This window comes from Triturus cristatus, chromosome 11 (assembly GCF_964204655.1).
Source record: "Triturus cristatus chromosome 11, aTriCri1.1, whole genome shotgun sequence".
NCBI lineage: Eukaryota > Metazoa > Chordata > Amphibia > Caudata > Salamandridae > Triturus > Triturus cristatus.
The window spans coordinates 123,119,867-123,191,955 of record NC_140594.1 but is presented as its reverse complement, the minus strand read 5'-3'; the positions used below and the strand labels follow the sequence as shown (position 1 = coordinate 123,191,955).

The 72,089-nt window shown below is 45.3% G+C and overlaps 1 protein-coding gene across 7 annotated transcripts; it reads right to left on the bottom strand.

Annotated features, from left to right (window-relative positions):
- Positions 1-15,073: 15,073 nt before the first annotated feature.
- Positions 15,074-71,292, bottom strand: EIF4ENIF1 (eukaryotic translation initiation factor 4E nuclear import factor 1). 7 transcript variants are annotated; one of them, XM_085634057.1, is made up of 19 exons: positions 71,057-71,292; positions 67,245-67,360; positions 52,473-52,546; positions 51,802-51,929; positions 51,021-51,307; positions 50,479-50,680; positions 49,913-50,085; positions 43,043-43,178; positions 32,436-32,618; positions 24,280-24,512; positions 23,216-23,284; positions 22,609-22,792; positions 21,959-22,038; positions 21,418-21,560; positions 20,014-20,086; positions 19,546-19,660; positions 17,819-18,157; positions 17,369-17,539; positions 15,074-16,474 (listed from the first exon to the last, which is right to left on the bottom strand). In XM_085634057.1, exons 2-19 carry the CDS (start codon positions 67,332-67,334, stop codon positions 16,290-16,292), a joined length of 2,865 nt encoding a protein of 954 aa, XP_085490183.1. In that variant the 5' UTR covers positions 67,335-67,360; positions 71,057-71,292; the 3' UTR covers positions 15,074-16,289. The 7 variants fall into 7 exon arrangements, with proteins under 7 accessions (XP_085490183.1, XP_085490185.1, XP_085490189.1 ...); XM_085634059.1 differs by having other exon boundaries at positions 71,154-71,283; XM_085634063.1 differs by having other exon boundaries at positions 24,316-24,512; positions 71,057-71,276.
- Positions 71,293-72,089: the final 797 nt, after the last annotated feature.

Sequence of the window (72,089 nt, the reverse complement as noted above, 5' to 3'; positions counted from 1 at the left end):
TCTGAAAGAGACACGTTAGTGATAGATTCCTTACCTTAGAATAGATACCCCAGCAATACCAACCCCAGTGGTGGGCCTGCGAACCAGATTACACCAGAATGTCAGAACAGAACTGCCAAAGAAGCCATCTCTCCGGACCAGACTGTCAAGGCAGTAATGCTTGGTAAACGTGTGCAGCGAGGCCCACGTAGCTGCGTGACAAATGTCCTGCAAGGGTACGCTGTGTCCCAAGGCAGTAGTGGCTGCCGTTGCCCTGGTGGAAAGGGCACGCAGCCACACAGGAGTCTCCTTCTTAGTCAACGAGTAACTCTTTGATGCACAGACAAACCCACTGAGATGGTCAGTTTGTGCATAGCCCGACCTTTTTTGGCACCCACATAGCAAACAAAGAGTTGGTCATCCACCCAGAACTGATGTGTACGCTTCAGATAGAATGCAAGCGCATGTTTTGGGTCCAGACGGTGGAGCCTCTCCTCCTCCCTTGAAGGATGCAGAGGTGGAAAGAAGGTGGGCAAAGTGATGGTCTGCCCGATGTGAAAGGGCGTGACAACCTTTGGCAAGAAAGAAGGATGGGTCCTTAAAACCACCATGTCTGGATGAACAGAAAGGAAAGTAGGTTTGGAAGAAAAAGCCTGGAGCTCATTCACTCTTCTAGCAGAGGTGATCTCACTCAAGACAGCTTTCCTGGTAGCGAAGATGCAAAGGACAGATATGAAGGGGTTCGAAGGGAGCGCACATCAGATATGTCAAGACAAGGTTTAAGTCCCATTGAGGTATAATGAACAGCACAGGTGGAAACGTGTGCGTAAAACTTTCAGGAAACTGGGACTTAAAGAGAATGCTGATCTGGAAGCCGTAAAAAGGCGGAGAGATAACCCTTGATAGTGCCCAGAGCAGATCCCTGCTGGGATAAGGAAAGGAGGAACAGAAGGACTTCAGAAAGAGGGGCAGAAAGGGGATCCACAGCCTTCGCTGTGCACCATGCCACAAACTTTTTCCACCTGCAGGTGTATAGCATTTTAGTGGGGCGGGAGGGGAGGGGGGGGGGGGGGGGGGGGACGCCTGGCTGCCAGAATGATAGACTTCAGGAGGAAGATCGAAAGCTGTCAACTGTCGCTGCTCAATCTCCACGCATGGTGGTGGAGGCTGGGCAGGTTCGGGTGGAGGACCGTCCCCTGCTGCTGCGACAGAAGATCCTCCTGAAGAGGCAGGTGGATCAGGGGATCGATCACCATGCTGAGTAGCTCGGGATACCAGTATCTTCGTGCCCAATCCGGAGCCACAAGGATGGCTTGGGCACGGTCGCGCCAAATCTTCAGCACTCTGGGCAGAAGAGGTATAGGCGGAAAGGTGACCAGACCGTAACTACTCGCGACGAAAAGCGTCGCCTAGTGAGGGCTGCCTTGGAAATTCCAACGCATAGAACTGACAACATTGCGCGTTCTCTTCGGTGGCGAATAGATCTAACCAAGGCTCTACCCACTGCTGAAAGAGACCTTGCGCCACGTCCGAGTGCAGACGCCATTCGTAATCCATCAAGCACCGGTGGCTGAGTTAGTCCGCCCCGGTGTTCAGAGACCCTGCCAGGTGTTGAACCACCAAGGTAATGCCTTGATGTTCCAGCCATGTCCAGAGGCGCAGAGCCTCCCGACATAGGGTTCAGGACCCCACCCCACCCTGTTTATTGCAATACCACATGGCGGTGGTGTCCATGAACACCTGCACCACACTTCCCTGGACAGTGCGAAGGAATGCCTTCGGTGCAAGTCGGATCACCCAAAGCTCCAAAAGGTTGAAATGGAGCCAGGAGTCTGCCGGAGACCAGAGTCCTCGGATCTCCGCATCTCCCAAGTTGCCTCCCCATCCCAGGAGGAACGCATCAGTCACCACTGTGTGGGGGGGAAGGGAAAGGAATCTGCCATTGACTCAACCGGGATTTGGGAGCCACCACTGCAATGGTCATGCAGTGCCCTCCGAGGTCTGGACAGGATCGACAGGTTGCCCTGATGCGGTGCCCACTGGAACTTCAGGTCCCACTGCAGAGCCTGCATATAGCATGTTGCACTAGCAGGATGCCGGAGGCCATCAGGCCCAGGAGCCAGAGGGTCATCCTGACTGAAACCCGGGACAGAGGCTAAAAGATCGGAATCATAGCCTGATTATCCCGGAATCGCTGCTCGGGAGGATAAACCCGTAACAGTGCTGAATCCAGAACCGCTCCGATGAAGGGGAGCTTCTGAGAGGGACTCAGGTGTGACTTCGGCACTTTGGAGAACCCCAGCAAATTGAGGAGGTCGGCCGTATCTGGAGGTGGTTGACAACTGCCTGGGGCGAGCCCGCCTTTAACAACCAGTCGTCGAGGTAGGGGAAGACGGACACCCCGACCTGCGACCACTGCAGTCACCTTTGTGAACACCCGAGGGGCACTGGTAAGGCCGAAGGGGAGCACAGCAAACAGAAAATGCTCCTGGCCTACCATGACCCGCAGGTAACGCCGGTGGGCCGGCAGGACGGGGATGTGAATACGCGTCCTAAAAGTCCAACGCTACCATCCAGTCTCCAGGGTCAAGGGCAGCCAGGACCAGAGTCAGCATTTTGAACTTCTCCTTCCAGTGGAAGCCATTGACGTTCCAGAGGTCCAAGATGGGGCACAAGCCCCCTTTGTCATTCTTGGGGACCAGAAAACAGTGGGAACCACCATGTCCTACTTCAGGCCCAGGAACGCGCTCGATGGCCCCCTTGGCCAAGAGGGCCGTAACTTCCTGCTGGAGAAGCACCAAGTGATCCCCGACATGAGGTGGCATGCCTGGAGAAGACTGAAAGGGAAGAGAATAACCCTTGAGGATGATCTGCAACACCCACTCGTCAAATTTGATATTGCGCCAGTGGCGGAGGAGGTGGACCCTGCCATCGACCGGCGTGGGGTGCTCCACAAAGCTCGGATTAGGAAGGTTTGGAGGTAGAAGCAGTGGGGGCTGAGGTGGACTGCACCCCGATGCTGATTCCCAGAGCCGCCCCTGCGGAAGCCGCGTCAAGGCTGGTACTGCACAGGCTTGTTGAAGGAACGTGCCTGGGCGCACCTGCCTTGGCCACAAAAGGAATGAAACACAGGAGTGGCTTGTGGAAAGACCCAAGGACTTGGCTGTGGCCCGCGAGTCCTTAAAGAGCTCCAGCGCACTGTCAGCCTGATCGCCAAACAGGTGAGTGCCATCAAAGGGCATGTCCATGAGCGAGCTCTGGATGTCAGGCGAGAACCCAGTGGATAGCGCCACAGTCTTAGAAATCGCCCTGCCCAACGAGTCAGCGGTGTCCAAACCACACCGAATGGTGAACTTAGCTGCATCCTTACCCTCAGCAACCGCCTGGGAAAGCACAGCATGGACCTCCTCAGGACACAGAGGTAACACCTGAGCAACAGTGTCCCACACTGCGTGGGAATAGCGGCCCAGCCAGCAGGCGGTGTTAACCGACAGCAGCCCCAAGCTGGCCGACAAGAACCACCGCTTACCAAACAGCTCCAGCTTCTTAGAGTCCTTATCCGGTGGAGCCGTGGGAAAGGCACCGACATAGAGGCCTGGTTGACCAGACTCTCAGGCGTGGGATGAGTGGTCAGAAACGCAGGGTCACCAGGTGCCAGGTGGTGACACCTGGCAAAATGTATCCACAGGTGGCCCCTGTGGCCGGCCGCGACCAAGTGTCCAACAGGACGTCTGTGAGGGCGTCGTTGAAGGGCAGCAGTGGCTCCGACGAAGTTGAACCCGTCTGGAGCACCTCAGTAAGGTTAGTTTTGAGGGCTACCGTAGGAAGTTCAAGATTGAGGACCTCAGCAGCCCGACGGAGCACAATCGTGTAGTAAGTGCCCTCCATTGTATGGGAGGGGGCAAACCCCGGGTCAGAAGAGAGAGCAGTCCGTGCGTCCTCCAGATCGTCCACCCAGTCCTGCTCGGAGTCACATTGACAGGCAAGAGTATCCTCGGTCCCCTCCACCTCTGTTGCAGGAGGAACCGGTCGCGGCAGCAGAGGCGGAGCGGGGACAAACTGCATCGTCCCAATGCGGATCCCAGGCAGGAACAAAATGGTCCTGGAATCTGTGCAAGGGGGGGGGGTACAAACTGCACCCATTGTGGTGCCTGAAGCAGAGCAGAGGGCGGCGCCGGAGCTGGCAGCACCGGACCTCATGGCGCTGGGACCAACGGCATAGGATCCTGTGGCGCTGACTGGATCTGCCGGTGGCGGCGGCAGGCCAACAGGATCCGGACACGGGACCCAAAGACGCGCCGGCGGGAGCTCTATGCCTAAAAAGGCGGGCCATGGTGTCAAGAAACTCTTGCACCTGTTTGGGAGTCGCTGATGGACCCGGGTAAGGTGGGTAGGCCGCGGAACTCCCAGGCTCCAAAGGAGCCACAGGAGCAGAGCCCCTGTCCCCCTCGTCCACATCAGAGGACCGACAGGGGGGACGTCGGAGAGCAAACCACGCTTCAACTTCTTTAGGTTGTTACTTACCGGAATCAGAGGGCGAAGATTTGGAACCCGAGGAATGCCGACTGCAGCCCCGCAAGCGGTCCCAGGAACGGTCCCTTGACCGGTGTTGGGACGAGTGCCGGACCTCCAGCAGCTTCCGGCGCCACTCCCTCAAAGCCTTCGGGGCCATGGCTCAGTCCCAGCAAGATCGGGAGTCATGTTCCGTCTCCAGGCAGTAGAGGCAAACATCATGGAGGTCCGCCACGGACATGTTGCGACGGCAGGCCCCACAAGACTTAAGGCCAGGCATCTCTACATGCACAAGAAAAAAAAAAGGGGGGGGGGGGAAGACTGTCTCAAAAGACTAGTCAAAAAGTGACTATGGTACGTGCTCTATCCGGATCTGGGCTTGCCGGCGCGAAAATAAATAATAAAAAAAAACTGACGTCAGCGCGCATGGTTGGCACCCAAGTAGTCTCCGTGATATCATCTCCGCACTTACACCAACGACGGACGCACAGGGGTACTGCTAAGCAAAACTTTCTGGATCCAGTCTGACACCTGGGGATATTCTAAGGTAAGGAATCTAAGTTAAGGAATTTATCATTAATTGAAACAAGGTTCTCCCTATACTATTTAAGGCCCTAGAGGAGGGAGAGGACAAGCAAAATATATAATAGCAAACCTCTAAACCGGCCTATATATTTAAATTACTGATCTATTAAGATTCTGCATTGTCAAAATAACCTGCCAAAAATCATTTCATGTCATGCTATTTTCTGTAAAAACACTATACCTCCTTTATATTTTTTTAAAAGAAGAATTATTATTTCTTTAGCCTGTACGGTATTGAGTCAGATAATTTGAATAAACAAAAATACATTTTTTTCCTTTTTTTTGGTTCACTTATTTTAGTGCAAACATATTACAAAACTCATATGATAAGGTGACATCCTAGACATCAAAGGCAATAAAAAACACTTACTAATTCATACTCTCATTCATACTGAGAAAAAAAACTCTAGGGAAGTTTGGGACAGGGAAGCAAAGATCCTTGCATTGGTCAGATATTTTTCAGATTAACAAGATGGAAAATGTCAATCTTCTATGTCACTGTATTAGAAACAAATTCGCGGTCAACGCGCGTTTCAGTGGGGGACCCCCTTCAGGACCAATAGCAATTAGTTAAAACATACAATATATATGGATTGTCAGGATGTCTGTAAAGAAGACAAAAAGAAAATGACATTGGCAAGTTTATAAGAGAATGCATTTAATTTCAAAAAGGAGTGTACTTCCTTAATATATTTATGACTACTTTGTACTTTTAATTTCCTTGTGTGCTAGCAGTGCTCAAAAAAGTATCTAAGGTGACTCTGTATAGAAGTGCAATAGGAAGTAAGACAGTACAGGGTACAGTTATTATAGAACCCATTGGTGTATAGTAGGGTAAGAGTTGGAAAGTCCCAAAAGATGACCAAGGTGTATGGTGACCGGTTGAGGCATGCAAACCTAAATGCATGGGCTTAAAGCAGCTCACCTGTAAATCAAGGAACAGTGTGCACATACGGAGCTGTGAGCCAAATGTGCTTTATGATACGGTATCTGTTTTTAAAAGAGAAAACAATGAGATTCCTCAGGCTAGTCTCTATATGTAGTTCTCGTGATTAAATCTGGTGAGTGGGCCAAAATACCCGAGGCAACTAGGATGGGGGGGGGGGGGGTGGGGGGTGGAGTTCAGAAGAGAGAATTTATTTCAGATCCATGTATGTTTCTGAGATCCCAGTCGCAGAAACGCTGTAAGGGAAATAGCAAACTTTAGAGAGTAAACCGTGTCATAATGTCCTGTGAGCGAAATTGTATAACAGACAGGGCAGAGTATCCCTGAGGCTTAATTACCTTGTCAGTTTGCTATTTCCCTTACAGCATTAGGTTTGCATGCCTCAACCGGTCACCATACACCTTGGTCATCTTTTGGGACTTTCCAACGCTTACCCTACTATACACCAATGGGTTCTATAATAACTGTACCCTGTACTGTCTTACTTCCTATTGCACTTATATACAGAGTCACCTTAGATACTTTGAGCACTGCTAGCACACAAGGAAATTAAAAGTACACAAAGTAGTCATAAATATATTAAGGAAGTACTCTTTTTGAAATTAAATGCATTTCCTTATAAACTTGCCAGAGTCATTTTCTTTTTGTCTTCTTTACAGACATCCTGACAATGCGTATATATTGTATGTTTTAACTAATTGCTATTGGTCCTGAAGGTGGTCCCCCACTGAAACGCGCGTTGACCGCGATTTTGTTTGCAATACAGTGACATAGAAGATTGACATTTTCCATCTTGTTAATCTGAAAAATATCTGACCAATGCAAGGGTCTTTGCTTCCCTGTCCCAAACTTCCCTAGAGTGTTTTTTTTCTCAGTATGAATGCGAGTATGAATGATTAGCAAGTGGTTTTTATTGCCTTGGATGTCTAGGATGTCACCTTATCATATGAGTTTTGTAATATGTTTGCACTAAAATTATAACTGAACCAAAAAAAAAAGGAAAAAAAAAGTTTGTTTATTCAAGTTATCTGACTCAATACCATACAGACTAAAGAAATAATAAAAATTATTGTTTTAAAAAAATATAAAGGAGGTATAGTGTTTTTACAGAAAATAGCATGACATGAAATGATTTTTGGCAGGTTATTTTGACAATGCAGAATCTTAATAGATCAGTAATTTAAATATATAGGCCGGTTTAGAGGTTTGCTATTATATAAGGAATTTATCATTAACATGTCTTTCAGATAAGATAGCACAGTAAGCAAACTAAGCAGGCAAGACGTACGACAGAACAGTAACCCCCGTTTGTACCCTCATCAGTGCACCCCATGGAAGAGAAAGCTGTGGGCACTGCAGCACTCGCTTTCACTGCCTGGCGAGCTCCTGTGGCCTCACCAAGCCGACCCGCCCGGTCAATCAGCAGCATGCCCGTTGTCCAGGCTTGTGCACAGCGCTTCCTCGGCACAGGAAGTGATTTCGGGTTAGCAGGAAGTGGGCCAGGGACCTGTGGTGACCTCGTGGGAAGCACCTTAACCCTGGTTGTTGCTTGGAGGCGCCCATGAGGCTGCATGCTGGAGATGTTGTCTCGTATCTAGAGACAGGCCGGAAATAAAGTCAGACCTCATTTCTACTCTAAGGTGAACAGGAACAGCAGCTCTATCTGGCACTTAGTGAAAGGCAGGGAGCGCTGCTGCTCAGTAATGGACGAGCAGGGCGCCTGCAGGGCACCAAGAAGGTTCAAGGCACTCGCTGACCAACGCTGCAGTGTGGGGCACGGAGTACCTTTATACGGAAACTTTAGGTGGGCATGGAGGACTCTGAGTTCAGTCTTGCACTGAGCGGGAGACGTATCACTGGTCCCACAGGGGGTAGAAACCAATATCATGTCATGCTGCACTTTCACGTTGATGTGAATATAAAGCACGGCGCCTGTGCAGAGAAAAGTAATGTGAAGCAGGCGCCATGCAAATGATTTTAAAAAACGAGCCTCTGCTCAACATCAAGTGATTCTGGGCAAATCACTTAATCGACATGGCTACCAAATAATGAACGTGTCCTTCGGGTCTGGTTCACGCTATCTAAAACAAGCCGCCGCACCAGAGAAATGAAGGCGCGTCAGCCATTGTTTAAGCTAAATGCCGTAATAGCGAAAATAAAAGTTTTTAGCGGCTAATTGAGAGACTGTCTCCTGCTGCAAGTAAACAATCCAATCCTGGTGGAAAGGGCCAAAAGCGGAGAGGGTGGCAACCAGGAGGGATTAAAATGCCTTTGATGCAATCATGACACTGTTTCGAATAATTGATGACAAACTACATGCATGAATCACTATTGCAGGCGGAGCTCAGACAGGACTTCTGGAACTGTATTGATTCCAAGAAGCCCTCGCATGGCAAAAGCACCACATGCGCGCTGATAACGCCAGGCAAGACCTAAAAACAGGGTGCCATGTTCAATGGTCAGAGAAACTCCAAATTTTAACCAGGAGCAAGGGCAGGGACAACAATCGGGCCTGAGCAGAACTTAGCGGCAACTTTAAGCCCATTAACATTTACGGTAACAGAGCCTTAAGTCCTGAATTAGGATGTATTGAAACCCCACAAAAAAGACATTAGCTCAAAGACGTGATCTGGCAAATTGTTAGGAACATTAGGCCTTTTTCCAAGATACTTTAGAATCCCGGACTGGCTTCAAGAATACTGGCCTCAGGAATAGGTCCACCTTCCAACCACACCAGCACAAGCCACTCCTGTAGTGGCGCAAACCTTTGAATTGGCAGTTAACTGGGAAACTGAAGCCATGGATATAAGCAATAGAAACCCTTACCACAAGTTGTCAAATAAAGAGAGAAAAGCTCTAAAGAATCTGTCACATGGTTTTTAAACCAGCTGACAGATGAGCAACAGAGATTGACGTTTAGAATTCTGTTACCGTTGTCATCAGAAAGACACCTGCACTCCTCATCATACATTCTATAAGAGGACCAGAGCTTTCGCCTAAGGACCTCTATATGAAACATGGCGGAAGCTTCGGCTACGGGTTGAATTTCTGAACAGGAGGCTGCTTTTCTTATTGCAAAAGAACCAAGGATCACCCAATTCTATATCCTACCCAAACATCGATAAGAATAAGTTTCCACCTCCTGGAAGACCAATAGTTTCAGGTATCAACTCCCTACTCGAACCATTATCTTAATTCTGTGACTGGTACCATAGGCCCTTGGTAAAAGTGCCTTAGTGGATGGATGGCCTCCCTGGCGACCTCTTCAAACAGGAACCAGATATATGGGCCCCCCATCTCTTGGTATTGTTTAATGCGGTCCTAAGGGGGATGGAGGTGCCCTGTACTTGGCTGGGCGCAGAGGTGGTTCCGATTTTCAAGAAGGGCTCGCCTCTGCTCCCATCCAACTATAGGCCCATCAGCTTGATCGATGTGTCCCAAAAACTTTTTGGGAGACTTATCTTAGATAGTCTCCAGAACTGGATAGAGGAAACCGCCACCCTGAGCCCATATCAGGCCGGGTTCAGAAAGGCGGTATCCACTATGGATCAAATTTTTCGCCTCAACCTCATCTACTGGAGGACGGCACTTGTCGAGGGGGGCAGCCTGTTCACGGTGTTCGTGGACTTGCGCGCCGCCTTCGACCTGGTGCCTAGATCCAAACTCTGGAATGTCCGAGGATCTCGGAGTCCCGCCAGACATCCTGGCTATCCTGATTAAATTACACCAGGATAATTACGCGCGGGTCAGGTGTGGCAGAATGGGGGGCTTAACAGAAAGCTTCCCCGTTGACAGGGGGTGAGGCAGGGATGCGTACTCGCTCCCACCCTGTTCTGCCTCTTCGTCAACGGGGTAATTGCCCACCTGTCCAGGATAGACGATATCGATGCTCCCAGATTGAACAGCAGCAGGGTGCCCGCCATAATGTTTGCGGATGACACCCTGCTGCTGTCCAAATCTCCTATGGGAATCCAACGGGTAGTGGATGGGTTCTTGCAATTTTGTACTGAGAGGGGCCTTGAAATTAACGCCTCCAAGACAAAATACATGATTCTGAACCCTACCCCTTCAACACGCCCGAACCCTCTGCTGGGTACAGTGCGTCTAGAGAGGGTCTCCACTTTTGAATATTTGGGGGTAACCCTGAATGAGAAAATGACATGGGGGACACATCATCAAGGCAAATATGAAGCTTGCACAGAAAGCGGGTGGTATTCTTAGAATGGCGGGCAAATCTACATACCGCCCACTGGGTCCCATGGTACAAATTTATAAATCCCAAGCTCGGGGATCAGTCATATACGGCGGCGAACTATGGGCCCACACTCCTGCCAAAAACCTAACAACCACAGAGAATAAATTCATCAGGCAGCTGGTGGCTCTTCCTCCTAGCACGCCTTTGCTCCCCCTGAGATTGGACCTAGGACTCAGGCCCATTGCCGAAGAACTTGGCCTAAAACCACTATCTTATTGGCAACGATTATGGAGTAGCGAGGATCTAAGCGATTACAGAAGTGAGCTACAGGAGTTTCTGGCTTTATCTAATATTAGTAATATCCCGTGGCTCACTTATGTAAAAAGATCTTGCGAAAGCTTGGGTCTCACGGAATTATGGACTGACCCCGCAAACTCAAGCATGAGGATCTCCCGAAAGGCACTTTCTAAACTTTATTATCAGTCGAAGTTGGACACCGCTGTAGACAACACACGGGTAGGCTCACTGACTAATTTATTTATACAATCAAAAGATTCCTATTTAATGGAAAGTGTTCTAGATGGCATGGCACCTGTGTTGGCAAGAAAGCTCTACCTACAGTGGAGATATGGTTCTCTACATTTGAGGGCTTTCACCGCCACTTGGTCTCAACCTCCAACAAGTGAGCAATGCCCAGCCTGCACATACCCCGGGAAAGTGATTTACACGTGGTCCTTTTCTGTAAAGCCTATAGAAGAGCGAGGAAGCATTGGCTCCTACCCATTCTTAAAAATATGGGGTTTAGGAAATTCTTACCCGCGTTTGGAATATTAAAATCTGACTTGTCACCTCCGATTGTCTTTGCAATGGCAAAGTTCTTAATGGCCATGTGGTATGTCCGATCTAGTCTCTTAAAAAAGGGGGGGGGGCTGCATAATGTTAAAGATTTTTAGATACTCTCATGTTTCTAAACTTCTGTTTTATGGAATTTACATCTAAAATGTTTAGAATATTGGGAACTTTTAAATTTGATCAATTGTTATGTATTTATATCTTTGATGATCTAAATGATCGAAATAAAGATTTGATTTGTTTAAGAACACAAAGTAGGTCCTGTGTCTTTTGGAAGACCTAAATTTTGGCCTTATTATGGACGCTCTGATAATAAAACTGAGGCACTGTATAGCAGCATCCCTCAGGAACTGACTACAGGTCATTGAAACCATACTGAGAAATGCTAATATAAATACCACCACTCCCTTTCACTTTATTTTGGAATGAGCTAGTATAGATCTTACAGAAAATTAATTGAGTAGGACAGAACGCTATACCACCAGGCACAAGGGATGTAGATGGGCAGCACTTTAGCTCTGTCTGAAGGTACATCAATTGATCTGAATACATCTACACCTCAGACAACTCACAACCATATGGCATAGATATATTGATGTGCTCATAATGTAGGGATACGAGTCTGCGCAGAATTTCAATATTTTGGTAAATACCAGGGACATTTTACAAATTCACATATAAGTAGAGAATTACTTTGACTTAAACATACAGGTTGAAAACAACAAGTTTGTAACAAGAGTATGAGAAACCTACTGATCTAGTCTACTCAGATTTGCTCGCCATCATCCAAGAGCACTTAGGAAAACCCCTACAATTTGGACAATTTTTACGCATTAGAGGTCCCTGCTCGGACATGGATATATTCAAAGGACAGGCAGGTAGACTTCGACAAGCTGAGCGCCCGTGAGTACCCTGCAAGAAACAAGCACTGGACATTAGGGGAGCACTCCTGGAAACACATCCGGACCAGTCAGGCTCACGTGTGTGACCAAGATAGCACCAATTTTAAGCAGTGAAACAAATTAAAACAATTGTAACATCTTTCGTAAGACTGCCAAGAATTGGCCTCATTCTCATTTAAGAGGGGCGCTAACCTGAGGGCTAAACTGGTACACACCTGCACTAGACCCCTAGTTTGAGGTACGAAACCTTGTGGGGCCAACCACCTGTGAATGGCCACTTCCCGTGTGGAAAATGTGCCGCATGCCCCTTCACAAAACAATGTAAGGAGTTAGACATCAGCCACTGACCACCCCTGTCAAAAGTCAGACATTTTGCAAAGCACAAACACTGACCGGGATATTGTGGGTAATACTAGAAAAGATAACCAAGACCTTTCTGTAATACGACATACTCCTTGAGATGAAGCAAGGTTGGGTATACAGTCTCATATCATACATGGTTTAAATGTAAATATAACATGTTATAGCTTACCAAATAGAATGACAGACCAACATTGTGTATGACATGATCCAAATTTATATTTTATACACCAACATTAGGAGTGCAATGGGAATTAGGACCTTGGTTAATGGGGACTATCACAAGACCGAGTGAACACTTTATCCAAGTAGTTCAATAGCAGAACCTTTGTCCCCACAACACGTACCAGGATTATATCCCTTTGCCACCTATGGTATTCCCATATTTCTGGGAAGAACATCATTCATAACTATTCCAATGTGCAAGACTAGGTTTTGCAGCCCATCTGCAATGGGCAAATTAGGATTTATACCCTGGATGTATGAGGGACCATCACAAAGTGTATACTATGAACAGGTTTAATTCAAAACTTGCCGAGGACCAGTACTTTACATTATGAACCCCCTGTGCTGTGGCTCTTTTCAGAAACCTCCTTCAGGCCCCAACAAATTTCCAAAGCAGAACTAAATTTTCCAGGGTTCTGCACTGGGCCTCAACTGAGATATCCCCTGCAGATGTTGCAGAATAATGGTACCTCATGCACCAGACTCAAAAAGGCACTGTGAGGGTTAAGCTTCCAAAACCCTTGTGCGGATTATGAAAGTCTTCACACAGTCGGGTTGCTTAAGTTATACATGCAGGCAAACCTGCAAGAAGAACTTGGTTTGCCAGACATCCACATGTGGCACTCGATGACGCCACTCTTGCACTGCTACGGGCATAAAAATAAGCAGCACAATTCTGCTACCTTCACCACCGGGAGGAGGAAAAACCATAAATAGGTAAGAATACAGGGCGAGACCTTTGATGAAGTAAGTGGCCCCAATGGGATTACCTAAAGTTTGCTCCATACAGTATAATCCTTACTTAACCTACAGCTACTTGTACTCGTTTTTCTGCAATGTTTACCTAAAAGTGTCTGAATATCGCATAGTTAGGGTGAGTATGTGGACTGAATTGCATGACGTTTCTCCACCCACACACGTGTTCACCTGAATTTGTGCTTTGGAGTGAGAACTCACCGTCTTAATGTTAGCAGTGCTCACATGAAATTGTAATGCACATAGGATTGGCGCAGGTTTACCAGGGGAACACAACCTAGTTGGTGTGTTTTTCCATGGCCTGTATTGTCCTGCATCATTACTTTTGTTTTAATGTCTGCAATTTAATTTCTATTTTCAATGTATTATATTTCAGGGACTCAGGAATTTCAATTTTCAGCAGAGAATTACCATTGGTTTTTCATTAATGTGTGCTGGAGATAATTGTGTATGTATGGACAAGTCACAGGAAAAATAGGATTCAGATTTCTGCGGAGGGAGATTTATCACAGGCTGACTTGATGGTAGCACATTTCCAATGGACTACACACGTATTTGGAAATTCATTGAAGTATAATTCTGATACAAAGACACTGATAAGCCCTGAATAAGTTCAGAAAAACTTTTCCTGTACTAAACACGTTGGCTGGGCGATTCATGGTAAATGGACGTTTCAAGGAGGAAAATAAAGGATTGAATCTATTTCTGCAAAAATACATTGTCTTGAATCTCACTGGAACGAGATATATCCTCCTGGAGCACCATTCCACTCAAAGTATCAGATTCTGAATAAAGCCCTAGACCCTTCTTTGGGCCAACAAGAGGGCTGAAAAAGGTTGACCTGAATGTACAAAAGACTAATTATAGGGTTTTGAACATCCCATATTTCCAATAGTCTACTTACCACCTGCCTAACAAAGAGCAAGATCTATAGGCTAGGTCATCAGAATTTTTACACTTTACCTAGATCCTCTGCCTTGCCCCTAGATTCCTCCCCCCCCCCCCCCCCCCACTAGAGGAACCATCAATGCTAATGAGAACTCATCTCATCCATCAGAAGATTTTTGGCGAGTGAAGGATGACTGAAGCATGACACCCAGGGGTGTGCGAGGTCATCCTGTATATTTGTTAATATCACTTAGGTCCTCTCTACTGAGGATTGAAACTCCGAAGTATCCTCAGGAAAATAATATCCCACATAGAAGATACAGGTGTTTCTCTTTTAAACCCCCATATGGGACACAGTTGCTCTATTGTGGTAGTGACAACGTGGGGCCCCTCAGAGCAACAGAAAAGAACAGATTCAACTTCTCAGTACCTCACAATTAGGTGAGCATCTACAGATTATGTGAGGTGACAAGCCAGCAAGAATCGGAACGTGTTTGAGATATTCCACTGCCCACTCATTTTATGGAAAGAATCCCGACGTTCAGTCCACAGGGCTGAAAGAAGACTTCTTTGCTAGTACAATTCAACATTGCAAGGAACCTGCAGGCTGGGTGCGCATTTTACAATTGTCTTGTCATTCTTTGTACACTTAAAGAGAAGTTACGAGTACGCATAAATGGCAGAGTTCTCTCACTTTGGCGAGTTTGTTCAATAGACTAATTTTTTTTTAACAATACTAAAAGTACATAAAACTCTGCTGCCAATTTAGGAAATCTTGACAAAACTAGGACTGGAATCTCAATAAGGTGACTAGGTTTGGATGAAAGTCTTAATTAACACACATCAAGCACAGCAGGAATTATCACACAGGAATAGGAGTCTATCCCAATACGGGATTCTTTATTTTGCTGGTTGTGCTTCTTTCCCCATACATAAAGTACACAATTTTTGAAGTTCAACCAAAAAAAGGGGACAGCAATTCACCTCAATGAAGGAAAAAAGGGCAGTGACAGGTGGGGGAAGAAAGCAAAGATTAACTGGGTTACGAAATGTCAGGAAATTTATTCACTAGGGCCAAGTCATAACGTACCTTTAAATTAAATAAAACAGTGGGGGAAGCACAGAACTCTACAAAGAAGCGCAGTTAGTGCATCATGTGATAGGGATATCCCAACGCACAGCTTGGGTGAGGCAGAAGCTATTCCAGCCATGTCAATGAAAATCAAATCACTCCAAAACCACAGCCCTGCTGTCAACTGCCCGGGGAAAGAATGAGCTTGGTGCACAAATCCGCTATACAATCTCTACAGCCAATTTGTTTTTTCTAGAGAACAGCAGACATCACAAAAAAAGCCATCTTCCCCTCCCTCCACAGCCAGTCTGTCACTCACCAAAGCCATGCATAATCCACGGAACATCTACAGGGCCAGATAATGTCAGGAGTCTCACTTGAGAGAAACAGGCAGCAGAAAGGACAGGCAGCAAAACCACCAATTGCCGTCACTCACTTGGTGTCTGCAACTTAATTTAACAAAAATAAAAGGGATGGGCCTGCATGTAGAATAAAGGGAGACTTTCCAATCTGAAGATAAACTAAAGACGCCAATTACTCTTATGTACAGCTGTATGGGTTCCAAAAGATATATATACAAAAAAAAGTTCCTTTATACAATCATCTGTACACAAGGGTCTAACCATTTCATGGTTTGTGCGAGAGCCCTTGGTGGCCACCTCTGTGCAATGAAGTCACTTCATGAAGCCATCCTTTCATATACAAAAAAAAATGCTATGGGTTCAGCCTCAGCCTAGTCCTGCCTGCCCTCTCTGGCAGACTTGTGGAAAGTGTTCATTCTGGACACAGCTAGGTAATTGGCTGCTGCTTTTTCTGCTTCATAAATGAGTCCGAACAGACCTCCCACAGGGAGAAAAAAAAATGTGTAGATAGATGTCAGCCGCAGACACCATTAGCTGAGGAGCAAAGATCATGATGCAGACTACTGTTCTATGCCATGGTTTGTAGACCCAATGCAGAGAAACGCTGCAGACTCTGCTCCCCTTGAAGAAAGCCTGGGCATTGCCAAGTCCAGTTTTACTGTCGATATTCCAGTTCATCCACAGTAATGACTTTGGCTGGCATGGATGGTAGGGGCTGCTGCAAGACATCTGAACCAAACCATTTAGATAACCCGACAGGGGATGTGCTTCTGTGGCGCGGATCCATCTGCATCAAGGGTAGCCCTGATCGGCTTGGGTGGGCACTATGAGATCCAGAACCTGAAAGTACAAGAAAGGTTTTCAAACAATGGAAGGAGCCCATACCACAGCAGATACAACAGAAACCTTTGGTGTATTTAAGTTTCCAAAGCAGTGTATAAGTGGAAACAAGTGCAAGACCAACCACGGGTTGAAGTACAGCTACTGCATGGAGTAGACTTCAGGAAACCTGGATGATAGGGGATGATAGAATTCTAGAGGGGTATTGCCTGGTGAAAATGCACCATGCTTTAATCCCTCCTGGGACACTAAAGCAATTAATAGGTTGTCTTAAACTAACGTGACCTTAACAGCATTGGATGAAAAGATGTTGGGAAGCCAAGTAACACCAATGAAGTTCTAGACTCCCTTTGAGCTACACTATAGGCAGTTTTCCATGCTGCAGCCTGGCAGTCACATTGCAAATTAGGTCTATCCAACTCACAAGGAGAGCGCTACACAGATTTACTATGCATATACTGCAATGTAGTCAACCTTAAGTAGCCACATTCCTGCTTTCAAGATTTTCCATGCAGGGGCATCCTCCAAAATGGGTGTGAGCTTAGGAACGAAAAAGGGGAGAACCTTTGCACAGTAAGATCCCGGACTGTAGAAGCCATACCCCCCCCCCCCCACAATACACCTTGATTTACCACCTGCTGTATCAACATCTACCAAGATGAAGACATTCGATGTGCGGCAGTTCAGTCGATGCACTGGGTAAGTTGACAATGATTAGCAATTATTTGCCACCTTACCTGTTGCCACTGCAGTCAATCAAGCTTTATGTGCACCACTACAAACTCCAGCGTGTAGTCCAGACTATCAAAATACACCCTCCATTACATATGTAAATAAAAAGGTTAAGCCTGCCCATTAACAGCATTACAAATTCACCAGATAAAAGAACCTCACCTGCACGCTGTAGATGATGCTGCTGCTGCATTACAGCTAGTTGTAAGGAGGTCGCAGATCGTGGGTTCATGAGGGGGTGGCCAGGGGTAGGCAACTGGTAAAACGGTTGGCCAATGATAGGGGCAGATAACCCCTGCAAGTGAGACAAATCTAAACCTGGAGGAAGCATACCTGAGGGTAAGAGAGGCAGTTTAGAATCATTTTATGTCGGTTTCGTACATTTCTCTTCTAATCAAAATTTAGCCCTAGCCCTTCACATAGGCAAAGTTTTCCATTTCAGCACTGAACTATTATCAAATTCAGGGTGCCCATTCATTCCAATGCATTGTGTGACATGTCAACACTGTTCAGGCTAGGGAAGTGTTAACATGGCATTCTTCCAGCTCTCCTTTGAATCTAGAAATTAAAATAACACGTCACCACTTATGGAAAGACCAGTAAGAGCCCTACCAGTTTGCAGAAGTGGTGGAAGTTGTTGTGGGTGAACTCCTTGCGCTAGCATCCTTTGGACAAGTCCAGGGTGAAGTTGATGAGGCCGCACCATGGGAACATGAGTAGCCACAGGCACCTGGTGAACCGGGCGCATGAAAGGTGCTCCTGGCACAGGAGAGCCCATAGTAGGAGTCTTTCTGCCAGTGGATTTGGGTCGAAAATCTTGATCTTTGGCGTAGCGATTGTTTTGAGCAAGAGGTGTAGAACAAACCGACCCTTGTGGAGCAGAGAACTTGTTTCCTACAACCGGAGATGAACTTTGACCAGAATTCGCAATGGAACCCGAAACAATGCCATCTGAAGAGGAAGAAAAAAAATATATATATATAGAAAGTAAATCAGCCTTTAACGACTTTTGCAAGTACTCTGGTTTGATATTCCCCATCCTCCTCCAAGCACTTTTTTCAGAGCCTCAGGCGAGTGGTAAACTGTTTCACACCCTTTTGGTCAAAGTAGAAATGAATCTCAAGTCATAGGCTCTGCTGTTAAGTAATATAGGTTACAGCACATGCACTGGTCCACAACCAGAGGTAAGACGTTGGGCATATGCTGTAGAACTGTTTGAGTAATACATGGGGTGGGTTTAAGATTTTTAGCCGATTGGCTGTTCATGAATTTTCTACAGCAGACTCTAGAAACAGACAATACAGGAGAGCAGTTGTCCCCTCATTCGAAATAAACAGTGGTCTGGTTTCTAACAGATAAGCAAGAGTCATGAAGTTGGCTTTTGTATGTACGATTCTACTTTTGCACACCTAATTTGTAGTAAGGTCTTGGCAAATAGCACAACTGTATACAGATTAAAATTTAAGTCAATAATAAACCTGGCTAGAATCCCAGCAGTCATGACCAATTATAATGCCGTGCGGTCTTACAGAGCAAAAGACATTTCACATACAGCACATATGCTACGCTGTTACTGATGTCAGTTGTGTGCTACTCAAATGCAAAAAACAATTAAAAAACCAGCTCCCCTAATCTTACCTAGCGCCAAACCAATGAAGGCTGTTACGGGCAAGTTAAGTGCTTGCAATCAAAGAAGGGGACAAGAGGGCTTTTTTAATGGAAGTCAGGCATACATGCCTTGATCAAAGAACAAAAAAATAGGTATGCAGTTCCTACAAAGGGAGAGGTGTGGCGGGATCACAAGAAGGAATCTAAAGGTATATTACGAAAGGAGGTGGGGAATCCTTCCTTTCGGAATGAGGACCCTAACACACCCAGCCCGCTGGCTGTCAGGGCAGAAGGCAGGGTCATTAAGAGTTTTGCCCGACTCTTCCAGTTCCGTTTTAACTCACTAGGTCTAGTTGACCAACACACACTACTACACTTTAGAGGCTCCTTACACCCACTGCACCATACGGCAAGGAATGAAAGATCTCCGCCAAAGAGCCCCTGCATAGGGTGCCCCTCGGGTATTGCAGCGCCGACCTGACGAGGAGCATGCCAGATGAAGCATGACACCCAGCGGGCTGGGTGTGTGAGGGCACTCATTCTGAAATGAAGGATTCCCCACCTCATTCGTAATATATCCTTAGATTCCTTACTGTGATCCGACCACACCTCTCCCTCTCCGGAAACTGCATACCTATTTTTTGTACTAAAATAAGTGCTTGCCTGTACAAGACGACTGTCAGCTAAGGAAAAAAAAAAGCTTCAAGACTAAGACAGGAAGCAAAAGTTACCTTCATCTTTGGCATCGGTGGTCATGGATCTGCTGGTGGAGGACTCGTCCTTGGTCTTCTCTCTACTCTCATACATTTTGCGGATAACTGAGGTAGGGGTGAACGACGGCGAAAGCTACAAAATACACCAACTGAATAGATTACCTACACAAGCTGTGGCTTTCAACTCTTAAACCTTAAGAGCACTAAATAAAAGCGGTCCAAAAAACAGCCAGGTTGCACACCTGCCACGTTTCTCCAAGGCCACCATAGTTCAGGGACTGTAGAGAAAGTGAACACCCTTTGATAATGCAGGTCTTACTTTAGCTACTTATTCTGCCACCCACCCCTCGAATACTTATGTCCCACTAATTTATGTCAGAGAAGAGTGCACTACTGCAAATTTACCATTTTAAGCCCCAATTAAGCCACATGAAATGATACAATGCTCATGCCTTCCACTAACACAAACAACGAAATGTGACTTACCATACTAGTAATGCAGGCAGGAGAGGAACTACCTCTGTGATTCATCACAGGAGACTTATTCATTCGCTGGGGCCTGTTGGAAAGCAGAAACGGAGGTTGTGTGTCCCATATGAGTGAATAATGGTCTTGGAAGAACTAATATTCGCTCCAACACAACTTAAAAATGTTCATGCTTGTACTTGTTTTTTTTAACTGCTAACCTTGGAAAGCATGCAACTGAAGTTTTGCCTTCCACTGTCCCACCCAACCTGAAAGTACAGCTGTGTTGAAGCACTCTGGATCTTTAATTTGGTTGGTGTGCTAATTAAGAACTGAACCTAGCACCAGAATGGTTTATAGAAGAGTAAGAAACAAGACAAACACGCAGGTATATTTTAAAGAAAACAAGTACAACAAGCATTGGCATAGCCAATAGGTCTCACTTTTGGGACCATAAGTATTTAGTTATGCAGCACAATATCCTTGGTGCAACAACATCAACTGTTGCATGGCTAGACACTTATAAGGTCCCAAAGGTGAGACCTATTGGCTATGCCAATGCTTGTTAATCTTGTTTCCACTCACCTTTCACAGTCCTGCACATCCCTGCATATTGCAAAGTCAATTTGAGCTAAATTAGAGGGGAACTATGTAAAAAGGTGCATCAAGAGAGGAACGGATGCAAGCGTATAGGGGTGGCACCTATATGTGCCTCCACGTGGTCATGCCCAAAGGTGGGATGGAGCTATGTCAGATGCCAAATGGCACCACCTACTAGTGCAGAGGAGCTACTGCAATAGGTTTCATATCCAGTCTGCTGCATAAGGAGATTTGCAAGGTAAGGAATCCGAGAGAAGTATCAGAGGTGGAGATTTTCCTTAAATCACATCATTTTTATTACATGTTTACATTGGGATTTAGAACCCATGCCTACAAGTATCAAAGTCAGCAGCTTAGCCATCAAGATGTATCTTGACATTTTAAACAAGGCAGCCTGAACCACTAGTTTCAAATAGTTAGCTATCCTGTCACCATCAGGTGCACAATCATAACACATCTGTGGGTATTCAGTTAGGAGGTGCCAGGGTTTTGGGAAGAAGCACAAGACGAAAGATGGTGCAGCCTGGTTCAGAAAACTTTCCAGAATTGCACAAGTATACGTGCACAGAAAGCCCACTCCAGACATTTGCAGTCTTTTAGATTTCCGGCAGGAAAGGCTGCGCTTAGTTACATGACAGCCACGAAATACTGTAGTAGACCATGTAGCAGACCCTGAATTGGACTCTGGCTTTTAGAGACCATGCAAACCACCTGGAAACGGAGGCCTTCCTGAACTTCATTTTTCTTTCAGCTGGTAATGCTCCTAGTCTCTGTACAGCACACTGGGAAACCTCAGTCACATTCAGAACTACAAGACCAACTTGCCTGTTGCTTCGATAGCCATCTCTTCCTTGGTCTATTTGCATTTTGCCAAAGCCAGACTGGTAGAAGTTTGCTGCATTAACTGACATATCATGTGGCAAAAGGAGCCCATCTAATGCAGCTTGCTGGAACTCTAAATTAGTGAGCTGTGGAAGACAAATCGGTAAAAAGAAAAAGCAAGCCACTAGTCATCTAAAGAAAACACTTCAGAATCTTCATCAACAGTCAGTCTGCAAGGTTAAGTAGTCCTTTAATAATTAACAATCATTGTTAGTCTATAGAAAATGACCAGTTTTAAGCAGCTCTATTTACATGGATATCAAAGTTTATAAGAAAAAATAAAAAAAATAACTGGTGTTCCCCTCCTGAGGACCTGTGTCTTGTTGCCAAGCCCACAGGTTTAGACTAATCTAAACAAGCACTCTAAAATGTGGGGAAAGTCAGTGAGATACCATACTCCTGAAAGCGCCGAGTAAAAGGCACACAGAAAATGCAAACTGTACCTCAAAAGCCATATAGCAGAACAATTCAAGCTTAACCACACCTGTGCATTAACTGGACTCATTGGTTTTCGCATGTTCTGATAGTGATCACCAATCAGCTGTTGAGGACCAGAAAGATAACCTACACAAAAGAAAAAATACAATCTAAGCCTTAACACAATCAGTGCACCAAAGGTTGCTCTAGTCCTAGAGTGAACAAGATTGAAAAATAACCCCTTGAAATGTGGGTGCATTCTACTCAAAGTCCAAATAAATGATTCCTAAAATAAATTGCATTAGGTACTTCAAACCACTCTAGGCTTAGTTTAGAAGCATCATAATTGTGTTACATCTAAATTGACATTTGTAGAGTTTACTTACACAAACAGGTGCCAACAATGAGGGGGGAAAAAACAGCTGAACATAGTCATGACCTTAGAATGTTGTGCTTTATAGCAGCACACAAGCAACTCCATATCATTTACAAGTCATGATGCATTAGTCTTCAAACTAGATTGCCCGATGCAGCTCTTCCCATTAGCCACTGGTGACCAAGCAAATTGCATCAGACCCCCCACCCCTTTAATTATTGGGGGAACTTTACTGAGCAACCTTTGAACCTGGCGACTGGATTGGATCAGCCCTTGTCCTAAGTTTACAGACAGCAAATATCTAATATACAAGCCGAGTACAGTTTAATCTGGTACATTACCAATTGGTGGGGATACCCGAGGACGCATGTATTCGGCAGAGGAGGCACGACCTGGAAACGCCTGGGACACATGAGGCGGTTGTGACCTCTGAGCCAGCAAAGAGGCAGCAGGATCCAAGGCTCCCATCAGGCCAGTAAGCACATTTGAAGAGATGGGTCGCGTCAGTGGGGGGCCCAAAAGCTCCTAGATCAGGAAGAGATTAGACCATGAATGACTGTTACAAAAGCACACCAAGACATCCTCAGGTTAGCAAATCAGCAGCCCGAAATTCAGGCATCACAAAGAAGCACAGCATGGGCACAGGTCAACGTTATAGAGCTTGTACTCTTTAAAATGTCTAACTCCATCCCTGTGGAGGACATGAAGTTATGGTCTGCTAGGACTAGGATGAAATACACCCAAGCAAAGTAAACTTTAAAAGAGGAGTTTTCCTTGAACAGTAACAAAGCTTCCAAGCTATGCATACAGGTCAAAAGCTACATTTTAGCTTAGGCTAATCGAGGTTACAATCAAGGAAAATCTTGAGGATACACCTGTTCTTACTTCATCGTGCCCTTTAACAGAGTCCTGTGTACCCAACTCCCATAGCATAACAGGGAAATGTACCTGCAAAATGTTTCTGTGCAGTTGATTGTTGGGAATATCACCATGAGACAAATGGTTCTCCTGGCTTCGCTACAAAAAGGAATAAAAACGTACAATAAGAACAAACGCAAAAATACTTTACAATGAAGGAGCAAACGAGTGAAGAGACCACACCAAAAACCCAAGTGCCACCGCCGAAGGGTGTAAAGAATTGGATCCTCCTTAACAGTTGAATCTCATTGCCTTGTCTCGCTACAGGATTCTAGATTTTTATAACTACTTCATCTGATAAGGACTGCCTTGGTCTGCAAAATCTAAAACAGAAGCAGCAACACCACTCTAAAAGCAAACACCATTCTAAAAGCAAGCACCATTCTAAAAGCAAGCAAAGACAACATTCGATGACAGCAACTTATTGAAACCAGTCAGTATTCAAATGCCACTGTACAGAAAAAGGTTATCCGGGATCCTTGATGACTAACAATTGTAAGACGAGAATCGGGTATGGTTTTGTTCACATCTTGAATGAATTCTGGCCAAGGACCTGCTGCATTGGACTGATAGGTTCTCAGTTCACACAATCCTTGATCTGAATAAACACACAAGTTACTGCATTAGCCATACCACCAGTGAGGTACAAGAGAACCCTAAACACACTTTGGGGAAAAAGCCCATATCAATGTATAGGAATGATCAAATTTTTTTTATATTCTGCTACCGGGTGTCTTAACCGATTTGCTGAAAGTCTCAGTAACAAAACAAGGTTTCAATATTTACCACTTGAATTGCAGCAGCACTTACCAACCCACCCAAAGATTTGCTTACTTCCAAGGCAAATACTCTCACCAGGAACATCAGCTGCACATCCTTAATAGGTGCTGGTGCACTTTTCTGTAAAGTGCAGGCCTCATCTGCCATCACATGAACTCTGCTGTTTTTAGTAGTTCATGAATTACACCGTTAATTGACCCCAACCACTTTTTTGTTCACCATCAGAGAAGAGCATTGGGGACACATAGGTATGTGGCCACGTACCTTGCCAGGAATCTGCAGACTCGGGGCTGTGCAAAGGTTTTAATACTTACATTGACCTTTGGCTGGGAAGGCAGAGTCCCACTTGCCTTCATGCTGCTGACCAGCTTGTTGAATGCAGACATGTCCCCATCCTTCTTTCGTGGCCTCGGACCAGTCATGGCAGTCAAGGCTTCTTCCAGTTGCTCGGCCATGAATGGGGTGGCAATTTTGCCCTCCGGTTCTACTTTAAGTCCCTTCAGTCCAGCCTCAACCTCCTCCACAGAAAGGACAACACCAGAGTGTGCTGCAAGTAATTATATATTTAATTTAAAAAAAAAAAAGTTACAAAAAAAACAGGATGGGTTTCACAAAATATACTGCAGACCCACATTTACTGAGAACACTACACCCATTATTTCCTAATTCATTTAAACTAAACAATTGCATACCAATATGCAACACACAATGCTAATCAGTCATTTAAGAGCACCAACAAAAGTGTGCATAAAATAAAAAAATTGTATGAAATACAGAATTATGCAAGCAATGTTATGGTACCAAGTTGTCAAAGACTAAGGGTAGAGGAATCCAAATACAAGAGAAAGAAAGACTTAAATTAACCCCTTTTAGAATGCACCCACACCCCCTAACGTTTTGCCAGATACCAGATGTCAACTTAACTGTGTACTAGGATCCTGCTAACCAGGCCCAGGCGCCCCCCCCCCCCGTCTTATTTAGCAAAACTGTACATTTGTACCCACAATTGTTACACCTCTGGGCCACATTCAAATCCCTTGCCTGGTGACCAGAGAAGGCGTCAGCATGTATTGTGCCACCATACGGGCGAGGGTCCAGGGCAAGGTGTGGAACCTACTGAAATAGTTTTTGGCTGACAGATTATAAAACTGTGGATCTGGAGAGGGCCAGGTCAGAACATTTCTCCCTTTCCTGTGGGGTGCCACAGGGGTCGTTCCTCAGTCCGACGCTTTTTAATTATATATGTGAGCCCGCTGGCTGCCCTCATAAGATCCTTTGGGCTGCTATTAACATCTTATGCAGACAATACACAAATCGTGATGTCCTTTCAGCGGGGCAAAGAAGCTGAAACAGCCCCAAGATGTCACGACCGCATGAAAGCAGTAACTGGCTGGATGTCTGAACTGCCTGCAGGTAAAACAGGTGATAATTTTTGGGAATAACCACAACCTCTGGTCACCAGGCTGGTGGCCCAATGAAATGGGCAAACCCACACACCCCTCGCCGAAAGTAAAGAACCTGGGGGCGATTGTGGACAACACATTGACGTTTGGGGACCAGGTCAGCGGGTGGTTTCAACAAGCTTTTTCCTCCTTAGAACGGAGGAAAGGAATATGCTACTTACCAGTATCCATCTGTTCTTGGCATGTAGAGCTGCAGATCTATACACTGTGCATAGATCGCCATCTGGTGTTGGGCCCGGATGTTTGCAGTTTGTTTTTCTTCTTGGACAGTCTTTGGAAGTCACGAGTTCGGTGACTCCTCCTTAGGTCCGTACTGCGCATGGGCTTCGGCTCCATCCTCCGATTGTTTTTCGCCAGCAGGGAAAAGATGGAGCGTAGTGATAATAGTAAAGAAACCCATGTGTGTTGTATCTAAATAAGATAGACTGGAACGGATACAGGTAGCCGGGTGGGCGTGTATAGATCTGCAGCTCTACATGCCATGAACAGATGCATACTGGTAAATAGCATATTCCGTTCGAGGCATATGAGCTGCAGATTATACACTGTGCATAGATTATATAGCTGTACCCAACCCTAGCGGCGACCACCGGTATCCGTTGCAGTGGTTTGAAACAGTGTCTTTAGTACAGCCTGGCCCACACTAGCTTGTTGTTTGGAGAGTACGTCTACACAGTAATGTTTTGTGAAGGTGTGCGGTGTTGACCATGTGGCTGCTTTGCAGATGTCATCCAAGGGTATGTTCCCTAGAAAAGCCATAGAAGCCCCCATCTTTCTTGTAGAGTGGGCTTTAGGTGGAACAGATAATGTTCTTTTTGCTTTGTGATAGCAAATTTGTATGCACTTTACAATCCACCTAGCTATCCCCGATTTTGAGATGGGGTTGCCTTTATGTGGTGGAGAGAACGAGACGAACAACTGTTTAGTCTTTCTGAAAGATTGCGTTCTTTGTATGTATTAAGTAAAGCCCTTTTAACATCAAGTGTATGTAGAGCCCTTTCCGCAACAGATTGAGGTTGCGAGAAAAAAAACGGTATTTCCACCGATTATTGAGATGGAAGGAAATGACCTTGGGCAGAAATTTTGGATTTGTGCGAAGTATCACCTTACTGTGATGTATCTGTAGAAAGGGTTCTTGTATAGTGAACGCTTGTATTTCACTAACCCTTCTAAGGGAAGTGATAGCTACGAGAAAAGCTGTTTTCCAAGTAAGCAACTGTAGCTCACATTTATGCATTGGTTCGAAAGGCGGTCCCATCAGCCTTGTAAGAACTATGTTTAGATTCCACACAGGTGAGGGTGGTGCCCTGGGCGGAATTACTCTTTTAAGGCCTTCCATGAAAGCTTTAATAGCAGGCACTCTGAAAAGTGATAAATGCTGTCTGTTTTGCAGGTAAGTAGCAATTGCCGCTGGGTGTAAACGGATGGATGAGTATGCCAGGTTACACCTCTGTAGATGGAGCAGGTAGCATATGATGTGCTGTATGGATACATCTAAAGGGTTGATTGTATTGTTACGGCAGTAAATAACAAATCTTTTCCACTTTGCGGCATAGCATGCTCGAGTGGTAGGACGTCTGGCTTCCCTGATAATGTTCATGCAATCAGGGGGAAGGTTAAGGTATCCAAATGCTAAGATTTCAGGAGCCAGATCGCAAGGTTGAGCTGAGCTGGGTCCGGGTGCCTGATTTCTCCATGGTTCTGGGTTAGGAGGCATGGGGACAGGTGTAGTTTTTGGTGTGGTACCACTGAGCTGTAGTAGCGTGGTGTACCACTGAGCTGTAGTAGCGTGGTGTACCACGGCTGCCTGGCTCATGTTGGAGCTACCAGAATGAGTGTGAGGGAGTGCTGTTGTAGCTTCCTTACCACTAATGGAATTGGCGGGAGAGGTGGAAAGGCGTATGCAAATTTGCCTGACCAGTTCATCCATATCGCATTGCCTTTGGACAACGGGTGTGGTTATCTGGCGGCGAAGCTTGGGCATTTTTTGTTTGTGGGTGGCGAAGAGGTCTATCCGAGGATGCCCCCACTTGTGAAAGAATGGGTGAAGAACTTGGATGCAGTTACCATTCGTGCATTTGCTGAGTTTGTCTGCTGAGCAGATCTGCCATGGTGTTTTGTATCCCTGGGACGTGTTGTGCCAGGAGAAAGACTTTGCGGGATTGCCCATCTCCATATGCTCTGTGCTAACCGAGAGCTGTGGAGAGTGTCCCCCCTGTTTTTGAATGTAGTACATTGCAGTCATTGTCTGTGCGAATGAGGACTGCTTTGGCTGAGATTTGTTTCTGAAATGATTTCAGGGCTAGAAAGATCGCCAATAACTCCAGATGGTTTATGTGGAGTAACTTTTGTTGTGGCGTCCATATACCTTGCACTGTGAGGTGTAATAGATGCGCTCCCCAACCGGAGAGTGATGCGTCCGTTGTTAGATTCACCTGAGGGACCAGGTCCAGGAACGGTCGCCCTTTGGAAAGATGTGGTGTTCCACCACTGCAGAGAGCGTTGGGTGCGACCGTCCACCAACACCAGATCCGTCAGTTGCCCCTGGGCCTGGTTCCACTGGCGTGCTAGGCACTCTTGGAGTGGACGCATGTGGAGTCTTGCATGAGGCACAATGAAGATGCAAGATGCCATCATCCCTATTAGCTTCATAAACACTCTTGCTGTGAGAGAGTGCTGAGGAATGAACCTTTAACGCAAGGCTTGTATGCTTGCGATTCTGGCTGAATTGGGATAGGCTATAGCTTTTGAGGTGTCTATAGTGGCACCGAGGTATTGCTTTGTGTGGGACGGTATCAGCTGGGACTTGGTGGTTCACCGTGAAACCTAGCTGGTGGAGTAGTTGGATGGTAGTGTTTGTATGTTGCACACATTTGTTGTAGGACGTGGCTTTTATGAGCCAGTCGTCCAAGTAAGGTAAGACGTGAATGTGTTGTCTTCTGAGGTGTGCCGCCACTACTGCTAGGCATTTGGTAAACACTCTTGGTGCGGTTGTGACCCCGAAGGGGAGAACCTTGAACTGATAATGTTGGCCGTCCACTACAAATCTGATGTACTTTCTGTGAGAGGGGTGTATTGGAATATGAAAGTATGAGTCTTTCAAGTCCAGTGTAGTGAGAAAGTCGTTCTGGCAGAGGAGTGGGAGAACTTGGAGAGTTACCATGTGAAAATGGTCTGAATGTATGTATGCATTTAGAGGCCAGAGGTCTAGAATGGGCCGTAGAGTCGTCTTTTTGGTATCAGAAAGTACAGAGAGTAGACCCCTAAATTTTGTTGATTCATGGGGACCTGCTCTATAGCCTGTTTTTGCAGGAGGGAGATTATCTCTTGTTTCAGCAGTGTGGTATGTTCTTGTGACATTGTACGGTGCCTGGGTGGAATATTTGGGGGGGGTGGATGTTAGTTCGAGACAGTACTCTAACCGAATAATTTGGGTCACCCATTTGTCTGATGTTATGGTCTCCCAGGTTTGAAAGAAGTCTTGTAGTCCGCCCCCGAGTGGAATGGTCTGGGGGGAGCGGGGGAAAGTCGTGTGGGCGGTGTGGCAGAACAGGCGGTGTTGGTTTTGCCCCTGCCTTTATTATGGTTTCCTCTATATCCACCTCTTTGATAGCCCTTTGTGAAGGTAGTCTGAGGAGGGGACTTGTAGGACGTAGAGGCGTTATCGGCAGAGTAACCCCTGCCAGAGTAACCCCTGCCAGTGCCTCGAAAGGAGGAGCGGCGAAAAGAGCGTCTAGGAGTGTGGGACTGTAATGCTCCCATAGACCTCGCCGTATCGGTATCTTTTTTCATTTTCTCCAGGGCTTCGTCTACTTTTGGGCCAAATAAGTGTTATTGGTCAAAAGGGTGGTTCAGTATAGATGCTTGGACCTCCGGCTTAAAGCCTGAGATTCTGAGCCAGGCGTGGCGGCGAAGCAGAACACTGGTGTTTATAGCCCTGGAAGCTGTGTCTGCTGCGTCAAGTGCACATTTAATACAGGTGTTGGTAATGATCTTTCCTTCTTGTATTAGTTCATGAGCCCTATTTTTATATTTTTCTGGGAGATGTAGCATGAGAGTCTCCAGCTCATCATAGTGCGCTCTGTCGTACCGTGCCAACGCTTGCGTGTTGGCGATACGCCACATATTGGCAGCTTGCGAGGCAGTGCGTTTGCCCGAAGCATCTAGGAGCTTGGACTCCTTATCGGGTGGTGGAGCCTCACCTGATGACTGAGAATTGGACCGCTTCCTAGCTGTGGATACCACTAATGAGTCTAAGGGCGCAGGTCCTTTAATATAGGCAGGGTCTGTGGGGGCTGCCTTGTATTTCTTCTCTATTCTGAGGTTTAAGACCCTAGCCCTGACTGGGTCTTTGAAAACCTCTGCCGCATGTTTGGTCACCCCTTTAAGCATGGGTAGTATGGCAGTAGATTTATCTGCGATGAAAAGTGTCAAGTAGGAAGTCTTCCTCAACTGGATCACTGTAACTCCACCCCATGATAATGTGCCGCCCGTTGCAACAAGTGGTGGAACCCCAGGGAGTCCTCTGGTGGAGATGGCCTGGATGGATAAAGATCATCCTGAGGCACATCTGGGACGTCTGGATTATGATAATCCTCCCATGGGTCTGGTGTTCCCGGAGGGGTGGGGTCCTGTGGGGCATCTGTTGGATCATAGTATGGATTCCCCTTGGTCATCAGGGTCTGGAGACGGGGTTGGAGAGCGATGAGGCAAGGGTGGAGAAGGTGGAGGCGGAGATGGGGGTGGGGGGGGGGGGGGGGAAAGAGGTGGAGGAGGGTACTCTGAAAGGGGATGTGGCAGAGTCCTTCCGTTTTGGCGTTTGAGGAGGAGCTGGCTTGTCTAAATGTATTTTCTTTGAAGACAAAGTTAAATGTCCAGTCTTTGGATCCTTTGTTAAGGTCTATTGTCGAGGATCTGGCGTGAATAGTTCCTCCGGCACCGATTGATCCGTCGGCGCCGACGGCTTCTTTGGTTTATCTGCGCCATGCTTTTTCGGGGCCTCTGATTTTTTGTTCGGTGCAGAGGCAGGTTTCGGCACGGGAGCGTCGGTGCCGAGGGATTTATGTTTGGTCGGCACCGAGAGGCCAGGTTTCGACACCGATGGCTTCGGAATGGAGCTTGGTGTGGTTTTCTTCGGTGCCGAAGGGTGTTTTTCGGCACCGCTAGTAGGCTGGCTCGAGCCGCCGGGAGACTTATGAGGCCTCTTCACCGGCCCCGAAGGTGGGGTGATGGAAGCGGTATGTTTGGTATTGCCTAGGCCCGGAGGCTAAGGTGTAACCGGAGTCTTTCGGTGTGGGCACGGGAGTGGGAGGGGGTAGAGTACTCACGACCCTCTGCGCCAGTGTTATTTCCTCCACGTCGGAGTCGGCGGCCTCGGAAGCGCTGATGAGGTAGTCTTCCTGTTCGGTGTGCTGCTGTCCCGAAGCTCCGATGTCTTCTCCGAAGAGGTCAGGTGGAGCAGAGGTCGATGAGTGCGCCATGGTGCGTCTAGCTCTGCGATACCGAAAAGTATTTTTCGATCGAAAAGACTTGCAGGCGGGCAGTCTCGGGCCTCGTGTTAAGGAGAGAGGCAGAGGTTGCACACCTGATGTAAATCGGTGTGGGGAAATTTAGACCCACATTTAGGGCACTTCTTAAAGGGAGTCCTTTAAATCGGCCGAGACCGGAGTCGAGATAGGCCCGAAGGCCGCCGCCTGGAATCGAGGAAGTGCCGAAGAGAGAGATAAGGAAGATGATTTCTTCTGAAGAATCTCGATGACGAGGATTTTCCGTCGAAGGTCGAACTGGAAAGGTTCGAAGCCGGAGCACGAAGTATTACATCCGAGCCCGATGGCGGAAAAAAACAATCTGAGGATGGAGCCGAAACCCATGCGCAGTACGGACCGAAGGAGGAGTCACCGAACTCGTGACTTCCAAACACTGTCCAAGAAGAAAAACAAACTGCAAACATCCGGGCCCAACACCAGATGGCGATCTATGCACAGTGTATAATCTGCAGCTCATATGCCTCGAACAGTAGTGCTTACAGACTAAGACATAAATTGATAAAAATTGTAAATTGACACTTGTATAGCGCACTACTCACCCGCAAGGGTCTCAAGGCGCTTGTACGAATACCGCTATGGAACCCATCCTGGCTTTCCCTGTGAGGCGTCCACTCCTGGGCACCCCCAAGGTGGAGGCCAGGCATCCTTAGCGTTGTGGGGGCCGTTGTGGAGATTAAGCAAGCTATTGCCCAGAGTTGCAGAGTGGGACTCCATGATTGGAATGGCAGCGAGGCGAGAATTATCAGGTCCGTGGAAATTTTGAGCCCAAGACCCGCCGAGGCGGGGAATTGAACCCTGGTCCCGGGCTAGACCTCTGCATCAGGGTCTGCTGCTCTAATCATTGAGCCACACTTCTCCACTGTGTAACATACTGTGTAACAGAAGTAAAAGGGCCCGTCCTCAAGGAAAGTTACAAATTAAAACAAGGCGGCACTAAGGAGGGACTAACAAGCCTATTAAGGTATCAGAAGCCAGCATTTTTAAAGGACAATGACAAGCCAATGAAAAATATGGGCTGAGAGAAGGTAGAGCTTCAAGTCCATACACTAAAACAGCATGCTTAGCAGAACAGTGCATGCCCCGTCTAGGTTAGACCTAAAAATGATGTAGGAGACCCATGGATAGAGCGAAGAAAGTCGAAATGTGTTGAATTCCCACCCTGATCTCTTAACCACCCACTGCACTCATCTCCAACTCTGGGTTTGGTGGAACCATAGGATAAAGTAAAGTGAATTCTAAATATGCAAACTATTAATGTTGTTCGAGTAATTTATTAGGCATGGGATCAGGCTTGTATCTATTCCAACATTGTGCTCGATTTTTAATGCCCACTCAGACACACACGTGGGTAGCACACTGCTTTCACCACCATCTCCCCCTTTCCCCATTCCAAGAATGCAATATATTACCCACTTCCACCCATACAATATCACAGCCTATTAAATGGTAAACGTGACTTACTGCTCTCCTTTAGCTTTTCCTTGTTTGCGGTGAGGCTTGAAAGAAGGGGCTTCAGGTCAACTTTCGCTTTCTGGAGCATCTCTAGGATGTCGACTTTGCTGTTTTCAGAGTGGTCTTCAAACTGAATAGGGGCAAAGTAGTTGCCCGGATGCTGTCCTGGGGATGGGATCAGGTTCTCCAAGCCTACAAGAGGAGAAAAGGAAATCTAGATTTCACAGCACAAGTCAAAATGCATGTTCATATTTTTTCAATTTGGGATAATTCCACTGACTAGGTATTTCTAAAACAGATTAAATATAGTCTGCTTTGACACTTGGGTGGGTTGCTACCTACTTTTCTATCCACTGAGCCCATGGGCATATCAGAAGGATGTGACAAATGTCCTACATCCAAACAATGCAGATCATACTAAATTATACTTTAAAAACTAAGTGCAAAAAAACACTACACCCAGAAGTCATTGGCTACATGTTCAAATCTCATTAGGTGGTAGGGAGTGACAGACTAGAAAAGGGCAAACGGACAAGCAACATCCCCACAGATATCCTATACCTGCAAAAGTATAGTTTACTATGCAGGGCAGCTAGTGAACAGTAAAGACATTCTTAAAACCTGTTTCATTCATAGAAAACTAAGTGAAAAAACCTACTTTGACTACATGGTAGAGTGTTTTGGATCACCCAGATCATGCAACAGAATCCTAGTCCGAGCCCCCAACCACACCCAACCCTCCTATTCCTCCTTTCCATCTTCAGGAACTAGACATGCTTAAAACTTCCAATCAAATCAGATTTTCCTTCCCAAACTGTAGCATGTTACGCTTTCACACAGCATATTACGCTAGGGAAACCAGCATATGCCTGCAATAATCCGGTTCGGCAAGAGTGCAGGGTGTTCTAAACATTACTTTAATTACAATACGGACCTAACTCTGGTTACATACTGCACTGATCTTTTATACTAAACAAAGTACCATGTGTGTGAATTAAATACATGAGACCATTAGCGGATTTAACGTAGTTCAAGTTGAACTTGATCCACCAGGAGTAATTGGGTTTTACCATGCTTACAAGGCCCCAAAGAGAACAAGCATTTGCAATAGGTCTCGCATGAGTTGGAGCTATTGACATTGTAAATGGCAATGTTTTTTAGGTATGTTTTTTAAGTGGAGTGATAATTTAAAGAAGAAAGTGCACACTATACCATACTATAAGCTTCTATAGCAACTGTACAGTAAAGCTAAGGCTATGTTGACGTAAATGGATGAATAAAAATATGAAACAAGCGCACAAGTAAGCACGTCTACAAAACAAATAAAAACAAATGCACACATGCACAACTCAGAACCACAGATGGTCATTAGCACACGTAGGTAGACAGACATACTTGCACAGACACACCCACAGGCAGAAAGAACACACCCACAGGCAGAAAGAACACAAAGATATACTAAACAAACACTGACACACATACCCCAAATAGCCCCTTCCACACACATACCCATAGCCATACACCTTTCCACTCATACTGTGCACGCACATACAAGCACACACCTTGAAGCTGCTGGATGTTACAGCGCAAGAACTCATCTTAATATTGCCGTCAGTATATTTTCATTTGGTAGTAAACCAGATCAATACATTCTCTGTGCTAAATCGGAGCTAAGTCTCTCGTGTTGATTGTAGGCTAGATTTGCGTGATTAGGAGCATCTTAAAAAAGGTGGGTGAACTCTTCATTTGTGAACAAGAAAAGTTGAGCAAGTAGAACGGTGACAGTGTACTGAAATCATCTCTTGGCCCTGCAAAAGAATGCTGGTTTGGTTAATACGATTGTTTGCATTTATTCGAGCTGTTATTTGAAGTTGTCATTTTGTGGTACTGTATAAGCCAGCATAAACTGGCATTTTTTTTTCCACCTCCAAATATACCATTACTTGAAATGCTGATTAGATTTTGCATATTTGCACTGAATCCTTATTGTTCTATTTGTCAGAAAGTAATCAGACTATATTCATACAGGGTCTTGTGTATCGATGACTCAATGGAAGCACAAACGCCCTCTGCTGACCCAGCCCTGGAAAGCACCACAGATGGACAGGCTGCTAATCGTCTGGTGCGAGCCGAATGGAATGCATACAGGGGGCTGGACATTTGGGGGGCGGGGGGGGGGGGGGGGGTAGGTGTTAACCCCTGCATGCCACTGCCTAGGAAGGGATGGAAGCATAAAGTAACCAGGGCACTTTCCTCACAATACTTACGTATTGAAGCAACGAAAAATGAAGGTGACCAGAGGGGAACAGTGGGGTGGTGCTGGGAGTGCCTTGATCATGAATAAAACGAGGCAACGTGTACACGCAAGCGTGTGGTAGCATGTACAAATGCGACATTTACACATGTGCACTTGCCAAATACACGATAAAACCCAAGTCATAGCGGAAGTCTTGAGAAACCAGCGCTGTAGTGGCACACAATATACGTGCACCACCACGCAAGACCCCCAACCCCCGGTGACGCATCCATGTACTTGTGTAGAGAATGATAAATAACATGCACTGCTAAGATGGGGCTGGCATGAGAACCAGATGCAGCAATATCGCATCACACCGTTCAATTTAGCCTAGTATCTTATATTCTGTATGATTGTCTTATACTATGGTACGATGGAATAGGGTAGGATATGCAAGATTATTATAAGAGATAGTATGAGAATACGATAAATTGTGTGGGACGTTCGAAGATACGATGTGTGTAGGATACGATAAATTCCATTATGTGAAACAGGCTGTGATACAGCAACATATGGTAACGATTATAATGTGTGTGATGTAATATGGAACTCTGATATATGATGCAATATGATAATGAGCGATATGTGCTGTGATACATTATTCGAGGCCATGTTATATGATACGGTATAATAGAATACAATGAGTTGTGTGACAAATCACATATGTATTTGTAAAGCACACATTTCAGAAGTCTTTGCGCTGAAACAGGAGACGTTTGTTATCTCCCAACTCTTACTCATTGTATTGACCTCAGAAGGATGAAAGCTCAGTGGGCCTGTGATTATGAGGTCAAACAGACCCCTGAAGTGTATTAGTCCACCGAGTCAGCAGTCCAGACTACATGATTTGGTGTGATGTATTGTAAAGGATACAGCAGTTATATAATGTTCTTTATGATCTAATTAATATGTAATGCGACATGGTACAATACGACATGATGCGATTCTGCGGTGCGAACTTTCATTAGTGTTGTAATGTATACGCAGGTTTAATTTTCACTGTTTCTGGGTAGCTGCCTCGGGGTCGGAAGAAAATGTGTTTAGAGGGGGTCTGTAAAGTCGCTCTTGGCAAAACAAGAAAATTAAGCAGTGCGGGCGCAGCGTTATACTTTAAAGCGCTTCATCAATTGCTCCCGCCTTTAAACGCTGTCCATACTCCATGTACAGGGCAGAAGGGCCCTGGATCCCACCGGAGAACCAGGGAATCTTATGCCCCTGGTCAACAACCAGGGAAACAAGGACTTCAAACCTGAATATTAACCTTAGGGTTACAAGCAGCAGGGAAAGCGTTTTCTTTCACTACCGCTTGAAAAACAAAGAAACACGCGAGTGGTACGCGCGCCACTGCGAGCCATGTGCTATCGCGCCAGTGTCTGGGCACGATGGTTGAAACCTCATGGCCTATTGGTTTCTATTACGGGCACCAAGCGTGTAATAGACACCAATAGGCCATGGACGGAGCAATGCGCCTGCCTTTAGCCAATTGCGTGCAGTCTTTTATAAAAAGATGCACGCATAGGCCAACTGGTTAGTACAAAAGGAAAAACACACGCACAAGTGTGCGATTCCTTGGTCAGTGCTGAAGGACCGGTTTTCAGATACTAAATTTCTCGCGCGCGAACAGTGCGGCGCACTGCAACGCTAGGCGCGATACCTAAAAAGGAGCCTTTTTCTGACTGGTAATGCTAGGGAAATTGGCTGAGCTGGAGTTCTAGCCTTTCCCCAGCTAGTGGCCTGTGAATTAAGATAGAACAGGTTTACTTCGACTACCAGCAGGATAGAGAAGCCTTCCACGTCATAAGACGTTTGTCTAATCATTTACAACATTTTCATAACAGAGACCCCTGATATAGCCCACAAGGCCAACTTTTTTATATGCTTAATTAGGTCATTTGATTGGCAAGGTTGCCGCTGACAAGCTGGCCTTTGTGACCTCAGGCCCTGGCATGGCTATAGAAGTATTAGAACTCGAGGCCCAGAACTTCAGGGAGTTCTCAAGATATGCACTAGTTAAAGAAAAAACCCCAATATCATGAATGACAAATTTAATTGGATAGACAACAGTCGTTACCAATGCCAGATAACTCTGGGTAAATATCATGGCCGAAACGGATTTGATAGTCTGAGAAAATCTAATCCCGTTAGCTTCAGAGACAAAGAAGGCATTGCATTGGCTAAATAACCTACAGGTCCTTAGTTGGCCGTGCAATGTTCAATGATTTGACCCCCAAAATCATATACTTCTTTAACCTCTTCAATGCCCATGACGAGCTGGTCTCGTCATGGGCCGCGGTTGCGCTGTGCCCATGACGAGACCAGCTCGTCATAAACCCTGCCTGCTAATGAAACAGCCGGCACAGGGCGGGGAAAAGGGCGGGCACTGAAGGGGTTAAAACCATCTCTTGAATTCACTAATTCAATGCTAAAGGAATTCAACTGTCTTTTTTTGCAGTTTATATGGGCTTATTCACAGCCAAGAAGGTCCCTTAAGTATTAATCTCTTCCTCGGTAGAGGTTGCTGGGCGCATCCAAATCCAAAAATCTATTATTGGGCTACCATCATGCAGAGATGTCTGTATTGCTACAAGGCCGGCCTCCAACATAAACAGCCGATCTCCCCTCTCTGTTTGAGCCGCTACTTTGTTTGAAAGCTTGGGGATATTTATGGCGCCAGCTGGAATTTGGGCATCATAAGGAAGTAAGGTTAAAGACCCTTATGGGAACCTACAAGGCCTTCACCGCAGTCCGTAAGCTAATAGGGATTGGGAGATTGAACCATTATACGCCCACAAGTAGCAACAAGAATCTGCCAGCTATATTCGGGTGTTCTTACTTTTTAACTTGGCTTAATGCCGGCATTAACAAACTGGGGGTCCTGTATTCTCCTGAAGGGGCTTTGGCATTTGCAGATCATAAAAACACGATTTGGTCTAAGTTATAAAGAGGCTTTTAAATACCTAACTATAAGGAATTTATCATAGAAGGCAGGACCTCTGGGTTTACTAAATGTGAATTTATTGGAAGATGGATAGATCCAGATACCCAATTGTCCACCCCCAATCGCAATCAGACTTTCAATGATAAACACATTTGCAGAGTGTGCTGCACAAAATCCAAAGTCAAAACTATTCTTTCGGTCAAGAACTATACTCTCGCAGCTGGAAGAATCCCCGATAAGCTCCAGTATTTTAATTTGGATTTCTGTGGACTAAAATTATACAGGAAAGGCACAAATTATATTGTAAAATCCCAGGCAAGAAGAGAAATCATGAGTTACATACTTTGAGAGGGTTGGCAAGTCTGAGTTTGGTACTTTGTGGGACTCCCTTATTAGGGATCAATTGGTGAGGAGTCGCAACAATCCTCAGGTGCAGAAAACGTTACTAGTGCACAATCCTGGGCAGCAGACTTCAGGCTGCATGGGTATATTCCGACCCCAGCCTTTTGATTTGAAAGGTTTTAAATTTATGTTCATATTTTAAACTTCGCACTGGGTTTGCTGAAATAATTTGATTGTGCATTGTTGCCTACTTACACTAAATTGATGTATATTAACATTACATGTTGTGTTGCTTAACACTTACCTGATTTGTTGAAGTAAGCAGCGCCCGGTCCCTGGTCGGCCATGGCTTGTGCAAATTGTGCGGAGGGACCACAGGGCTAATTTTCACACTTCCTGTCCGGATGTAGTGGCTTCCTGTCGGGTTGGCGGTCTAGCGGCTGCATTCTCCCCTCTGCCTATTTAAAAGCAGGAGGGGAGCGGATGCGCTCAGCGGTGCGACAAAGATAAGCCCGTCCCCGCCCCTCTGCACTAAGACCGCCGCCAAGACCCTTGCCTTTCAAGAACATAAGGCATAACAGAGGGTAAGCCATCAACCATTGCCATGCACCGCTATACTAGCACAGCGTTATATCTAAACAAGCCTGCCAGCGCCCTAAAACCAAAAGACTTAAGAACTGGGGATATTTTGTGCCACCAACGGCCGGTGTTCAGATCCTTAGGAATGAATCTCATACGACAGCCACTCCTTGTCCTAAGAAAAAGAGACAGCCCGTATTATTTACATGGACTTTACCTTAACGTTCAGTCCATTCCTAAACATGCTTTAGAATTATGGAGCCTCCTAGATTTGGAAAAACCAGATGTCTGTTTCATAACAGAAACATGGCTTCATGATCAGGCATCTCCCGACATAGCGATGGCTTTCCCATCCCAATATCAGTTAACTATACTAGATAGTTACTGGGGGAGGGGAGAGGGGGGATAGCAGTGGTTACTAAGAGAAAGCTTGAAATCACCACACTAGACTCCTGCACTACGGATAAAGTGGAAATACTTATTTTTAAAATTACAACCCAATCGTTGGATGCATGGACAGGGGCCTTAGTTTACAGACCACCAGGCCAAAAAATACAGTTTTGTCAACACTCTTTTGGAACCTTTTGCGCCTTATGTTCTAGCTGCAAATAACTTAATTCTCATAGGAGACTTCAATTATCATGGGACCGAGTAGTCGAGGACCCCGACACAGACCAATTGATAACCGCACTACAGGCATTAGGGTTGGTACAGTTGGTCCTACTCACCAGGCTGGTCATACCTTGGACCTACTGCTGTTCACCAATGCAACTAAACTCAGTCGAGCAACCTCAACCTTTACTCTGGTCGGACCATTATCTGCTAAAATTCGGCATTTGTATGGCAGCTCCTAGAATTAGTCATGATGACTACATCTTAATCAGACCCTGGCGTAAAGTCACTTCTAAATCACTCCACTAACTTTAACGCGGACGCCATACCACCCCTAGAGAATGTAAATCAAGCAACATCAGCCTTTGAAGAGGCCATTACACATACCCTGAATAGTGTAGCACCCATAAAGAGTCATGACCAAAGCTTCTCCATGGTTTACATCAGCACTAAAAATTGAGAAACTCGCCTGCAGAACTGCCGAACGGCACTGGAGGAAAACTAAAACCACCGAAAAGACTTTACTGAGAGAATTAACGCCGCAAACTCCAGTAAACAGCTGTATAAAATCTTGGAGTTCACTACTCCTCAGGTCAACCAGCTTACCCTTTCCCCCACACAAGAATGGGTTAATAGAGTATCCTCCTTTTTTGATGAATGTTAAAGCCATCTATAGCCCCCCCCCAGAGATAATGTATGCAATGTTATCAGAAGCCATCTTTAAGATCAAATCTGGTTCCCCAGCAGATCCTCTACCTCCCCGCTTATTCATGCAGCTAGCACCCCTGTTAATACCAAAGTTAAGAGATCTTTAACAAGTATTTAAAACAGGCGATGGTGCTTAAAGGTTGTAAATCAGCTAGAGTCAGGCCTATTCTGAAAAAGCCAACTTTAGATCCCAGAGAGCCAGGTAATTAGTCCCATTGCTACTGCCTTACTTCGAGAAGGTGCTTGAATACCTGGTAAATAAACAGCTTACTGTCCATCTGGAAAGTCATGGACATCATGACTCATCGCAATCAGGATTTCGGACGGCGCACAGTACCGAAACGGTAGTAGTGGAGATGGTGGTAACATCAGGCTGGCTTTGGATAAACAAAATAAAGAATCAGCTATGCTGGTTCTTTTAGACCTGTCCGCTGCATTCGACACCATCTCCCATGAAATTTTACAACAGCTCTGGGAACTGGGGGTTCGCGGGAAAGACCTGGACTGGTTTAAAAACTATCTAAAAAACCACTCCACTACTGTGCACATGGATACACTGGCCTCATGCAGCAGACCAATAAGCATCGGTGTTCCTCCGGGGTCAATTCAGAGCCCGATGCCTTTTAATCTTTATATAACTCCTTTGGCCAGGATAATCAGGTCATATGGGTTTGAGGTCGTGTCATACCAGCTGCGGATCACCTTTGGTCCTGACCCTACGGACAATGATCCGGTTTAAAAACTGTCAGACCCACAGAAACTAGATGAGCAATAACAAATTATAGCTAAATGGCAGCAAAAATTAGGTTTGGCAGGGTCGAAGAGTATTGGTCTAGCAGCTGGTGGCCTCAGGCACTGGGCCCCATGTCTGTCCCCTAAACAAGTAGTCTGCAATTTAGGAATTACGATTGACAAGTTATCCATGAAAAATCATGTCAACCTTGTGCTGGGCACTTGTTACGGGATCTTGAGGCAGCTACGTAAAATCTTTAAATGGCTACCTATTGAAGCCAGGAAGCCTTTGGTTCAGGGCCTAATTGCAAGCCATTTGGACTACAGGAATGCCTGATTAGCCTCCCTAAATGAAGATCTGGTCTCTAAATTGAAAGTTTTGCAGAACACCACGGCCAGACTGATCTTGAACCTTCCTCCAAGATCTCCTTCAGTCCCAAGTCAGATCCCTCCATTGGCTTCCAGTTAGGAAGAGGTCATTTCAAAATCCTGTGCCTAACTCATAAAAATGTCCATGGTACCGGACCCAGTTATTTAGCGAAAAAACTTAAATAGCCCAAAAAAACTTTGATCTAGTTCCAAGTCTCTTACCCCATTTTGAGTACGCACCACTCACAATGGGGGCCGATTGTTTTCCTTTCTAGAGTGGTCGATCACATTACAACTCAAGACATGATTGATTTTTTTATTGGATGCTTTATAACCGAGGGGACACCTAGTTCCATCATATCAGATAACTGACCAGTTCACTTCGGAAAAGATAAGACTTCAAGAATGTATCCATTGTACATCTTAAAACCACCTTGTATTGCCCCAAAGATGGTCAAAAGGGTAAACCGCATGTCGAAAGAATGTATTCAGTCAGCACAAGTCTCTGGGGTACCTGCAGATATTGCTGTAAAGCTGCTGTAGTCATATCATACAGCCCCAAATTCTGTCAGAGGTTCTCCCTTTTTAATGCTTAAAGTTAGACTTCCTGGTACTTAATTGTTTCCCAATTGGATCAGAGAAGGGGAAAATAGATTGACTCTTGATATACTATCTTGATGAACCAACGTGATTATAGAAAGAGCTACGACAGCAAACACTGAGTGGAAGATGGGAGATTGGGTTGTCAGAACACCCGATATGAGGAAAAATTGGTTCAATATGTTTTCTAAATCACTGAGGGCATCTAAAGTCGGTACCACTGACACTAGAGGATGGAAGAGCGTGGAAATTTTCCAAATGTAATGGTTCCACTATAGAAAGTGATTCCGTTCCTGAAGTTTCCTAGTCAACTGATCAGGATCCACAGGTCTTGTCACTACTATGCACCTGGGTGGCATAAAGATTGTTTTCCAATAATCAATCATAGGAAGGAGATGTGTTGTAGTTATCCATGCTTATTTGTATGATGTGACTTATTCCTGCACTTGTAAATATTATGTCAATATCAAGTAACATTATGTAAATAGCTTAATTTTTCCAGGGAGGTTTAAACAGTGCAACCTCTACTCAAAGAGGTAAGAGTTTTACATGAGCATCAGTTGTGTTACACATAAATTTTGTTAGGCACAGGGGAAATTAAGTGATTTGCCCAGAATTGCAGGATGTTGATCTTCCCTTCTGAGACTTGAACCCAGTTCCCCAGCTTCGAGGTCAACCACTCTAGTAAGGCCACATCCTTCATTTATAATGTATTTATGTTTGAAATGTGCCACTTGGTCCTTTTTCATATTCCCCTTCCCCTTGGGTTCTTTGAAAACTCCATTCCCATTGGTCGTTCTGTTGTGACAGTTAAGGCAGTTTCTGTGAATGAGGAGACTACAAGTTAATAAGTTTACCTTAATCCACAAACTGCTGCTTTGTTTTAACTACAACACGTACGCTATGAAGGTTAGTGCTGGAAACAAGTAACTGGTCATGCTAAGAGGTAGACCTGCAGGCAAAAAGGTGTAGCCAAAATCACAAGTGATAGAGTTTCAAGTCCATAAAGTTAAGGTGCACTCAGAAGTTACAGAAAGTAGATTTTTTTTCCAAACATGGTTTGATAACTCTAGCCAAACTATGAGAATAGAAAAATGCTGTCAGTGTATGAAGGAACACTCCAAGTCCTTTCATTTTCCAGTAAGCTAGACCCTAAGCTGACAAAAATAAAGTTTGTAATAATTGCTTTGCACAAATGCATAATTTGTGGTAGCTAGCTACTGCATTCATTAAATTATTTCTGGGGCTATTTGTTCGTGTTTGCATCATGGTCCAGCTTATAATAAACGCAGACCATGTCATATGAACATCCATGCAACAAAACCAACAGCATCCAGTCTACCAAGTAAATATTCCATATCAAATACACCGGAGACAGCCAGAAGTGGTAGTTGAACGTTGGAACAAGTAACCCTTTAACTAATGGAAGGCTATTCATACCTGCCAGCCTCTCCAGCTCTTCATGTGGTGTGGATCTCTGGCTGCTGGAGCGGCTTCCGGACCGGCTGGGATTGGAGAACCATCTGCTAAACCTACTGGAAGAGACGGAGCCTTCACCTAGAACATCTTCTATCATCTATAGTTTGGAGAAAGAGAGAAGCATATGTGTGGAGTGTACACGTTTTAAACACCCAGCCAGAAGCAACAAGTCGGATGGATATAAATTGGCAGGAAACTTACTTGTTCAGTAACTTCCAAAAATAATCCTGGGACGGTGCAGGTTTGAATATCAACACTGAGCTCAGGTTCAGACACTTCTGTCTCACAATTCGTTACTTATTTCCACCAGAAGCAGATGGAACTGAAGCACCCAGGGCGCAAGCAGCAAGTCATGAGATGCATCGGAAGACTAAGCACCTACAACATCCCATGTGCATGCAAGGGATTAAACTTTTGAGAATCACTGAGTTTCATCACTAATTCAGAGTCCTAGAATAGACAGTTTTATCAGGGCAAGTTACTTAAGCATACAAAGTTTGCACCAAATAATGGGCGTCTTCAACTTGAGTACATTTCAGGGATAATGGACAGATTACATCAAAATAACTCTAGTAAGGCCCATGTGTTTTACACTCTGCTTGACTAGTAAAATTTACGAGCCCCCAGTGACATCCCAAAAAAAACTGACAAAGTAGCAGGGTCTCTCTAGTTGAATAACCCACATTGCTTCTACTCAGCATTTAAGAGTCATAACAAGACTACTTAATCATTAAATTACTAGTGCAATTGAAAAATAGCTGTAAAGCAAAGAGCAAAGGGATAGTTCAGACTATGTTAAGAGGGTAATTTAAAGTGGAGACTGCCCCCACCCACCCGGCCCAGTTTTGCTTCCTACAAAAGGTCAGCCTCTTGGTTTAGTCGTGTAAATACATCAATTGTTATTTATGAACTGCACTAGGCAAAATAAACAGCATCAGTGAAATTATGCACAGCGACACTAGTACATGGCCATCTTTAGATTATTTTCTACTGTTGTGTACAAGCGGGTCATGCACCAAAAGTGTAGACAAGCTAAAAAATATATGTAAGTTATACATACACACTAATCTATTTGAATGGAGAGGCTAATTTGTGAATTTGAAAGCGTTCAACTGCAAAGCGTTACAGGTCAGTAACTAATCGCTATATAGCTTATGAGCCTACCCTGTAAAAGAAGCTGTGTAGAGCAGAATCCTTTCCCTTCGAGCGAGATGGTTTAGTGAAAAACAAATGAAACGCTGTCTGCCACACTTGGGCATTCAGTGAAAGACATCTATACATCAGGGTCTCAAATATATGCTCTGATGACGAGATTGCTGCAGCACAATTGTAAGTGAGCTAAGCATTTTACATACAGCGTTTTTTTCCCCCAACAAGCAGTTTCTCACCCCATTAAAGTTAACTAAGCCAAAAAGGTAGCAGTATTGAAATTGCTGTTCATTCGGCAATCGCTGAATCCATTACCCTGGATGTGTAAGAATGAACTATTTGTGTAGCTCTAATTGTCTGTACAATGCAAACAACCATCCTTTCAGCGTCATTAAGGTCCAGTGACCTTGTTTTGCACATATGCCGAGGTACTTCCCAGGACATGGTGAGCAAAAAACGATGGATTTAGGCCCAGATCTCTGGGGTGAATGTATGACATTGTTCTGCAAAAACAATTGACGGACAGAATGCAGAGGTACTTCCCAAGTCAGCATGTTACAATACATAAAACTTGTCCCGATGTAAAACGCCAAACCAACGCCACACAAACCTTTGGTTTGGCATCGGGAAGAGTTTAAAGTCGCCAGACTTGCAGGCTTATAAAGGCTAGTTTCTACCTTCAATTACTGTAACGGATACAGATACGAACCGCCTAGGTACTACAGATCTATCGTTTGCTTCCATATGCTCGTTCTTTGAAACTCTCCAATTTGGAGTCACAACTGGACATAAACCAGAGAAGAAAAGAATCTCATTGCTAGCCTTGAGCAAGTCCTTTCGGACGAAACACGTGTCGGCTGCCTGTTGCTTATGATTGGATTGTGGCAAAAATAAAAAGGATACACAATAAGAAATAAAGAACACCGTGTGGACTTCTATTTCATGATGGCCACTGCCCAACAAACAGACTTAAACTGACTTGGGAAGTGCCTTGGCATATGTGCAACACGTATGGGGATCTCATAGGGGATTGTTATCTCCTTGGAGAGCCCGTTTGGTCTTCCAAAGGCAGAGGGAGGCCTAATGCCTGGAGAGCACCAAAACATACTAAGTTATTGAGAATTACTTTCCAACAAATGTGTGTATGGAAGTGCATTTGCAATTTGACAATTCTGCCTTGGTCTTCTGTGTAGTAATAAAGGGTCCAGTGACCTTTCTGCTATTGTTGGAAGGTTAAAAATAAGACATTTAAAACGCAAAAGCAGATGAAAAAAGGCTGTGTTCACATAACCAACTTAAGCTTATGTGCATACAGTACAATCACGGTTCAAATATAAATTACTCCCATACAAGATCTCAAAGATTTAACAGACGTTAGGTTAAATGCTTTAGTGGTACTTTGTACACAGTGTCAATTTAATCATTCATTTAAAACGTTCAGTTTCTAATGCGATTCAGGTATTATATAGGACAGCCTTTGCCCTTCAAAAAAGAAAATTGGCGGATTTAAAATTTTTAAAATACTTTGACCCTTCATGTATGCTGAATGACAACTGTACCTCAAGTGATGTACAACTGGGCTTGTAACCAAACAAATGCATAGGGTATTTTACAGAAGTGTATCCACTGATGTGATGAGTTTTATACCAAGCAACGTTTGTACCCTTTTCTTCTACCTGCAAGTAAACTGTTTTGCACCAAGCATTCACGCAAAATGCCCAATCTACGACAGGTGTGACAAACTTGTAAGAATCTAGTATACAGCTTCATGGTCTGAATGCATCAGTCATGTTATTTTGATCGAAGATGGTTAAGCACCTGGGCTGTCTTGGACAGTAGGCAGCTCCCATCCACCTCTAGTTTGACCTGTACCACCATTCACACTGGTTTAGAAAGTCCTTCAAAAGCCAAATATATTTTGTTCCAAATTTTTTCCGTTCATGGTTTCCTTTGCAGACCCCCTTAAAGTTTGTTCAAATGCACCAGACCTCGTATGTGGAACATGTCACAAGTGGACTGGTAGCAAGGGTATCACATTGTCCTCCATCCACCATGGAGGATTTTGGCACTGGAGTGATAATCGCTAGATGTTCCCTGTCCCCAAAGGTTGTGGCAACTGGTTTGTTAACCATGTCAGTAAAAAAAGGCAAGCAGGTGTAAAAATCAAGTGAATGCAAAATTTCAATCATTCTCAGCAACTTCCACATTTATGTCCAATTCTCAATCAGGCAGATCAGATATTGCAATGCTAGCACTTGATGGTATGGCCACAGGTCTGCTGGAATTCGACTTTCAGTACATTTTTCTTTGTGATGGAATAGGAGATTCATTTCCTGCCAATTACAACAGATATAACCACCTGTTAAACTGGGCCAGAGAGGTCAAGCACTGCATAAATAAATTATCCTTTACCAGATAATCTGGCTATGGATACATGGAAATGCTTTTGCGACGTCAAGCAACTACCAGCGTTAGGCATTATGTAAACTCCTGTTTGCACCAAACAATAGAAGCAACAAAAACTATTCTCTCCTGCCACCACTAGCTGGAGAGCTCTTCAATGCTCGGGAGGGGTGCATCCTTGAGGTTCGATGCGATCAAGTAATCTTCCTGCTCTTGTAGTGGAATTACATTCAACCAAGTGGTAATCTTTAACCTCTGAAGCAGGACACTAGCGTTTAAAATGTTCGGTCCTCTTTCTTGAAAGAGGTTTTAAAAGGCAGACTTATGGCCATCTGTGACAGCGCCTCGTCAGGAGCTCCAGGGCACAGCTCCTTGACTCGTGAGGCCCCACATTCTCCATCTTGCCTCTACAAAAGTCCCAGAACTGCGCACTCTTTATGTAGCAGTGAACATGAAAGACTTTAGGGTTTTCATGAACACTGTCAGAGTGTAGGTCATCCTTCTCAGCCTCATCTCCAGGCTCCTGGTGACAGGAGGAGAGGGCTCAGCATGATCCAGCTACACAGTGCTGTTAAAACACGAAGTGGATGTCTGGATTGTGCAGTTCTGAGGGGCGTAGTTCAGCAATGACCCCCTCACAGACCTAATCCATTAGCAGACATGCTGTGCTGCCTAAGGAATGCGCAGTATATCTACTAAAATAGGGCTGTGAAAGCACAGTGCATCGGAGGCCACTGAGGAGCCACAGAGCGGCAGGATCCCAGCACTGTCCCAACTTCTGATAGGACTGGAAGCATGGCCTGATCAAGAAGCTGGGAGAGGGACATAGTTGGTCTTTTTCAAACCTGCCCTTGTTGCTGCTCCTCTTTGGGAACCATGGCTTGTTGGGTCCAATATTCAGCAACAGATTTCTGCTCTGCTGCAAAGGAAGCGAGGTAAAGTGAGTGACCGTGAATGGAACTGAGTGAACATGTGAGTGTTTGCGAGTGTCAATGACTAAGTGATTGAGAATCTGAGTTTGAGATTACAAGTCAGTGAGTATGAAGGAGTGAGTGGTTATGAGATGGAGCAGAACTTAGTAAGAGGTGTAGCTATCAATGGTGCAACAGGAGCAGCTGCACCAGGGCACAGAGTGTGAAAGGGTAACAGTGTCTAAGTGACTAGCAAGTATGAGTAGTCATGTGTGAGTAACTGAGTGGAAGTATGAGCGAGCATGCAAGTTAGAGTGCACGAGGGAGTAGAGTAAAAGTAAGGGAGAGAAGTTTGAGGGGGAAAAAAATGGGGTAAACTCCTCGAAGATATTACACTCCACCACTTTCAGAGAACACCAGCAGCCACTGATTGCCATAGTGTGCGGCTGTGCATGGCATTTACATTTCTGTAAAAGCTGGTTATAAAATATCTCGGGGTAAACTATGCTATGTCTATATATGCCCCTGGTATGTCCCTCAAAATTGTAGGGTTCCTACAGCCCTCAGTTTCAGGTTTCCAATTTGGAGTTGACCATTCTGAAAAAAGTGTACCCTGGGCCTAGGAGTTAAATGTCACAAGTGGACTGCAGTACCCATTATGCCCTCTACAATAGTGAAAACCTGACTGCATGCCTAGCCTCAGTAGCCTGCCCGTGCAGTTTTAATGTAATTGGACGTGTCAAACTTAAACTTTGACAGGCCTAAACCTGATACCATCTCAAGTAAGCCGTACTACCTATACTAGTCCTTACAAGGAGAAGCCCCCCCCCCAAAAAACAAAGCTATTCACTTCAGCAAGGCTGGCTCGTTCGTTATCAAAAATCTAACTCCATGAAGTCAGAATAAAATTAAGAAAAGTAGCTTAGAAAATTACCTCCACACCCCCCTCCCCCCCCCCCCCGAAGTGCCTGGATGCTCCTCTGCACTTCCACCTATGCCATCCAGTCATTGGCATCTAGAAGTTTACTTTATGCTGTGTGGACAAAGGACGGGGGGTGGGTTTGGTTGTCCCTCAATAGGACAGCTTGTAGGCTGGACCCAAACACTTAACCTCAAAAGCCTACATTGTCAGAAGCAGATGTAGCCAGCACGCAGGACTGCCCACTTTGTCTCTCCAACCAAGCTTCAATCACAGTGAGACTCACTGGCAGATACCCACAAAGACTTACAATAGACAACCTGCTGGGCTTCCAGTACTGTTAAAGCAGTGATTGGATAAGGGAACATGGAGAAAGCTTGATTCAGCACTTTAGAAACAGATTACCAGCACCTACTGAAGGTTGAAGTGTGTAATGTTTGCGAACAGGAGATAGCTGATGCACTGGGAAGATGAGGAGACTGGGAAGATGAGGAGACTGCAGCTAGAAACAAACATTAACACTCCGCAGCAGTGAATGGAATTCTGATTGGTGTGCTTCCAAAACAGTATAGGAAGAAAGGTTTTAGTTGCAATTCAGAAAAATGTAAATACCACTTTGAGATGTTGATCACGGAGGGTGTTATTTTTTCAATGTTTTTGGGAGACTAGTGGAAGCTTCCTGCTGGACAGTTAGGAAAAAGATAAGCAACCCAAGAATCCACGCATTTATTCCTTTCAGACATGGGTGAAATGATCTTTAGGTTACTCTTACCCCCGTCATGTCCGAGGCAAGTTCAATTTGCCAGTTATGAGCTACAGAATAAATGGAGATCTGATAGCCATCATAAAACTTTAGAACAAGAGATGCATGCACTTTCAGTTCCAACACCTACACTGTCCAACAAACACCCATCTGCAACATACGTCCGCATCTTATGTACGATTAAGACTACTGCACCCTCTTTGCCTTCACTTCTAGTTCAAAAACTTCCTCAAATACAGACAGCTCAGATGAGCAAGATTTGGAGCAGAAGCCATATTGGCCTTGTCAAGTGGCAAAAGTTGTGCAAACCCATATAAATACCAGACAGAGTATAAAGACCGGTGCCCTCCAGCAAAAAGGCTTGGCAAGGAACTGTAAAATTAATCATGCAAGACTGTGCAAAGTGTGTTCTGTGGAAGAGGTGTGAACAAAGCTTCCCTAGTGAAGTGTGCCAAGGTGATTTTAAAGCAATGCAGCATAAAGTGAGAACCAACAAACCCAACTGGGAGCAGGGAAGCAACAACTTATTAAAAGCAGCAATCAGCTGTAAGCCAGCAAAAAACTCTAAAGCCCCAAAGCCCCATAATGTTGAGATTAATGGAATATACAAGGATCACTTTTATATAGGTCAAGAAAAAATTGGTGCTTCCCTAAGGTCCCGGTGCCGATCTGCCAACTTCACTTACCGAAGCCAGTCCGGGCACACTTTTATCAAGATTAAAGAACTCGTTGAAGTCGAACTCCCCAGGAGCAGGTCCTGGTAACACCACTTCCTGAGGCACTTCTTGGTCAGCTGCTGGCTCTTGAGAAACACATGGCTCCACTTCATCCACTTCTGCCACACCATTGCACTCAAACCCTTACAAAAAGAAAAATTAGTACAGACCGATATACACCCCCCACCAAAAACCTCAAAACAGTCCAACTACAACAAACCTGATGCTACAAACCTGTACCCCTAATTTAACCAAAATTATTCCTGCCACCCTTTATCCGAAATCGCAGCCTAACTGCGAAAAGCACTGAAAAGGAATATGGTCTACTACATAAGCAATGGGAACAAATATTAAGTGTTTGGTAGAAATTCTGCTCAACCCAAGATCCCAGGGTATTGTAAACTTAGATTTCAAATATTACTTGTAGCTAGAATATGAAGGCAATACTTAACACAAATACTTAACTGAAAAGGGCTAAAGCAATCTGGCTTTAAACTGAGCGTGCAGAACCCTACTTAATTAACTTGCTTCCTCACCTTCCTTCAATGAAGTGGTACGTCGACGAGTACGCTTACGTCCCTTCGGATCCTCTTCCAGAACCTTGTCATCAAAGCCTATCAGCTCAATGGTTTCAGATTGGCTTGTTGGGCCAGCAGAATACCATTCAGGCTCCTCCTCCGTGTAAGAATCATTTCGCCTACGTTCACCAAAAACGCGCTTACTATCCCCATAATCACGCTAGAAAGAAAATGTGAGTTGAGTGAATATAAACTAGGGACAGTATGCATGGTGGCTCATCATGTAGTGATGTTGTGCCAACCACAGTTTCTCCACCCCCCGCCCCACTCCCAAACACCCTCACAAAACTATAAGCATTCTCAGATTAACAAGTACTAAAAAATGAAAACTACCTCCAAGCACAATTCTTACAAATTAACCAGATGTGAAACAGATCAAAACAACTGCCTCATACACAGCTCCTGTAACCAAGGCTACAATTTCCTGTTAGCCACACAAGTTGTATGCCTCACCACATTACCAACAGGAGAGAGGTAGCAGCCCACATTGCCAAACTTACCCTGAAACGCTTGTCCTTATAATCCCTTTCCCGGCCCTCTCTTGAATCCCTCACGTCTTTCTCTACGCTTCGGGGATCACGATCAAAGCCTCTCACAGAGACTATTCTGCCACTGCCAATCCTACGTCCACCCAAAATGCGAAGGTTCTCGTTCTCCTTGTTCTCTAGAGGACTCCCAGCTCTCCGGGAGCCAACCACTGCAGTAACATGGCAGCCCCCACCAAAACTTCGCCGCTGGGGACTCAGGACCACATCTAACTCTTCCTCCTTCAGCCGCTCTCTTGGATCTATAGGGACAGTAATAACACTTTTTGGTAAAACAGCCATTATCTGATGCAAAATGTATCATTTAGATTGATTTGGTGGCTACATGTAAACCATATCTGGCTTTAAAGTCACTTAGTATCTGAAACCTCTCACTTCCATTCAACGTAATAAGGCAAGTTAAAACCGGCCCGGTGCTACATACTGTGTCCTCTACCACACCCATGTTATAGTCTCATTTTAGTAACTGGGAAAAAAGCCTAAACTGACTTAATTAGGACATTTGTCTGCAGTACTGATTTATCTAAATACGCTGCAAATGAAGTCAACAGAAAACTCTTGCTTTGGAACGGCACTAAATTAGACTTGGGATAAAAGTACTTTGAAAAGAATATACAACTAGTGTTAAAATGAAAATTGCACCAAGACCAGGTCTTATGACAAAGCATCAACCAGACTCCTTTTTTCCACTCATTACAACGTTTGTTGCACAGAACAGTTTAATGTAATTACTTACCAGTTATTCTGCGCTTTAGCGATGTACGGTCAGACTCCAAATCTTTTTTTAAAGGGTCAACTGGAGAACTTCGTCCAGAGTTCGGGTACAGAGAAGCATGCCACTTCTCAGGGTCCCATACACCATCACTGCAAGTCAAACAAGAATCTTTAGGATTCAAAATAAAATTGTGCACTTCACTTGCACTTTAGCATTGCGAGTTTCACCTGAATACATCATGCCAATACAAAAAATAAATAAATCAGAAAGACATCAGATCAAGGAACTCTATGGCCAAGCAGGTAAGCAGAAAGCACCAAGGTACTTTTGAGGGGCAGCAAGTATGTGATCAGGTAGTTGAAACGCAACGCATCCCTTATTAAATGCAGTTTTGGTTCAATCATTAAAATGGATTTAGCTAAGACACCTTTTCATGAGCTGGAGGGAGCCAATTTATAGAACAAGCCACTTTGGTTAAAACTCCATTGATTACTGGAAAACATCCAAAAAACAGCTATTGCAACCTTAATCTGATTCGAGATGGATATACCACAGACACTGCACTCATTTGGCTTCAAAAAAAATCATAGTGACTGAAGTTGATCGAAAATCAATTGCTGTATATTTGCTTTGGTGCAAGAGGGACGCGCTTTATGTGGAACACTCAATAGCAGTTATTTAAAAAAACATACCTGTCATATTTATCCAAAAGACAGGAGGGTCTTTGCCTAGAGTGAGGACGCTCTTTAATATCCAACAACTCATCCTGCAAAAAAAATAGATAGTTAGTGATACAAGGGCTTTAAGCGGTCTACTAGTATGCCCAGAGAAGCCATGGTCTCTAAACAAAACATTTGTGTATAAAATGTGGGTGCTGTACGTCACTGGGGGCCACAAGACCAGTCAATGTGGTGTATAAATAGGGCCATGCATTTATTGTCACATTTCAAGTTTTTGCAACTGGGAAGACTATCTCAAAAACAACAATTCTTGCTAAAGTGCAGGAGCCACTACTCCAGATCCCACGGTCAACAACTGCGCTACTCAACATATCTATTAAAACAAAGTTAAAGACCAGCAATTTGCCATCCATATGTCAACAGGCTAACAGAGGGTAGATCGTAGCTCACCAGCAACCACAGAATACACCTGGGAGAAAATGTTTGCTTTAGCTATCCCATTTAGTGACAGTGAATGAGGTGACAAGTTATGGCAGCATTCAGAGCTCTTGCAAGGTACATTAGTTCAGGATTTGGATTTTAGAATTGCTCTCATTCCACCTTTCTGACTTCATACAGGACCTCTGAATACACAAGGATTTTATTTTCACAACTAATGAATATTCACAGGCTCGGTTTATGAATCAGTAGATAGATCGGATTATATGGCTGTTCAGGTTACAGCATGGCACTCCTTGTGTCATTGCTCTTTAGTTTCTAAGCAGGTTTCGTGGATTGCTCTACATAGTCCCCCTTACACGCATGTTCTCCACGCCGCAGCACTCTTTAACGCTTGCCTTCCTGAGTTTTATTGTAATCACTCAGTGGGAAGGTGAAGCCGGCTCCAGCTGATAACGCGAGCTGTCCTGGTGAGCGGTGTGCATGCTCAAAAAAATATATAATTAGGCTCAGACACCCGCTTTATCTGGGGCTGAACTAATGGATTCATTTTGCTGAGGAGCTTCCATATTTGTGCGAATTCATGTGGGGTTGGCTCCCCTGAGCGCTGTGGGTCACCAGAAGTCATCCCAGGTAGACTGGGAGGAGCACCTCTGTCTTGCCAGAGTTAAGCTTGAGGCAGCGGTCCTTCATCCCGCAGGCGGCTGCCTTCATCCAGTTATGGAAGTTGATCTGGTCTGCTGTGGGTTCGTCTGAGGGAGAGAATCAGCTGGGTGTCATTAGCATAGGACGATGGATGCAAGCAGGGCCATGTAGATGTTAGAGGGTGGGGCTCAGGGAGGATCCCCGAGGCACCCTGCAACTGATCGATGTGTGTTCTGAGCTGAACGGCGGAAGTCGGACTTACTGCGTTTGGCTGGTGAGAAAGGAGTGGATCAATTCTAGGGCTAGTGCTGAAGAGGTCCAGGAGGAACAGGGAAGCAGTCTTGCCTCGGTCAAGGCAGGTGCAGATGTCGGTCACAGCGGGGAGAGCGGTCTGTGCTGTGGTCGCTTCTGAAGCATGATTGGGAGAGGTCCAGGATGTTCGTTTCAATGAACTCCGAGAGTTGGGCATTGATGGCTCTCTATAACTTTGGCTGGGAAGGGGGGCAGAGATGGTCTGTAGTTCTTGATGTCCCTCAGGTCAGCAGACTGTTTCTTCAGCGTGGAGTTGATTTCTGCATGCTTCCAGTCTTCCAAGAAGGTTGCAAACTTGATGCAGCAGTTGATGGTGCGTTACAACAAACAATTGGACGGAATGCTGACAATGCAGACATTCTCCCCCAGTCAAAAGATCTGGGTTAAATCCATTGTTCTTTTGCCCACTACGCCACCCCAGTTTAGACATGGCCATATGCAAATCAGTCTTGACCCTGTGCCTCATGGGAACAATCCAGCCCGAACTGCCAAGCCATGTCTTTCCTTGACCGGAATCAAGCATCCTAGGACCGGTTTCTGGCAATCAGCCGTCAGCCAGGATAGCTTGACTCCAGTGGCGTAGTGAGCATGGGTCCCACGTCTGGGAATACCCATCCCACTTAGGGCGAACAGCGTTACAACAAACAAATGATGGACGGAATGCTGACAATGCAGACATCGAGAATGTCTGCATTGTCAGCATTCCGTCCATCATTTGTTTGTTGTAACGCTGTTCGCCCTAAGTGGGATGGGTATTCCCAGACGTGGGACCCATGCTCACTACGCCACTGGAGTCAAGCTATCCTGGCTGACGGCTGATTGCCAGAAACCGGTCCTAGGATGCTTGATTCCGGTCCAGGAAAGACATGGCTTGGCAGTTCGGGCTGGACTGTTCCCATGAGGCACAGGGTCAAGACTGATTTGCATATGGCCATGTCTAAACTGGGGTGGCGTAGTGGGCAAAAGAACGATTGATTTAACCCAGATCTCTTGACTGGGGGAGAATGTCTGCATTGTCAGCATTCCGTCCATAATTTGTTTGTGGTTAACGCAGTTGATGGTGCAGCAGAGTTTGGGTGAGATGGAGGTGCTGGCTCTGTTGCAGATGTGGGGAAGGCAGGGATCCGAGGGGGCTGCAGAGTGGATGCTCTTCATGATGCCGCGGGTGTCTTCAGAGGTGAGGGTAGTCATGGTCTAATGTGGTTTAAACCCACTGGATGCAGTGGTTGTGGGTGGGTCTTGGGTTGCGAAGCTGTCCGATCACCTTAATCTTGCGGTGGAAGAAGGTGGCAAAGTTGTTGCAGAGGTCTTGAGACTGGGGAAGTGTCTATGTGCTGGGTTTAGCGAATTTGACCACAGTGAAGAGTTCTTTGCTGTTGTGTGTGCTGATGTGTTACTGATGGCCGCTTGGTTGTTATGAGGCAGTGGTGTGCAGTGACTGGATTTGCCATGATCTTGCTGCTCCTCCATCTTTGAGCTGTTTGCAGGTGTGCCTGGACTCTTGGACAGCGGGGAGAAACCAGCTGGCTTTCTTGGAAGGCTGTTTGCCTGAGGATTTCCTGAGGGGGCCAGTGTGTTGGCATAGTTGGATATTCGGCGGTCGCGTGCCAAGGTGTTGGCATCCATGGATGTTGGTGGTTGGGTCTTGCTGAGGGAGGTGGTGAGCTGGTCTTCAGTGACTTTGTTCCAGCTTCTGCAAGGATTGCAGTGGGCTTGGAGAAGTGGATTCAGTGGTGGTCGGTCCAGTGTGGCCGACGCAGATGTTGCTTGCGGAGAAGATAGGGTGGAGCATTTGTCCTGCCAAGTTAGGCGTTTTGACCAGTTGTTTGAGTCCAATGGTGGTGAGGTTTTCCAGTAGGAACGAGGTGTTGCCTTCAAGGGTGTCTAGGAGGAAATGAATATCGCTGAGGAGAAAGTAGTCCATTGAGGTAAGAGCATGTCAAGTGATTGTCTCTTATGGCTTTGCTTGAAGGGGGTGGGTCCGGGAGGTCTGTAGACTAGAGTGCCACAGAGGGCGGCGTTCAGGTTGGTCTGAATCTGGAAGTGCTCCATGCCAGACGAGTGGACGTCAGAGCAACTCCCTGGTATTCGATTCGCACAACCTCCTCGAGTGAGCAATCAAAGCAAAAGGGTGATAATTATGAAGATACTGACAGTGAGTTGTTGTGATCGGACAAGTCAGTCTAAGCAGAAGGCTAGAAGAAAAAAAAACTGCCAGGTCATGGCCCTTAGTGGAAACTTTCTTCACTTTCAATACCAAAGATTATCTGATTGGGCCCCCCACTACAGCAGTATCCGATTACATGCACGTTAACCTACGTAAGGGCTTTGACAAGGAGATTTGCAACCACCTTCAGTCTGAATGCCCCAGGCCAATCATCAGACAAGGTTGCACAGACCCCGGAGATAGACCAGAACATGCTGACTTTAAACAAATTCTCCAGGGATCCAGAGAAGGGTATCGACTGTGCTTAGCGGGGTTGCAGAGGCAAAATGTTACACCTAGCTGGGCCCTTAGCGAAGATCCAAGAAATGGCCTTTGTGGCCAAAGAAACTGGTTCTCCAGTGGATCCAGATATTGCTGAGCAATGCAAAATGTGTTGTGTCAACAGAAAGGCGCAAGTCACTATTAATGTACATGGACTCCAATCTCACTGAGCGATATTCACGACGACAAACAGGGGCGCCCCACGAGTGGGATTCCAATACCAAAATTCTGCGGGGAAGACGGAGACCTCCAATACCATTGGGCCACGTTCAATTCTTTCTTCACAATTGGAGAGCCATTACTCAAGAGGCATGGGTGTTGCAAATAGTTCAAGGTTCTCACCTAGAGTTCTATCAAGCCCCTTGTCAAATGAAAATACCCCAGCAGCTAAATGTTCCCCTACAAAGGTCCGCCTCTATAAACACTGATAAAACACCTGATGCAGAAGTGTGCAGTGCTGTGCTGCGACAACAGCGCCCTGGGGTTCGGCAGCAACGCCTTTCTGGTACAGAATGGGGTGGGGGTGGACACTGGTTGGTTTAGAATCTACAAGAATTCAACAGTTACATCACTTAAATATTTCAAGATGGAGTGAATCCACCTTCTAACAGATTGTTACAAAAGGGGGATTGGATGGTCCGTATGGACCTCAAGGAAGGATATCTAACCATTCCCAGCTTTCCTCCTCGCCAACACTTTCTTCAGTTCCGATGGAGGGACAGGTGGCTGGAATATTTGGTTGCGGAGATGTCTGCAGGGGTGGCATGTGATCTCCAAGAGTAAACCCTTCATATCAACTGCCTAGAGTTGACAGGGCAGTATGCAATCAGGACTTTCTCCCAAGAACATATCTTGTTGCATCCATCTTGGGATGGACAACGTATTGGCAGTGAAGTACAACAACAAATTAGGAGGTATGAGGTCACTTAGTGGAGATAAACAAGGACTTTTGGAATTATTGCCAGTCACCAAATTTCAGTGATAGCGGAGTACATTCCAAGGCAGTCCAATGCGGTAGCAGATTGGAACTCCAGGTATCTGACAGATTACAGCCATTGGCAGCTCCATGCACATCTTTCAGGAGATACAATTGATTTGGGGTCCCTGCACAATAGATCTTTTTGCCTCAAGACTGAACCGGCAACTGGAGACTCTTCGGCTGGAGGACAGATCTGTTGGAAAAGGAGACCAATGTGTTCTCTCAGGATTGATCAGGGATGCTGAATTATGCCACCCCCCCCCCCCCCCTCATTCGCACTGCTACAAAGAGTAGTGACTCAGATCACCCACCAAACAGCAAGTGTGGTGCTGGTCACACCGTCGTGGAAGGCACAGCCTTGGTTTCAGATTCTTTTGGAGATGACGTGATATTTCCCTCTCCTGCCTGGTCTTAGACAATGCTCTAGGGCTCTCAGAGAACTGCACCCGGTAGTAGCATCAGGAGAGTTGTCCCCGATGGTCTGAAGGCTTTCAGGCAACAGTGGAGTCGGCCAGGCCTTTCAGAGGCAGCTACAGAATTCAAACGTGCCTGGGAACCCTCCACTAGGAAGAGGTATTCCTCGGGATGGCAACGCTGGACGGGTTGGTGCCTGGAACAGCACATGGATCCCGTGGCCGCAGAATTATCACACATTTTAAATTTCTCGTCTCAAAAGGCTTCGAATGGTTCATCTTACAGACCTGCAAATTTTCATTCGACTATTTAAAGCAGGTCACAAGAAAGTTGATGGTAAGCCGGTAGGAATGTACCCTATCATGAGTAAACTTCTCAAAAAGGTATTTGAGTGGCTAAACCTCCCAAGGATAAATACTTGTTCCTCTGGGATGTTTCACTAGTGCAGACTTGATAGATGGCCAGTTAATGCTCATCTAGCGAGAAAACAGTTTGGCTAAGCTCTTACTCTTATCCACTTTTAGAAGACCTTCGGATGAGAGAGTTCTGGATTTAGCAGGTAGAGTTAATACTCCGGAAGAGGTTTCATTTACCATTACTGGTAGAACAAAAACGTTTGTTGTATTGAGTAAAAGCTTTTCCTAATGACAAGTTGTGTGGTTCAAGGTTTGAAAGCTTATAAAGGGTGTACTCGTACATGGGAGACCTGTTGGTATTACACGTTTGCCAATTGCTTTGCAAAAGCCATTGAAACCAGCATCCTCTGCCACTATTGAGAGATGGCTGAAAATGATGGCAGAAGCCGGTATGGACACTAAAGTTTTTGGGGCTCATCCTGTTAGAGGCGCTATGGACTCTAAAATCGGTTAGGATGAGTTCAACCATTCAGGATATTACGAGGTCAGCTGATTGTTTGCCAGAGTCTACTTTTAAACAATTTTACCATAAGCCTGCAGGAAAGAGTTGTGGTTTACAATAAACGTTAAACTAGCATAACTGGGGCCTCCGGTCCTGAAATAGAATATAAAATTTGCTATCATTCAAGCAAGAATTTTCAGCCCTGTAAAGGACCAAGTCTCGGCTCTAACTTCCGCTTGCAGAGTTCCACACAACGCGGAGCTTCCAAAAACTGCTCCACGAAGCGCTTTTTTTTTTTTTTTTTACTCGCTTGAGCTAGTCAACGTTTAGTTGGCGAGTACAGAAAATCAATGGCTGGCGAGATTCCTCTACGTGAGTGGTTGCGGAAGGTCGACAACACTTGCATTGCCAAACCTACGTTAATGTTGAGGAAGCTGGAGGAGCCAAGATGGCGACCGGAGCAGTCGCTTGAGCGCCCGGCTCCGTCGGCCCTTGGCCTCGGACTATCATCCTGATTCCTATCCTTGCCGATTTTCGAGGTGCAACGCGTGCGACGACGCGCTGACTGCGCCGCCGCTTTCCCGAAGTCTTAGCCCGCCCGGATGCCGGAGTTTTTGGTGCCTTTGTTCCCCGCCCTGGACCCTTGCTCTACTGTGGCCTCGGCCGGCCCCCTGGAATCGTTGCAGTCACCGGACCCGCTGGTGCAAATCTGAGCCCGAGGTCCCGATCCCGCCTCACGCCACGCACGGTCGCCAGAAGAGCCGGGAGAGAGACGCCCGGACACCTCCTGTACCCTGCATCTGATGGGCTGGAGCCAGAGGGTAAGCCCCGGTGTGGCGGGTCTCCTACCCCGCTCTGTGGACCACGCTGTAGAAGGCTGCAGACCCCCTTCTTCTATGGTCTAGTCGGCTGCAAAGAGAGCCTGAGGGAGGGGAAGAGACTGCTGGCTTTCACCTGTTGCGGCGCAGACCTGTTGGGAATTGCCTCCTTGTCACGATCCCCCCCCTGGCCACGGTACCGTTCAACGGTAAAACATGGCGCTGATTGCCTGCTCGCTGCTGGGGGGTGATGCTCCGGTCTCGCCCGCTGCCCGCTTCGCCCTCCCTCTACCAGACTCCAGCTCCCCAGTGCCGTCCCGGATTGCTGCCGTTGGGGGGACGCAGCTTCCGCTGACATACGGCTCCGTTCTGGCTGCCCTGCGGGTCTTTCGTCTGCAATTGTGTGTCGGCTTGCAAACGCTGAGTGAGCGGTTCGACTCTACACTGTCTGCTGCGGGCCGTGAGCGCCCCGTTTGTGATCAACAAGACGTGAGTCTGCCAGTGCTGTGGTCCTCCTGCGGGGAAGCAACGACTGGGTATAACGGTGCTACACTGGTGTCTGCATTTGGCTTTCCCGGCGCTCAGGATCAATCGCTCTCCTGCTCAATGGCAGATACTTTGTTTCCCCGGTCATTGCTGCCTGCTTTGTTGTTGCCTGCCTCACCGTGCCCGCAGGAGTTTCCAGCTGAACTACACCTGGCGACCTCGAGGAACTGTTCACGGTGGCCTACGACTCCTTTTATGTGGAACTCATGTACTTTACAAGCCAGGTCTGGATTTTATATGGTGTGCAAGGGGACCTCAATAGATGATCGGCGGCCATTTTGTGACTCTACTTCTCCATCTTCTCCCAAGTGGCCATATTGTCTTTGTCTGTTCGGGATGCGGGGCATTCACGAGGGGGCGGGTCTAATCGTACGCCCGCGATCGGGCCAGGGCTAGATTACTTTCTATCATCATGGCTTCACGGCCGGGCTGGACTGGGACTGGAATTGTCTACTTATGTTGTGCGCACTCGTCGCGATCTGTCTGCCTTCATTTCCGTGGTGTTACATGCTATCTTCCCACGACCGCCTTTGGGTGTAGTGGGGTTTCAGTGTGTGGAGGCTTGGTTGGCCGGTGGTGTCGGGCGCTCCTGAGGATACGTGGGCTCCTCCCCGCCTCCTTTCTTCTTTCTTCTCTTAGTTTCTTTACTCTATTCCTACTTTCTCTCTCGTCTATATTTCGGGTTCATTGGGCGACAGGCACTATGCTGGGGGGGGGGGGGGTAGGCCATAGCCTCCGCATTGGTGTAGGGTGGGGGGGGTAATTTACTGTTTCTTTTTTAGTTCTATGGGCCTCTTTCTTTCATGTCTCTGCGCTATACTTGTTTCGATTCGGGGTCCGGGTGTGGGGTGGATTGAGTGGGGGCGGCTTTTAGGGGGTGCGTATTTACTACTGTGATGATCCTGTTATCTAATTGCATCGCCTTACTGTATGAGATTTTCTATGGCTGTTTTAATGATGCTGCTGCTCTCCAGTGTATGAAGCCGACTTGCGGACTCGAATCTCCTTGTTTCTATCCTTTACTGACTTTTTTCCCCGATAAAAATTTTTTTTGAAAACCTTAAAATTAACCTTCACTTCTCCTTCCCCCGGTGTCAAGGATCCCTCCAGTGTATGAATCCTGAATCGTTGCTAATCTTGACCTTGACGCACAGGGGATGTATTGTTTGTCTCTGTGCTCAACCGTATTGTGGCCGGCCTGATGGTTGTAGGCCCGTATTTGTTCTTTTACTATGCACAAATAAAGGTTTTAAAAAAAAAAAAAAAAAAAAAAAAAATGTTGAGGAAGCTGCCGCTAGAGTCGAAAATTTACTTGAGCAGCAGAAAGGAAGCGGTGCCCTCTTGCGCAGTTAGTGATGATTTTACAGAGCGGGATAAACACTCTGCATTCAAAATTACTGCAAGCAGCATGACTAACGCACTCCACCGCTTGCAGAACCCCGTGAAGTGGAGTTGTCGCTTAGCGAAACTCCGCAAACTACGCCCAGTCCTATTAAGGGCATGAGGCGAGGATTATCCCACCCAGTATTAGCCATTAATCATCAGGTCATTGTATTTTCTCTCAATGTGTGCCCACCCATATATAGTCATTGATATTTGGATATTTTTCTTTCCAGATGCGGATTAGAAATCAGAGTGACCTTTTGACAGCATTCATGTTGATATTTTTTGCTCCGGGTCGTTGATGAGCGAGCTCTATGAGGGTTGACTATCGAAGTGGTCCTGCGGCAGCCATTGGTTTTGTGTTAGTTTCAATTGACGGACTGTTCGGAGCAAAAAAAGGCTCTTAAGATAGTGGTGCCCATGATTGGTGGGCATGAGCAGGGTTTCATGGGATATATAGCTTGCGTATATTGTTAAAATGTTTGACTGCTGTGATTTTGCACAAAAGAAAAAAAGCATAATCCTCGCCTGTGTCCTTAATAGAAGGAAAATCTTGCTGCGAGTGCTATCAAATATTCTTTCCTCCAGACACTTCATTCATGCACAAGAAACGAAGCAGGCCACCACGGTTTAGATCAGTTGAAGCGTCCTGTTCACCCTCAACCACAGTAACTCCTGTAATTCTACTATGATAGTGAGCAATTAACTGGGATAATGAACCCCACTCATTTGCTAGAAATTCAATACAAGCCAACCTTCTCAGCGTCATCACAAACTGATGGTTTACTCTACAAGTTCTGAGAAGAGACCATTCCTTCAAGATGACCATTTCTCCTAGAGACAATACCTCCAAATACATTCGCTTTTCTGCCAATTCTGTCATCCAGAGCCTCCCACAGTAATTGAAAGTGGGCCCCCAAGGCACAAAACCAACACCCTCTTCTTACTTCCTGAGAGAAGTCAGACTGTCGTTTTCAAACTATTCACACCACTCTGTCCAGAGTACCACCAGTCGTGAGCTTTGCATAAAAATGGGTGGCTGTGTTTAATGCACTCTAGCAGAAACTCACTTATTGTACTCCTAGTCCACCATTGTTCCAAGTTACTTTGCCAACACAAGTTGCAATTCTGTGAATTAGTTCTTCCAAGGAGGTCAAGAGATCGCCAGGTTTGAATCAGAGATCCGTTGGCTGGCACCCCAAGCTAAATTCACACTTAACACTTTATTGGTGTTGCCAAGGGAAGCCTATTCATTCTCAAAACTTGGTTGGTGAAAAGAGTGTACAATCCAAAATGTACATTTTGTCTCATGCATCGTTGCTTGCAACATATCCATTAATTTATATACCGCTGGACTGGTTGGTGCTTTATAATTGCAACACAGGATAAGAACCTTGGGATTATATCAAGGTGGGGGTAGGGATCAAACAGATTTTATCAAAACTATGTCACCAGACATTGATCATTTGACCGATGCTACTGTTTATACAGCATTCTGTTTCCAAATCCATGCACAGTAAACCAATCCTTTCTGACACTGCTGGGAAACTGAACAGTCGACTGAATTTTATTATCAGTTAAAGGTTTACAGGTTACTGGTTGTACTATAATACAATTCACTCCTCCATGAAACAAAATAATGTTAATGCTTTTCCAAGCCTTGCGGTATTGAACATTAATACTAATAGCTGTGTGAGACCAGGTCACTGCCTAAACCACAACACTTCTCAGCACAATGTTATGTTCAAATATTATGACAATTAGAGAGCCCAAGCAGATTGGCACCATACTGATGTAGATGCAACTAAAGTCCACCATTTAACAGCCTGGTCCGCACTAACCGATGCACCCCTTTCCTCATTCAAATAGCAAAGCAGATCTCCTACACAATGCCTCGATGGCAAGGTCACCAAAGCAAGGACATCACCACGTAATATGCTGCTACACAAACTGTTAGATTTGATGGTAGGGGGACTAATTCAAAATGGGAGGGTGGTGGAGGGAAAAAAGGACCTCATTGGAATGAGCATTCAAAAATCGCCAACAGTAGAGTCTAACAAGCATTTGCAATGCAATAGGTCTCGCAGTTAAAGAAGTTAAAGCTATTGGCATTGTAAATGACAATGCCAATAGGCATTGTTATTTGCAATGTCAATAGCTCAATCTTGCGTGCCGTAAATGCGAGACCTAATGCGCTTGTTCTTACAGTTGCGCCTGGGATCCCGAGTGCTATCGATTTCTGTTTTTCAGAAGGGCAAAGCCATTGAAGACAAATAAGGCGTTTGGCACCTTTGGTGCCTTTGGGTGGCAGAACTCAAGGAGAATGCATTGTACTGATCGCCCGTTATGCAGAGTCACGTTTCAAACGGGGAATGACGAAACGCGCCGTTTAAGAATGCAGAGGTCCTGCTTTTGATGTTATCCGATTTCTGCTTTCATTCGTGCACGAGAATGTGATCAATTGACTAGCTGGATCCAACCAAGGTCGTCGCGCATACGTAAGCTGAGTAATTGGGGAAGGTGAAAAGAGATACATGGATATGTTAGTAGCGTTACGTCACACTGGGCCTCCGTGTGGATATGAGCATAAAGTTCTACTTAAGAATCATGCCCAGACTTTTTAAAAGGTTAACAGCTGGCTGTTTATTTCCCGCTGGGATTGGTGGCAACCCTACATTCAACACTCTTCAAAGAACAAACAACCTGAGGACAGGGGCTGCAAATAAAAGAACAACATTACAGCTAAAGCTTCCAGGACAAACTGAAAGCAGAAAAGGGAAGCCTTGGCAAGGTCAATAGGTCTTGCCTTTTGCATAGGCAAAAATACAAAAAAAGCACAATGATGTAAACGAACATGCATGTGCATGTTTATGTCATTCTGCTGTGGCAGCTATTTTCTTTCTTTGTAAAATACTGTTCCAAGATGGCAGATGCCCATCTAGGAACAGTAAATGAAAAGTGCGTGAAATGCCTTTATTTACAACGGAGCAGCTTTGAAGAAAATTACATCTGCCTGGCCCACCAAAAAGAAGAAATGAAAATAAAATGGGAAGAGGAGGGGTGAGGAGCAGCCAAGGGGTGGGAGCAATAGAAGGCCTCGGTGCTGTGTGGAGGAACAGTGAGGGGCGGTGAAGCATTGAGAGCATTGGGGGGGGGGGGGGGGGGGGGGAAGCAATACACAGTGGGTTTGTGACGAGGAAATCAGCACATGGGGAACAAGCAGGAAGTGGGATAAGGGAGGGGTGGCAAATGGTGTGCACTTTCGCGGGCGCTTTGACGTTCGCAGTGGCCGCGCGGCTCACTGAGATCAAAGCGCCCGCGAAAGTGCACACGAAGGCTGCCAAATGGTGCGCGCGCCCGGCGCACATGCACTGTAGTTGGGGGCCTGAAAAGCACTCGTTTGCACTTCCAAATCCCCGTTTTCTATAGCTCTCGCCAGAGCAGCACTAAAGCGCTGGCTCAGGCGAGACCTAAAAATGGGCTGAAGTCTATAGTGTGTACAGTACTACTTTAAAACCAGTCAAGACAAAAAGATAAATGTCCTGGAAGTCATCCGAAGTGGTTGTTCAAGAGCTGAAGTCACCACCGAGTTTGTGCACACCCACCAAAATCAACAGACATTATCAGGGGTCTCCAGCATCTTTTCTCCAACCCATTGCCAAACTGGATATAATCAAGTTTAATCTTGAAATGGACTGCACTTTTTCCATTGGGGAGCAGGAGACACACAATCCCCACCCAAAACAAAGAGAAAAAAACCCACAAGAACACAAGGTAGACATGAGAAGGACGTTCTCACATTGAGAAAATGGAAATACAAGTTTCAACAAATGAACTGGCATGTGCTATGTGGAATGTTTTCCTTTAGCAAATATATGCATATATTTGCACATGTAAAGTTGAATTTAAGTAAACCTGCACCTCCCAGGCCTACTTCTGTTAACTACTTAGTTCCAGAATTCATTAACCTGAATACGTGCAAGGCATTAAACCTGCAGGTGCACCTTTTTTTTTTAGATACACACCTGCTTTCCCCAAAATGCTTTTTTTAACATGATACTTATGGTTTCATACTGATTATGCGTGCTCTTTTAAATACCGGCATTTATCTAATACTATTAGTTCTTAAAAACTGAACAGTTTAGAAAAACTGCCTATAACCTGTGCATTTTATAAACAGTCACAAATAAGTAAATTTTGCAAACATACGTAAATGTTTATGCTGGAACCACTGTCAGTAAAGCAAGTTGAGCTTACAGACCACCATTTCTTTAAAACACTTAATCTAATAGTAAAGGCTTTGAATTAATCATACAGTTTTCAAACGCTAATGCCTTGTGATCCAAATGTTGCCTTAAGCAAGAGTCAGTCCTCTTTATCAAGAATATACCGTGGCAGCGTTAACTGTCCAAAACCCAAATATTGTGTTGTGGGCATCAGGAGAAATAAGTTCATCCCAGATTGGTGCGCCTCACTTTGTATGCACAGGTGCACATAATTAAGTCAGGAGTAGACAAATCTACTCGCAATTGTGAGTAAAATGTTAGGCTGGAGAAGGACAGGTGTTCTGTTCATTCAGAAAGTGAATGAGCAATAAAGAGGTTATTAAATCTGGTCTTTACCTGGAAATGTTCTGTCTGTTCAAGGAAAGAGGTCAAATGTCAGTTTCTTTTAATCAATTGCTGCTTGGAGAATGAGGTTAAGTTCTCCCTTACTTGCCAAGAGAGCTGTCTGAAGAGGTCAGTTAATTTTCTCTAACATTTAAATAAATAGCCTGTAAATTAATAGTTACAAATATTCCAAAATATATCCGGAATTACAAAAACATGTGTAATTAAGTGCGATGCAAACAGTTAAATAGGAGCAAAACAAACCAGAATGCTTTACTTAGTTTCTGCAAATGTGTCATTTGCACATCACCATTTCCAAAGATGGTTTGTACACGATAGTTTGATCAGTAAAGCTGCATGTCTGTGGGAAAGTTTGTGGCCATTTCAATTTAAAATTTGCCAGTTACAAGCGACTGTGCAACCACTTTGTGCTTTTTTTTTCCCCCAGAGCGCTTTACATGAGCACCAGTTTTGTTACAGAAGGACACATTAATTTTTGTTAGGCACGGGAGATTAGGTGATTTGCCCGGCATCAAAGGATGTTAAGCGTTGTTTGAGAGTCTAGCACGGTTTCCTAGATTCGAGGTCGACCGCTCTATCTGCAAGTCTACATCCTTTAGGTATGTATTTAGCTCTAGGTATGCATTTATTCAAAGTTTGTTTTTAAACATGATTTGAGAAACACTCCTGCCACGCCCTCATGTAAATGCTATTAATGAACTAAGAGGCAAGTCAGGGGTCATGTGAAATCTACATGTGGCTAGATTTGTATTATATACGTTTTTTTTGTACAGCAGACATAAGGATCGCACCTTTGAAGGTGCTCTCATATGTGATAAGAAAATGGCAGCTCAATAAATTAAATTTCCCCACGATCACATCATTTAAAACCAGTTTATGGGTCAAGAGAACAAATAGGTCAAGTAGATTATTTAATTCCCTAGACCTAAAGGTCTAGTAACATTATGATTTTAAGGCCTGTGAGTTTGGAAAGTGACATTTTAAACAATTGTAATATTCTTTAATGAACACCAAAGTCTAAGGCTTGTTCTTGATACATGCTTAACACCCGACACAGATGATAGTTGGGTGCCATCACTACAAGGCATTGCACTACTGATATTGTCATAGCAAGATAAAAACGTGGAGACTATAACCCATCCATCAACTTGTACAAGCATGTGAAGCACACCAACGAGAAACAGGGCTGCAACGGAGAAAAACCTTATGCCTACTGATAATTCAACTTTGCAGGTGACAAATTCACATTATGTTTACACAAACTGAGCTTACCTTGGAGTAGCGATGAGGACCTGAAGTGCCTGCAACTTTGCCATCTGAAAGGTTTGTCCCACTCTCCCCTTCCTCCTGGGTGCCATCCATGATGAAAAGGCCTATGAAATTCTCACCTACAGGTAAGTAAAGTAGGAGTCAAAACACTTAAGGGATAGAAAGAGGTAGAGTAAATGCCATACTGCACAACTGGCGTGCAAACGGTTTGAGAGGGGGTAACAAGATTACAAGAGTTCCAGGTTAATTTAGTTAAGTATTCAAAGTATAATATTAATTTACTAAACAAATACTGCACACAAATTTTGCCAGGTTGCATTCAAAATACAGCCCAACCAATCACGCAGGTATTTATAAGTACTTAAGGGCAGAACTTGTGGGCTGCCAACACATTAAAACATGGATATTGTGCTACATTATGCACGAGCTCCTACCATGACATTGGTAAATGTATATTAACCAAACAGGTGGAGGCAGTCAGGTGTACAGGCTTTCAGACTATACTCTTGGGCTAAGTGAGCCGTCTAAAGGATAACAATGGCAGTCAAACCCAGTGAAAAATGCTGTTTTAAAAGAAGTTAAGCCGATGGTGCACTCCAGAATGCAGCAAGGCCATACCATAACAAGCATGCTTACATCACATAAGGAGACTGGCAACCCAGGGATGAAGCAGAAAAATGTAATTATACACAAATCCTAGAAGCGAAGCACGGAGCTAGCTATACATGAGTTCAGAGACTGTTAACATGTGTCCAGTAGCTTTTTGTTAGGTTGTTTAACTTGAGCATGTTCAACTGAATTGTTGCTTCCCTTACTTGGAATGTTTTATTATATGAAGCACTACATACAAAGGTTTGTTGCTTAGGGTAGCTTCGAGGTGGTGCAGTCCAAGGAATACATAATTTGGAGGCTTCATCCAGTTTTGGCAGTGTCTTTCGGGAAACGCATACAGGAGCATTAGCCAATTCCTTGGAATCGAAATAAGTTGAAAAGTCTCGTTCCGGATATGACGTCAGTCTTCGGCATCTCACTTGTTGGTAGGCGAGGGGTGCTGACAGATACAAAAGATCAAACAGATTTCGGGATCATCAGTGCTTAGCCTGATGTGAGATGGCCAAAGGCTGCAAGGAACAATGGCAATGCTTCTTCAGGGCTCTGGCACTTTTGAAGATGTTCTTTCTTACCATCTCTGGCACATAAAATCTATTCACAAGAGTAAGTATTTACACACCTCTTCCGCCAAATAAGGAACTTGACAGGCTAGCAAGAGGAATCCAACCTCATTTGCCAAGCTAGCTTAGAGGCCATGGTTAGGCAGCTTGGGGGAGCACTGAGCATTATCTTGTTATATTCAAACTAGTTAGCTAAAGTAGAACCCTTAAGGAGGGGGCAAACCGTGATCATGCATTTAGCAGGGAGCGACTTGCAGTTCGAGAATCGTGTGGAGACCTTGTATTAGCAATGAGTAATCGAATGTGTTCTAAAGGATGAATCCCCTTCATGGGTAAGAGAGAAACTGTAGCGAAGTACAATGCCACGGAGGAGTAGAATTTTCCCTATGGCTGTTTAGGTAGAACTATTTTTTTTCCTAAGTGTAGAACGAGAAAACACTACCATATTATATTTATATTTTCCAAATGCCACCACAAGGTCGAGGTGGATTTGTGTGTAATCTGCATAATGCGTTGACTGTTGTTGCGTTATTCCAGGGTGCGACTCTATAAAACAAGATATAAGGAAGCAACTATTCCAGCAGGAGTTGCCAACCGTAATTTTTTGTTGGGTATGTCAAAAACTGAAGCATGAAACTGCATGGGTACTCTTAACCTCAGGCGGCTAATTGCTATTCTACACAGATTTGCAAATTGGACAAGAGTTAGAGGGACATTTAACTGGAAGGGTCATAAGGGGCATAAGCCACAAATTAGTTGAGAATCACTGGGTTGGGGAGGTAATGGGCCTAACTGCTAAGAGGCTTTAAAACAGATACGCGGGAGTCCAACCTGGAGAGGCCCTGGTGGAAGCAAGAAGCATCATTGCGGCTTTGCTAGGGGAAGCCATGCGTGACAAAATCTGTTTACATTGTAATCAAGTATTTGTATCGCCAAAATACTCATAAACAAGCAGCTATTCAACTAATAAGGGTGTACGGCTCACGTCGTGAAAGGAGTTAAATGCATCTCAGAGGCCCGGAAGCTGTCACGTGGGGCAGCAGCTTAAGAACTCTTTCAGAGGCTAGCAGAAGCAGACATGCCAACCCTCCCGATTCAGGCGGGAGACTACCGATTTAAAGGCTAGTCTCCCGCCTTTCGATTCCTGCAAGCAAAAACCCGATTCCTCGGAGGTTTCAGCTGACAGGGCTTGGTATTGTGTAACGTGCTAATTCTTCCAGCAATAGTCAAGAGTGGCAATGCAGCGGTTCTGGAAGGTGTGACAAGCCAACAAAGCCTCATTAACAAGCGAATGGTCTTTTAAAGACCTGTGAAGTGCTCGGGCAGCTGTGTGGTGTGTCCGGGAAGCTGTCTCAGACCCGGCTGACACAGGGGGATGGGGTGTATGCACTGCCAGCAACCTGCCAGGCCAGTGCACAACACTTGCAGCACCCTCTCGCTGCCTGCCATTGCGCTCCATGCTTCTGAAAGGTAAAAACAAAACGTGCATTTGCGTTTCAAATTTCCGATCCTGCACCAGCACACTTCCAAAGCCCATACATGACAGTAACCGATTCAAGGCCCCATTCTCCCGATTATTTTTTTTTTTAAGTCTCCCACTTTGCTCTTCTGAAATGTTGGCATGTATGCAGAAGGGAGAACTCCTCAGCCAGGAAATAAGGGTCTACAGATCAGGAACTGTCAAGTGGAAGTGAGAGATCACCAAGTTACAGGAAGAAACAAAACAGACCGGTCTAAGACTGTCAATAATGAGAAGACACTGGCCAACAACTCAGATACACTCGCAGACATTTAACAGAAACGCAAGTGGTGGCATATCTAGCACTACGAAGCAAACTACAGCAACTACAAATTAATGTGAACACGAATGTTGACAGTGGACTTGAACAAGCGTTTTCCTTGAAAGTGAAACTAAAGGTCTAAAATATGTCGTGGGGGAAAATTCAAGCAGCTGAGAATTAAACCTGTGGTTAAACGTACCACTAGTCCAAGACTTACAACAAAAAGAACAAAACTTCCAGTAGAACACAACAAATACACAAGCGTTAAGAAATTCGCAACCAGGCAGTGGAAAGCAAAAGTTATCCAGCAGCAGTCACCTTGGAAACATGGACGAAGTGACAGATCTGGATGGAGTGCCTCCTGTGCTACCGAGCCAACAAATCAAGCTCCGTAGAAGTTAGAGAGAAGCACTGTATTGGGAACGCCAAAAGAGGCGTGTGAGCGACTAGATGATTCGGTGTCAACCGGGCAGCCATGTTCATTTCATGTGACTTTACAAAACAAACTAGTGCATTATGGGAACTGTAGTCTTGGCTCAACGTGAATAAACACTGAACAAATAATTAGTACAAAGGTCGACACAAGAAAAGTTGTAAGGATGAGTTAAAAAGTGATCCTTCCTAGAACATAGACAAAGAAAAAAAGCACAGAGAGCGAACAAGGCAGGTGGACAGACATAGGTGCCCTGAGGTAGGAGACGGTGGTGGGCATGGGATGGAGTGATAAAAGGCCAGAATACCAAACCCTGGGACACAGAAGTCCAGCAACACACAGCCACCGCTTACAGTCACCGGCTCACGGGCCCTGCCGAAGTTTCGCACCGGCTTACATGCACTGCCTTCCTCCCATCGCGCCACGTACCGGTACCAGCCCGGGAGCCCCGGCTTCCCCGCACCGGGAAGGCCCGCGCCCCGCCACGCGCTTGCTAGGTGTCCTCTCACGCTATTCGTATGCTCACAAACAGTCGCGCGCTCCGCCACACTCGGCGTATTCTTTCTTTATTCCTGCTTCAAGTCTCCTCTCGGCCACCGTAACCGGGGGCTTTCTTCCTCCTCCTTCCCTAATAACACCCTCTTTTTCCACGCACGTACGGACGGACGGGATGACGCACGAATACCTTAAATATCTGCGTAACGAAGGGCAGGAAAAACAGACTAACAACATGTACTCCGAGAGCGGATACATGTCGTTTTTCTTAGAGATATTTTGGAAAGATCACATTTTAAGAACGATACAGGGGTAAGTATTATGCCGTGTTTCTCGCTGTTTACTGGTATAGCAGCTAGATGGTAAAGTAAAAGAAAATATAATAAGTGTAAAGAACAACGAAACTACAACACCCAGCGCGCCCTGGGGCGGACTACAAGTGTAGCTAACACACAAGTCATCATCATGATGTTTAATAGAGATACTCAGTCCAAGTCCATCATTCCCTATTACTTGATGCTGGAAAGTGAGTGCAATCTGTTGAAACAAGGGAACAAAACGAAGACTGTGCGCATGATCAACGTCACGAAACACTCTAACAATTCTGTGGCAGGGACAGAGGCTCAAATCGTGCTTAACTTTCCTCACTGTTTATTATTCGCAGCCCATTTACACATGAAGTAAAATACCCAGTAGGTATGTATAACAAACTACTAAAAACATGTGATACCAAGTGTCCTGTCACAGTCCTTATAAAGCATATAAATGATCCTGTCAAACTCTCTCCTCTTTCATGGTCGCTGCAGCTGAGATAGATATCTTCATTTATTCTTATTACTTTAATATGCAAAAATGTATTTGGTGTGACATTATGTGTGTGTCTGATGAAGATCATGGGTATGTCCGCCAGGACATGGACCTAGAGTCAAATGGAATGGAACCATATAGGGTCCATATTAGTGATCAG

Excerpts from the sequence above, each read along its gene's own strand:
- EIF4ENIF1 (XM_085634057.1), bottom strand. The coding sequence starts at position 67,334 with ATGGATGGCACCCAGGAGGAAGGGGAGAGTGGGACAAACCTTTCAGAT. Across the intron at positions 22,039-22,608 it reads TCGGGTATCCCCACCAATTG|GTTATCTTTCTGGTCCTCAA; the intron begins GTAATGTACCAG and ends TCTTTTGTGTAG. Across the intron at positions 18,158-19,545 it reads CACCGATGCCAAAGATGAAG|ATGGCATTGTTTCGGGTTCC; the intron begins GTAACTTTTGCT and ends CTTCCTCTTCAG.